The sequence below is a fragment of the Phodopus roborovskii genome, unplaced genomic scaffold (assembly GCF_943737965.1).
Source record: "Phodopus roborovskii unplaced genomic scaffold, PHOROB, whole genome shotgun sequence".
NCBI classification, from domain to species: Eukaryota; Metazoa; Chordata; class Mammalia; order Rodentia; family Cricetidae; genus Phodopus; species Phodopus roborovskii.
The window spans coordinates 3,338,654-3,410,742 of NW_026126443.1; the positions used below are offsets into that span (position 1 = coordinate 3,338,654).

A 72,089-nucleotide genomic window follows, 5' to 3' on the forward strand; every position below is an offset into this window, starting at 1 on the left:
GTAGGTTACCAGAAAATAAGGATTTAAGAGATAAGGATGGGTAAAACATAATCTCAAAACTATAAATATAATAAATTATGGAGCACTTTTAAAAGTTTGTGAGAAAGGAAATTAATGAAATAACCCTTAGATAAATTGATAAAAATAAAAATAAATAAGCCAAAAAAGTAAAAATGAAAATCTTTATGTAAAAGAGGGAAAAGGAAGTAGAAATGGATGCACAATGTTTTTGAATAACCTTGCAAAATTAATGAAATTTAAAACAAAAAAATAATACCCAGAAAATATGATTTTACTAATACCTTGGAAAATTAGAGTATACAACGAAACACAAATATAAAAAGATTTTAAATATTCATGAACATTTATAGGTACTACATATAAAACAAATTAAAATTGAGTATCCTTATCATATGATTATATACTATAGGACTAAGTAAACAGTTAATACCACAATAATCTGAGACACTTTCTTTGCAAACAAACCGTGATCATTTCTGGCATAACTCCATTGATCCATCTGTGGATAAAGCAAAGCCAAGACAGCACTCTGAGCAGTCAGAGGACTGGAGTACTTGCAAGCAGTCTGCTCATGCAGGTCCTTTGGGAATGAGTGATACTACCTGACAGATGTCTGGGGTCTGAGAAAGCCCTCTATATTGAGGCTGAGTCATGTCTGCCGGGGAAAAATTCAGATGAGCTAGCTAGTGTTTTCTGTACTCCCACTCCTTAAACTCACAAGGAATATTTAATTGTTCAGAGGGGATAACATCATTTGCATTTATGTGTCACAATATTTCTTGAGCTATATCTACATTCTGACTATTTGTTAGCTTATGGTTCAGTAATAGAGAGTTTTTTATTCACAATAAAAATATAAAGCCTGTTATTTCACTTAGACGAGTAATGAAATATGTGGGGGCAATGCAGTTTGAAATTAAAATATACCAATTTATTAAAGAAAATATACCAAATTATTAAAGAAGAACCTATGATTTCACATATCACTCAGCATTCATGATTAGAAAACTGATGAAACTTCAGCTACATCATGATGAAATTCTGGGCTTGGCCTGCAATGATGGTTCTGTGATTAAGAACATGTGGTAGTCTTACACAGGACCTGAATTTGGGCCCCAGAACCCACACTGATCAGTTTATAACCACCAATAACTTCCATTCCAGGGGATCCAATGCCTTCTCCTGGTATCCATGAATACCTGAACAAATATGGTAGATACTCCAGGGATATATACATATACATATGAATGAAAACAAGAAAAAGCATTTTTTAAATTTATTTGTTAAATGAATATGAAATCAACCTAGTAAAGATATACTGATCAATACTTTAAGACAATCTTTTGGAAACATAGATGAAAAAATGTATCTGAATAAATATAAATTTCAAAAAAATTAGAGGAACATACTGAATAAAGTCATACATATATCCTGTTCTGGTAGATTACTCATTAATTTGGGGATTCATAACTTCATGTGTTTCTAATTTTGTTGTTATTTATTTTATATAAAATGTATATACATATGTGTGTGTTTGCATATACATATCTCTACTATATATATATATATCTGTAACTTTATGAGTATAATCATATTTTTATATATTTTACATATAAAAAGAGCTTTTTAGATAGCAGAATATCTCCTTTACAAAAAATTGCTTTTTTCCTTAGTTTTAAATACATGATATTGTTTTAGTTTGACTAATTATAGTAGCTATATATATGGGTTTTTCATTTTGGTTAAACAGAGAGTGTGAGACCTTGGAACATCCAAACCCAAAATGAGATGTCTCCATCAAATCCATGTCCTCAGAACTAAAGTTACTCTATGAAAGTGGTGATATCTCCCATATCTAACTACCCCTGCATATTTTAACTCTTCTACCTCTATTACCATTTTCTACTATCATATCTTCCTTCCCTTAAAACATCTCCTTCCCAGGGGCCTTCTTTTATCTATATCTCTCTGACCTCTACAAGAAGTCTAGGTTGTATCTGATAGAAAAAAATTAACGTTTGTTTTCCTGTGCCTTGGATGCCTAACTCAGTATACTTTTTTCTCATTGTCATCCACTAATCTACAAATTTTATGACCTAATTTTTTCTTTGTACCTTAACAAAAATCTGTTGTGTATTTATACCATATTTTCATTACCTGTTGTTAGCCAGAAAGATAGCAGAAGCTCCAAACAATCCAGGCTCTTGACATTACTCCTTAATGCCCACCAGAACCAGGTGATAGACACTAATGCTAAAGACATCACACATGTTATTTATATGATATAGCTGGAAGTTTCATCCCTATGAATTAATTTTCCAGCACAGAAATGTGCTATGAAGGCTGGTAGGAGAGGGGGAAAAACACTAATGGTCTTATCCACCTGTCCTCCCTATGTACTATGATAACAATCATCTGCATAACTTGCGTTCATTCTTGCAATAGTGGCACAATTATTATAGAGGTAATCAAATGCCTACTGTTAGAACTTGAAGCCTACCTGCAGGAAGGAATCCAAACTTTAGATGGTAAAGCAAATCAAAATTCCATGGGGTGAGTCATAAGCCTTAAAACAAAATTAATTCTACTGTTTAACTAAATACATATGCACAGATAAATACATATAAAAACATACATATATATACATATATATATATTTGTGTAAAATATATGTATTACACATAGATAATTGTCACTTTCAACTTTAATCAGGAAAAGACGCTCTCAAGGGAAATGTGAATGCAGAGACTTGTATCTTTAATATTATCTAAGAATGAATTGATGAGTGCTCAGCCTTAAATAAACTTTTTTAACTTTTTTATTTATATTTGAAACAAGGTTGTTTTATACATTAATCCCAGTTCCCTAACTCTCCCATCTTCCCCAATCATCCCCACCAATCCTGAGCCTATCCCCCTTTTAAACCATTCCTTATAAATCTCAAAGACTGAAAAGGAAACACTAAGAATTGTAGAGCCAGAAGACAGTGAGAAACATTGCAAATGCCATCTTCCAGGCAATACAAAATCATTGTTTTTCCAAATTCATATATATATATGTATGCCTACATAATGGTCCCATCAATAGGAAGGTATAGGAAGAAGAGGGGCTATGTTGACTATATCTCTCAATGCTGAAGTGTTGTTTCCTAAAGATACCAGAAAAGGAGTATACTTTCAGTTGTGTGCTCAATGGATTTGAGCTACGTCTGACCTGAAACTCACTTTCCTGCAATTTCCTGCAATTAAATAGTATGCAAACTTCCAAGGAAACAGCAAGTTAACTCAGATATACCACCTAGAAGCCACAATCAGCATGACAAGACATGTATAGATATATAAAAGTGGCACTCACATAGTGGTGGCAACCAACATCTGTCTAATTTGGCTTTAAGTCCATAGTTAAGAGGAGAAAAATCATGCCTGGTGCTGGAAACCTAGTCAGCTTCCTGGAGCTTGTGATATCATGGACCTAGAATAGCATAATTCCTTACTGATTTCAAAATTTTATCTTTATACCTACACATAAGTGGAGTTACCACCCTTTATTAAAGAGGCTTTCTTTACAGCAAATGAAAACCACCACAGGAAAGCACAGGTGAACACTATGCAGAATTCAATAGGCTGAGACTATCTGCAAGGTATACATCTGCACCACAGCTCCTCCATCTCTGCCTTAGGAACCATCACAGATGTGGCAGAATCATTGTCCAAGCAAGACTACCAAGAAGTGAAACATTCTCTCATAGAAATAAACAAGGCCAGAGCAATGGCCATATCATAGTTATGCTAATGTGGAATAGGGAAACTATGGGGTCCCATGTAGACAAAAAAATGTCAGGCAACTAATAACTTCAGGTAGAAAAAAGTTAAATTCTCCCTGAAATGAAGCCCCCATATTTGTTGTCCATTGCAGAACTGTCAGCCTTGAAACATATACATAAAAACAGCAAACTCACCAAGATGTAGTTCTATTTATGCATACATACATACATACATACATACATACATACATACATATAGAGAGAGTACATACTTTAATAATCAAAGAAATGGAGAGTTTATTTACTCCATGTTAAGGGAGAGAGGAAAGTTCTGAGAAGAGTCCTGGAGGAAAAAAAGAGGAAATGGTATAACTCTATTTCAATTAAAATATTTATTTTAAGTTTAACATAAATATAAACTGTATGGGTAACAAAGCAAAGCTAACAGTCATGATTCTGGGGAAAAGACAGACAAAGAGGGAAGACTGGCTTGATAGTAGTGGGAGGGAGATCAAAGAGAATGAGAGGGTGGGATATAAAACATTTGTATACTTATTTTGGCCTATATACCTATATATCTATAATATCATTGAATATATTTTAAATAATTAAATTACTATATTAAAATGACATTAGTTTATTTATTAAAACTTTATTTAAAAAGCAAAAACAAATTGAAGCATAGCCAAGCTGTTTATTCCTCCACTTTATGTTCACCTTACTCACCAGGCAACCTCTACTAACCCCCTTTTATAGACACATCTGTGAGCATACACATTAAGCCTATCTGAAAGCATATTGGTATCAGTAGTCTCCAACACAAACATCCAGACCATGAAACTCTAAGCCCACAACACCAGGGCAGCAATGACATCAGGCCTGGCTTTGATTAGGTTCTTATGGAATCAGCCAGAAAGCACACCCCACCTGGCAGTTCCTCATCTGACATCACTATCCAAGTATGACTGAATCTAGTGAGTAGTTATCTAACTGTTGAACTCAGAGAACATATTTATCCACAACTAACAACTAATCCAGTACAAATGATGTCAGAATACTATAGCAACAAGCCTACTCCCAAACATGTCAGATAGTGCCCCACACCCGAATCTATGAGTAGTCATCTAAGTGGACATCAGATAAGACTAAAAATACTGTTTTCAATGTGTCAGCTGAACATATTCTATTTTTGGTATGAGTTGTATGAGTTGTTCAATTGAAAGAATCAAGAATAATCTTGGAAATGAGCCTTTTAACTTGCTTGTGAAGAATCATATTGTTTATATAAGCAAGAACATATGGCTCACACATTGTGCTTTGTGCCTTTTTCCTGGATGAGATTGTAGACTGCCTGAGTGTTGAAAGAGAGCTGAGCAGGAAGATATATTCATTGCTTTGTAGTTCCTGATTGTGGAGGCATGTGACAAGCTGCTTTATGGTCTTAACTCCTTGACTGCCTCACCATTACAGACTGTAATAAGGTACTAAGGTCCTTTTTCCTTGATTTGCATTAGCCAGAGTATATCTCCAAAGACATAAAAATGGACAACTTACTCATACAAAATACTGCTAGTGTACACTAACCACTATGAAAATCTAAAGCAAAAGTAAAAATGAATAATTACCTACTGATTTACTTATTAAACAAAACAAATCAACTAGTTCAGGAAATATTGGATATAATTTAGAAAATGCTTAACACTTTATGAAAATGTAGGTTGTGCTGTACATATGGAAAAGTGTATGGAATCCTCAAAACTTGAACATGACTTCATTGAGTACTAAATCATCATCAATTACAACTAGTACATAGATTCCTTAGTATTTTTATGTATTCCTTGATTTGGATGGTACTTAATAGGAAACCTAATCTTTTTGGTTGGTTTTTATTTTGTTTTCATATTTATAATTTCTACCTAAGTTTTGACTAGCATGATTCAAGCACTGATGAATAAATTCAAAATTATGATATAATTAGGAATACATCTTCTCTGAAATATGAAGCAGCTATATTAAAAACTTATTAAATAGGCATTTTACCTTTAAAGAAAAATCCAAGATTGTGATATGGAGCAGGAACCATTTCAACTTTACTAAAGAAATCAAGATATCTGCTTTATGTTTACAGACTGCAAGTAGCAATGGGAAAAAACACATTCAGTTTTGGAAGTTAAAAAAAATAAATTAGAAAACAGATGTGAGGGGTGACATTTGTATCCACAGCAGTGTGATTATCAAAACTTGTGGTGTCAAATCTGTGGACATTACCTGTCAGTAGGAAAAGGTTGTAGAAGCAAGTGCAATACAGTTAGGTGAGCACAGAATCTTCTCTGTAATTGAAGCCACACTCACTGATTCCTAAAAATATGTAGGATTCCAGTCACTCTGGAGATTAGCCTATGGCAGAGTATCTAGCTGACATGCCATGGTTATTAATGGCACTGATAAAAGAAAAGCCAAGCAGCTTTTCTTCACAGTGCTTGGGCAGGAAAGGCAACTGAGCATGATCTTTCCTTTGACAAAGAAAATAATTTCTCATATTTTGCTTCTTTCCTTATTTCTGGGGAGAAATTGATTTTATTTGTGGCTGGAAGATGCTTCTCATTGTAACAGAGTATTGGAAGGACAGAAAAAATTGAAGATTTGTTTCCATAATATTTGCTTTTGTTGTTTGTCAAAAGACATTATTCAAAAAGTGTTTACTTTTGAAAAATATTAACCCTAAACCAGACTACCAAAACCTCCCACATATTCTCTCTCTCTCTGATGACATACAATGAAAAACATTCACTTTCAATTAAACAGAGATCTAAAAGAGTAACTTATCCCTCCTCTTTTTCATGCACCATTTATTATCCAAAGAATATTCAGTTAACAAAATTAGTGATTTCTGAAATTAGCTGTAGAAATTTAGATCAATTACTTAACATTTGTGAGCCTTCATTTCTCAACATAATTTGGAGTGTTGCCTATTAAACAGAGTTGTGTTGAGCATTGCTTAAACAAAACTTGTCACGCAGAACATGTCCATTTAAAAGAAAACACTTTACAATTACAGTTACCTAAGTTAAATGTATGCAAAGGGATAGAAAGAGAAGTAGTCTAGGAGAGGAAGGAGAAACCCAAAACAACTACCTTCTTGTAGTAGGTAGGGGTATGATTTCCAACACTTCTTAAACCATAGGTTTATCTCAAAGCTTTCTTGTGGGATATGACTGCTTAAGTGTTAATGTCTCAGGAGGTCTGAAGCTATATTTATATGGCTGTTCAAACACATTTTTCTGTCATGGAAAACTTTTGTAATGTGACCACATGTATTGATGCTATAAAATTGGTTTTATGTAGAGTCCTTGTGTGTTTACTTCTGCTTCTACTCATATCCTGAGACATTAACACTTAAGCAGTCATATCCTGTTTAATTGCCCTATTGACATCAATCTCTAACCATGCAGCTAAAGCCAAAATCAACATTTGCAAGAAAAAAGTTCTCTGTAAATGTGGGCTCTAAACACATCCTTGGGTAATAGGGTCTAAAATCAAGAACCCAAAAGGAAACAAGACAGAGTTAAAATTACACTAAATTTTTAGAAGAAAAAAATTCCTTTCCCTTGAAGTAACAAAATTGCATGTTTTTTGAATAAAAAATTAAGCCACAGGTGGCAAACGCATGAGCCTTGCAGTGAAGGTGCTAAGTCAAACTCTTCTTCTTCAGTTGTTTTAAAGGCAGACCAGGAGAGACAACACCAAACTGGAAAGCTGGACTTCTCTTAGAAACAATGCATTTTCATCCCAAGATTTCATTTGAGGCATATTCTCACACTTACCATCCTTGAGCCTGTTCAGTCTCCTTCCTGCTATAGAAGACTGAAGTACTGACTACCTCCTTTTAGAGTTTGAATTGCCCTCTCATACTTTAGTAAACAAAAGGTTTCTGTGTCTTATTTACAAACATCTTCAGTCATTTTTCCTTATGTGTTTTCTCATCAATTAGACATTTACTATTTTCAAGAAATATCATAGCTAAGTGTAAGAGCATTTAGTATCAATCCAATCTTTCAGTATATACACAAGAAGTTTGACAGCTGTTCTGACAGTGTGAGTCAGTGCAGTTATAAGTGCCTCACCACTGTTTACTAGCATTCCCAAAAGAGCTATATCTATACCCAAATGAGTTTTTCAGTTAAGAAGTGGGGGCCTGGTGAGATGGCTCAGTAAGGAAAAGCACTTGCCTCCAAGCTTGATACCCTGAGTTCAGTCTCTGGAAATCATATAATCAAGGTATACAACTGCCTCCCTGAAATTGTTTTCTGTGGCACTCTTACCTCTTACCCACACACACACACACACACACACACACACACACACACACACAGAGAGAGAGAGAGAGAGAGAGAGAGAGAGAGAGAGAGAGAAAGAGAGAGAGAGAGCAAGTAATCAACAAAGCAAAGAAAACAATCATGATGAGTTAATTTGAATATATTATGAATGTGGAATAAACTGTATATTTAGACAGATGAAAAGAGATCCAAGGGGAGAAGAGAAGGGAGAGAACCTGTGTAAAAAACAAAGAGTAATATTTTGTGGTAGGAAAGAAATTAAGCAAAAAAGGTAGAGGAAGAAGGAAGGGTAGTAAGAAAATGTGGACAAATTAGAACAAAGTATATTCATATACAGACACACATTTGATATTGAAATCCAAATGCCTCAGATGTAGACTTAAATTAAATAAAAACAAAATTCATCTAAAGAAAACTGAAAGAAATAAATGAACAGAACTACAGTTACTCAAGTGATAATTTTCTTAAATATGCATAATTAGAATTACAGAAGGAAAAGTAATAGGGAATGAAACAGAAAATACTTAAAACAATCATGCCAAAACACTTGGAAAATAAAATGAAAACTCTTAGCTTAACTAACTGAAACACTCAGTGTCTTCAAAGCAGAACATATACAAAGAATGTCACAGTCAGCCAGATCACATGTTGGGGGAAAACACTCAACATGAAGTATTAAGAGAAATTCTTAGAAATACTTGGCCATTTTTTTTACCTTGTTTCCTGTGCTTTTGGATGTTGTCTAAAGTCCCTTACTCATTACAAAGCCCTGAAGCATCTCCCAATGCTTAAATATTTTAATTCTGCATTCCACTAGAGCTAGGTTGTATGCAGTGATACAGTTTGATTCATCAGCTGTATGCATTCCATTTACTCTGTACCATTGTTGAAATTATGTAATAGCTGCATGGGATTCAACCACTTTGTTGAGAGTTAGTGTCTTGTGACTGTGAGAGTGTCCTGTCGGTATCTCTGCTCTATTCTTTCAGTCTACACATCTAGCTTTAATCCTAACACTGTGCTGTTTTGGTACTACAGTTTTATGACATGCTTTGAAATCATACTCTAATATGCTTCTTTGTTATTTTTGATCTAGATGACTTCAAATAAAGAAGTCTTGTGATTACAAATAAATTTTAGCATTGTGATTGAATTTTTAAATTGCTTTATATAGTCTGGACATATTCAAAATGGATGGCCACAATCTAATTCATGAATATGGGAATCACATCTATTTAATGTTTTTGTTTATCTACTTTTCTGTCTTCAAATTCTTTCCTAGATGTTTAACAATTATCATTGTAGAGGCTTTTCATTTTCTTACTTAAATATAAGTTTATTTTGTGCAGTTGTTATTTCAAACATCTATTATTAGCATGTACCATTGCTTAAGATTTTGTTATATTGATTTTAGCATCCCATACTTTTCTAACTTTCTTTGTAGTTCTAACATGGTTGTTTATTTTCTTTTTAATTTTTATTGTTCTCTTTAAGGTATGTCATCTGAAACCAGTAATAACCCAACTTGTGTTCTAATGTGGATACACTTGTTTTTCTTGCTTGTTTGTTGCCCTAAATAGGGCATCCAGAACAATACCAGAGCAGAGGCAAAGAGGTGAGCACTTTTGTTTTAGTCTATGTTTGGTAAGATGTTGGCTTTTGGCCTATTGTTTTGTGGTCTACTAGAACTATAATTAGTTTCAGCTTTTGTGTTGTATTACATCATGTAAAACCTAACTTGCTTCTTTTAGAAAATGGAAATGAAAATGATTTAGCCTAGGGTCATTTGGCAAGTCCAATGGTGTTTTTACATGGTAAAACATGTAAAACATGGTAACTGCTTTTTAATTGGCTTAATAGTATGTCAATAGAGAGCAATTATTAATCTTTCAGAACACATAGCAACTTGAACTCAGGAAGTGTTTAAGCCTTTGCTGTTGTGATGCACAGTGCCATGCTGCCTGGGGACAGGCAGTGAGGAAAATATTCTTCACGTGCAGGTATCTCACTTAGTTCTCAAATGCAATGCATTTCTACTTGGGTGGTCTCTTAAATCAATGCCCTCTGTGTAATCAAGTAAGAATGTACTAAGTCATATTAATTCATAATACTTCAAATGAGTTGGATACCTAGCATGTGTATTTGTGTCCATATGTTGATGCAGAAAAAAAAGATTTTATTTTAAAAATATTCTTGTTATGAAGAGGTTTATGGATAAGAAAAAAATACAGGTTAATTTTCTTTTGCTGGTAACTTTAATAAAGCAGCAAATTTGGTGAGCAGCAAAGTAAAAATAATCAATATTTTGTTGTATTTATACTGCTGTCATCCTTTAATTATTATTAAGGAAAAAGAGAAGCTGTCCAGGGTGACAGCTACCCATGACCTCAGTACTAGAGAGACTGACACAAAGGTATCGCCAACCTGTACAAGGCCAACCTGAGTCATATAGTGAAACCCCATTGGGGATGAGGAAAGCACTATTAACCAATTAACCAAAGAAACAAGACAATGAGAAACATAAGAAAGCTACCTAGATATAATAAGCAATACTTTCTTTTAATCATTTGTCACATATTTAGTTTGGAAACATTGACCCCCATTGCTTTTACAGCTCATTAAATCCAACAGTAGGAGATTCATAAGGCTAAAACCAGGGAAACAGCACTTCAAAAAAAAAATCTTTTTCTGAGGTACAAATATATCCTGTGCTTTATTATGAACAGATAAAACACAAATTGCTATGTGCCTAGAAAGTCACATTGGTCTTGCACAAAGAATGGAAGTGTGTATTTCACCTATCTGTGGGGAAGAAGACTCACCAGGAGCAAATTCCTCCACACTGGTGAATCCCTGCAGACATACAGGCTGAAGGGACAACTACCTTTAGATTAGCACAGCAGGGGCAGCTTGTGGTACCCTGAACTCTCCCCAAAGTATTTTTCTATCTATTGTTTGCAATAGAATATACAGCCACTTTCTTCTAGTTTATAGGGACATTCATTTTCCAAAACCACAGGCAAAAGTTATTTCATTGATAATTTTTTATGTTAAAAGCAAACTACAATTTCAGATTTTTCAAACAACATGAGTCATAGAAATTTGTGCCATAGAGAAATTTTGGGAACAATTAACTAAAATATAATTTTGTAATTTTATTTTTGAGATTATAATATAATTATATTTCTCCACTCCATTTCTTCCCTTCATACCTCCTTTATATCTCTTTCCGTTCTCTCTCACATTCCTAAATATGGTCTTCTTAGTCTGTATGGTTTTTTAATTACAGAGAAGTTTTTAAAAATTTTTTAAGATCTTATATACTTGTGTAAATTTACTTCATATACAAAAGTTTTCATACACCTGAACTGAGCTGTTTTCCTGTCTATTTTTTTTTCTTGACAGTTTTAATCTTTTAATGTTTTTTATTTCTTTTTTCTTTCTGTTATGGGTTTCCCTTAATTTTTCAGAAACTCTTAGTTAATGAGTATTTCACTCTGTGAGTTCATATAACTGAATCATTCTGTTCTTGGACACAGTGATTAGAAGGCTGTGGTTAGTCATTTATGTGTCTAAAGAGAGATTGCTGCATTTGGTCCTCAGTGACCAACATGGGAAAAGATTGCCATCATATAGCTCTCAATATTAAATTATTCTTAAATTTCCCTTTTCCATTATTGATATGATATCAATGGAAAAAAAATGTTTCTTTATCCTTTCTTTCTTTCTTTGGTCAACACAACATCTATTTTGGAGAAGAAATTTTCTCTGTCGCTGAATTGTCCTGTAAATTATTTCAATTCTGTAGGCATTAGTTACTAAATTGGTCTATGGAATTAGGCACAGGTTTTGATAAAAGTGTGGCAAGAAAGTAGTTCCTAGAGGACCTTTGGGCTATGAAAACATGATTATTCACACACACAAATACACACACACACACACACACACACACACACACACACATATATATATATATATATATATATATATATATATATATCCTAGAGTATATTTGTAGAAGAAAAATTTGTCTTACTTGTAAATTTAAATGTATAGTTTTCCTCAAGTCTAAGTAATGGCGCTCAGCAATTTCCTTACCATATTACTGTCTTACTTATTTATTGTTTGTATTTAATGAGGAAATTTTGCAGTTATTTTAGTATGAAATCTCTGTTTTCATTTTGTTTTGTATTTTGTTCTAGGATTTTAGTTTGAAAGCAAGGAGTTATACTGTTTTATGTAAAATTTGTAAAGTTATACCATCTTTATATAAATATGCCAAATACCACTTGTTTTCAATTTTCTATAAAGTTATTCATCTAAATTTATTTTGATTTCTAAAACAGAATTATTGCAGGAGATTCATTGAATTCATGAATCTGTATGAGATTAATTTCCAAACAGATTCTCTCTCCTTAAGGCCTGCCTTTTGCTAAAGCTCATGACTTTCACCATAAAATCTATCCCTAGGTAGACCAATCAAATCACATTAAAAATCTTGATATTAACACACACGCCTATGAACACCTGATTTTTGACAAAACAGCTGAATTTATACAATGGAAAGAAGAAAACTGTCATAACTGGATGGTGGTGTGTAGAAGACTACAGATAGACTCATGTCTATTGCCATGCACAAAACTTAAGCACAAATGGATCGAAGACCTCAACATAAATCCAGCCACACTAAACATCTTAGAAGAGAAAGTAGGAGATACCATTTAACGAATTGGCACAGGAGACAGATTCTTGAATATAACACCAGTAGCATAGACACTGAGATCGACAATAAATGGGACCTCCTGAAACTGAGAAGCCTCTGTAAGGCAAAGGACATAGTCAACAATATAAAACAGCAACCCACAGAGTGGGAAAAGATCTTCTCCATTCATTCATCAGACAAAGGGCTGATCCCCAAAATATTCAAAGAACTCAAGAAGCTAGTTACCAAAATACCAAATAATCCAATTAAAAATGGGGTACAGGGCTGAATAGAGAATTCTCAATAGAAGAATCCAAAATGGCTAAAAGACACTTAAGAAAGTGCTCAACAACCTTACCCATTAGGGAAATGAAAACCAAGGCAACTCTGAGATATCATCTTACTCCTGTCAGAATAGCTAAAATCAGAAACACCAATGACAGTTTATGCTGGAGAGGATGTGGAGAAAGGGGAACACTCCTCCACTGCTGGTGGGAGTGCAACTTGTACAGCCATTCTGGAGATCAGTATAGAGATTCCTCAGGAAAATGGAAATTAATCTACCACAGTGGCCAGCAATTCCACTTTTAGGCATTTACCCAAAGGATCCACATCCATGCAAGAAAGACATTGGTTAATGTTTGTTCATGGCAGCATTATTTATAGTAGCTAGAACCTGGAAAAAACCTAGATGCCCCACAACTGAAGAATAGATAAAGAAAATGTGGTACATTTACACAATGGACTAAAACTAAGGGGAAAAGACTATAATACAATCTTGAAATTCACAGGCAATTGGATGGAACTAAAAGAAACCATCCTGAGTGAGGTACCCCTGTCACAAAATGACAAACATGGTATATTCTCACTAATATGGATTTTAGACATTGAGCAAAGGATCACCAGCCTACAATTCATACTGTGAGAGAGGTTAAGATACAAGGATAACCCTAAGAGAGACATAGTAGGTACCTCACAGAAGGGCAAAAGGACAAGATCTCCTGAGCATATTGGGAGCAGAGCAGTGAGTGGAGAGGGAGTTAGGAGAAAGAAAAGGGTAAAAAAGGAGAGGAAAGAAAAACATGAAGGATCAGGAAGATTGAGTCGGGGGAGGAGTGGAGGAGAGCAAGAAAACAGATACCATAATAGAGGAAGCCATTATAGGTTTTAAGAGAAATTTGGCACTAGGGAAATTTCCCGATATCTACAAGGATGACCCCAAATAACAATCTGAGCAATAGTGGAAAGACTACCTTAAATATCCTTCCCCAATAATGAGATTGATGACTACCTTATATGTTATCCTAAAGCCCTCATCAGGTAACTGATGGAAGCAAAAGCAGACAACCACAGATAAACACTGGCTGAACTCCAGGAATCCAGTTTCAGGGAGGGGGGAGTGATGAGCAAAGGGTCAAGACCAGGCTACAGAAACCCACAGAGACAGCTGACCTGAACAAGTGTTGGCTCATGGACTCCAGATTGATATCTGGGAAAGAGCATAGGATTGACCCGACCCCCTGAATGTGGGTCTCAATTAGAATGCCTGGGCAACCTAAGGGACTGCAAAAGAGGGGGGAAGGGATGAAAAGTTCCCAAAAGACAATGGAGATAATTGTTTATTTTTCTTCTCCCTGTGATAAAATACATGACAGGAAGCACCATAAAGGGAGCAACATCTATTTTGGCTCACAATTTGATAGCATAGTCTGTTACTTGGAGGAAGCATGATAGTGAGGTCGGCACTCTTTACATCTGCAGTCATGTAAGAAGTGTCCATGTCCCTTGGAAGGAAGCAGAGAGAGAGGAATGCATCTGCTCAAAGTCTTTTCCTCTTTAGTGTGCCCAGGACCTTAGTCCAATGAATGATCTCATTCATCTTTGGGTGTATCTTTTTTTCCCAGTTAAACTTCCCTGTGAGTCTGTCTTCTAGGTAAATTGAAATAGAGCAAAGTCAACACTGAATATTAACAATCACATGAATGGGCTGGATGTGTCATGTTTATTGAACATTAGCAGAAACCAACTGCTTGTGGAAGTAGCAAGGAAGCCTAAATTCAAAAGCATATTGAGTGAAAGAAGCCATGAAGTGAATGCATTGTTTTCCTGATTTTATACTTTTGATAATCTAGTGATCTTAAAATGAATAATAGTTTTAATCCTTGGAAAATTATTTCCTCAAATACATAAATTTATTAATATAATAAGTTTAGAAAGAAGATATTTAACTATTGAGGGTGTAGGAGTTTAATTTTTTTTCAGCAAAGGAACACGGTTAAGTTTTAATAGTAATGAATAGAGTATTTTTCTTGTCTAGAGTGATGATTTAAGTTTCTGACCTAACATTTAAATAATATAGAGCTTTATAGAATTTATATCATAATAAAAGAAAATCCCATGCCATATTATTTTCTACAAATTAAAAAATGCCTGACTTGTTAGCAAGCCAATAACAACGCTATCATCTTAGATTTATTTTTTATCAGATAATATTGAACATTAAACATTATGATCAAGTTACTTTTAATTTTTCTAGAACTAATATTTCTATGCAGTGTAAATCTAGGATGGATTAAAACAGCAGCAAAGGTTATTTAATAAATCAATGAGCAATTTTATATACATAATATACTGTATTCATAAATATCAAAGAAGATTAAATTATTTCATAATAAATTTATTCTCTTGTATTTGAACTTAAAAGTCACATTTGCTCTAAAACTTCAGGATAAATCTGCTATTACAAACCTATCTTACTGAGACTAGTCTATAAAATACAACTACTACTAGTTGTAAGTGTAATGTAATTTTTAAGATTGGTATTATTTTAAATCAAAACATATTTATACTATTTCCTCCATTCCCTCCATCTATCAGGTCCTATGCTTCCTCCACATTCTGTATCAAAATAATAATCTCTTTCTTCAGATTACCTGTGGTGTTGCCTATATGTGTATATTTTTATGGTTGACCACTTGGGATTGGAAAACAAATTAAGAAAATAATTCCTGGGGAAGACTATTTTTCTCTCTTAGAAGGGTTGATGCTCTGTGATATCCCCACCACCACTTAATGTTGGCAAGTCAACTGGTATTGCCATTGTCAGATCATGTGTAGGCAAACATTGTTAAAATTTCAAGGATGTAGCCTCCTTGTCTTACCTAGAAGATTACTAATTTTTAAAATTTTTCCATCACCTAGACACATTAGTATAGTTATTTTGGTCTTGAATAAATGTTTTGTGGTGCCAAAGAGATATAGTATTTTTACAAATAGTATTTTACAAATAAAATTGTAAACTGAACTCTGTAGCTCAGAATTCTTCACATGAAAGGGCTCTTTATTATCATAATAAAATCCATGTATTCTTTATGCCATGTTGTTTTCTCTTTGTGCTGACTTCTCTGGCTTAGGGAAGCTTGTGGGACTCTTGTGTATACTTGGCACAATGTATTTAGTACTCACCATAAGGTATGAGTCAAATAAATCACACAGAAAACCATTCTATTTTCTTTAGTTTTCCTCAAGCCTTTTATTCACTGGTCCTCAAATTACTGATATGCTGTGATGTTCTATGCAAAGATGACCTTTTACTTCTTTCTCCACATATTTTTCAATCTAAATGACAAACTTGTGTGTATTGGGAAAAGCATAATATATAGAGGTGTTGATTTGTACAGGTGTATAACACTAAGCTATTGAATTTAAATTTATCTAGTGAAAGACTTCACTAAAAGGAGCTCTGAACTCTACAAGAATCCCTTCTATATCTGGTGTTGTATCTCATTCTGAGAACATGGAGAAAAGCACTTCACAAGATCCATTTCTGATAAAAAAAAATCCCATTTAAATACTTCATGTAACATTTTCTTTACTCATGGTTCATTGCAATTTATAGACAGTAGCTTCAAACTATTCTGTAGGAACAGGTCATGCTGGAGTCCCTGATCCTAACTTATTCATGCATACTTGTAAAACTAGAAATTCAGTCAAGGCAAGTTATTGGGTAAAAGTTTTCTACTTGCTTTTGGTAATTGCAACTTCACTCTGGAGGATATGAACTTCCAGCTGTCATGTGTATGTGATTAATTGGATACCTTCCCAGCCATTAAGGAAGCCCCACTATGTTTCTATGTTTCCTGGCAAAAACTGAAGTTAGCTCTACACAACATCTTGGCAAAGATTGCTGGCACACAAAAGAAAAACACACACAAATTGGCAAGAAAAAAATACCTTGTGTACAAAGCTATTTCCAAAACCAGCAGGTGCAAAGCCAAATTCACCTTACCAAGCCCTTCAATATGCACAAACTTATGTACGAAAATTTAAGTACTTATCTAACTTAATATTATTTTGTATCTGTTAAACTTCTTGTTTTCATTTTATGAGAGATAAAAATCTTTTTTCGAATTGGTATGCTTATTATTTTTGACTATATGAATGAATATTTATAAGAATACATTAATACTTCTGCCAATGAATGGATTTATCATCTATTTATACATGTAGAAAGCTATGGATATCCCCTTTAGGCCCATAAACACTATGTTAATTTATGTGTCATGGGTCATGGAACGCTCAGATACTGAGTCAAGCAGAGCAAGTAGTAATTTCTGCTACCTGATTGGTTTAGTAGAAGCATCAGTTTTATTTTTTCATATTTTCAGGCTCAGACTGAGTCACTGAAACTTCATGGGAGATGTACCTGCTAGTTTTCAGACTGCAACTTATATCAACAGCTCTGTTCATTTGCAGATGTTCAAACAGGCACTGAGGATATGCCTTAGATTTAACAAGCTGTGCAGCATACTGACAACATACTTCGATATAGCTCAGCTTCAAAAAATATAAAACAGTTCCTTAGTAGTCAATTTCTATAGAACATGTATGCAGTTGTTGCATTATTTATAAAACCCTAATTCACATTGTTCTACTTTTTTGTGTGTGTGCATAAATTTCTCTCCCTTTTAAAAATATTTAATAAAGAATTAATATTGACAATATGGTTGTTCCTTAGAAAATTAGAATTGCATCTACCTCTGATGGGAGATGTCATTTTGTATATGTTTCTCATACTGGTTAATGAATAAAGCACTGTTGGCCAATAGGAAAGCAAGATAGGCAGGACTAGGAGACAAGGAGGAAATAGGAAGTAGTAAGAAGGAGCCAAGATGGAGAGTCGGGAGAAAGCAGTATGCTGGCCGGCTCCCCGGTAAGAGAAATACATAGATCAGCAGAAATGGGTTAATAATTAAGGCAGAGCTAGCCGATAAGAAACAAAAAACAGGCCAACAGCATTATATCAAATACAGAGTCTCTGTGTGTTATTTGGGGCTGGCACGGTGGCGGGACCAGACCAGGCGGCAGGCAGAAAAACCGTACTCGTTACATACCTCCATAGCCATCAATACCACTCCTGCCATATACCCAAAAGATGTTCTATTCTACCAGAAGGATACTTTATCAGCTATGTTCCTAGCAGCTTTATTTATACTAGCCAGAAGTTGAAAAGAACCTAGATGTTTCTCACCTGAAGAATGGATCAAGAAGATATGGTATATTTACACAATGGAGTATTACTCGTCTGTTAAGAGTATAACCATAGAATTTTCAGGTGAGTGGGTTGAACTAGAAAAAAAATCACCCTGAGTGGGGTAACCCAGTCCCTGAAAGACTAGCATGGAAGTAAAGGATAATCATCCTACAATCCACAGACACAGAGAGGCTAAGTAACAAGGAGGGCTCAAGTGGATCACTCTTAGAAAGGATGAATAGATTTTCTGGGTGGACTGTTGTGAGTGGGAATGTGAACATCAGGGATTAAGCAGTGTGGTGGGGAGGGATGAAGAGCGAGAGTACTGGGAGAAATAAATGTAATTGGGGGTCATTTAGGGGTAATGAAGAAACCTAGTTTAATGGAAACTCCCTGGGTCTATGAGGGTGATCCTAGTGAAGACACCTAATAATGGAGAATGTGGAGGCTGAACTGATGATCTCCTGTAACCAAGCGAGTCTCACAGTGGTTGGATTGGGACACCAACCCAGTCACAAAACCTTTGACATAAAATTTGTCTTGTTTGCAAGATGTGCTAGGGTAATGTTGGTGTAGAACTTGTGGGAGAGGCCAACCAATTACTGGTCCAACTTGAAATGCATGCGATGACAGGGAGCCAATGCATGACACATTGCCTGGATGGCCAGAAGCCAGTGTCTGAATAGCCTAGAGACCTAGGAGAATATTGTACATGCATATTCTCATGAATGTATATTGTTTATTTAATTTTTCACAGTTTCAGGTGAACTCATGCTGTTCCCTTATTCTATCTCATGAGAGTAACTTTTAAAAGTAATTTTCTACCAATCTCTTATGTTTTTATGTTATTTATCAAACGTTTTCCAGAAAAAATAATTACCTAATTCGCTTTAGATGCTCATATGGGTGGTGCTCCCACATGGCCTATATAGGTGGTGCTGATTTATGGTTAATTGTGAAAATAAGTTATCCAGATATTGAAGATTTATTCACGTTTCAGAAATCTTTTATGTTCTAATGTACTGTTGTTCTTTGGCTTTATTAGTTGGTAAATTCTGTGAAATAATGTTGTAATTGAGATTTAACTGATTATCTTAAAATGAATTTTATTTTTTTTTATATTTATTTTTTTATTTTATTTAATTTTATATAACAGTCCAATAAAATGAAAACAAACATTTACACACAATATTTGGGAATTTGGGCGTCATTCTTTCCAAGCTACTTCCTGCTGGTAAGGGGCGCTGTCTTGGGGGTATTCAAAGAAGATTCAGAAATCCTGGCTGTAGTCTGTAGGGCTGTTTTGTCCAGCTGTTTTGAATGTAGGATTAGCTTGTACTCTGTTACAGGCGGTCTGGCATGAACAAACCTCATTAGTCTGGAATGAATCCACATCTTTTCATTTTCTGTGGAAACAAAAATAGAAATCCTTTTCCCCAGTAACTTGTCCTTCAACTTAAATTTTGGAGTCAAAGCATTTTTTTAATTTAATTTATTGTTTTAGATGTCGATCCCAGTTCCCTCTCCCTCCCTCCCTCCCTCCCTCCCCCCCAACCCTCCCTTCCTCCCCTCCCTTTTACCCTCTCTGCCCTCTCACATGCACTCTAAATACCCTCCCCTCGCATCCCCCCACGCCAATTCCATGTGTAGGGGAATGCCATCCAGTTGGGGTCATGTAGATCTGACAGGTCCTATGAAGTAGGGACTAGGGCTTCTCTCCTGTCTCTAGATTAAGGCAGTTATCCCTCCATGGGGGATATGTTCGCAAAGTCCTTTTGAGCACCAGGGATATATCCTGGCTCCACTGTCTGAGGTCTCTTAGACTACTCAGTCCTTCTGGCTGAGACCCATATTCAGGGGGGCCTGAGTCAGTCCCATGCTGGCTTCCCAGCTATCAGTCTGGGGGCCCTTTAGCTCCTCCTTGTTCAGATAAGCTGTCTCTATGTGCTTCTACCGCGTGGTCTTGTCCTCTCCATCTGCTTCTGGGTTCTAGTTTGACTCAGTGTTTATGTATAAGTGTTTGCTCCTATTTTCAACAGGCATTAGTTGAGGGCTCCATGGATAAGTTAGTTGTTGATCTCACTCTCCGGGAAGGGCATTTATGATAGCCTCTCCATGGAAGCTGAGATTGTTAGTTGGGAGCAGTCTTGTAGTTCTCTAGACCTTTCTTTGTGTTCAATTTTATTTTCAAACCAATATTGGCTTCCTCTTTTATGTTCTCTCCCTCTGTCTCTCTCTCTGTCTCTGTCTCTGTCTCTCTCTCTCTCTCTCTCTCTCTCTCTCTCTCTCTCTCTCTCTCTCTTTCCTATCTTCTATTCCTAACCAGGCTCAATCTTCCTGGTCGCACATGTTTTCCCTTCCTCCCGCTCATTTTCTCCTACTTCTCTCTCCATTCACAGTCTTCCCCCACTTTACAAGCTCTGGGGGACTTGTCCCTTCCCAGTTCTGGGAGGGGCTTTATATGAATCTATTAGAATACACCTTGTATCCTAGTTCATCTGGTGATGTGGATTATAGGCTGGTGATCATTTGATCTAGGTCTAAAATCCATATATGAGTGAGTACATACTGTGTTCCTCTTTTTGTGACTGGGTTACCTCATTCAGGATGGTTTCTTCAAGTGCCATCCACTTGCCTGCGAATTTCAAGATACCATTATTTTTTTCTAGAGAGTAGTATTCCATTGTGTAGATGTGCCACATCTTCATTAACCATTCTTCAATTGAAGGGCATCTAGGTTACTTCCAGGTTCTTGCTATTACAAATAGTGCTGCTATGAACATAGTTGAACAGATGTCTTTGTTGCATGGATTTGAATCCTTTGGGTATATGCCTAAGAGGGGGATTGCTAGGTCCTGTGGTAAACTTATTCCCATTTTCCTGATGAACCACCATACTGATCGCCAAAATGGCTGTATGAGTTTGTACTCCCACCAGCTGTGGAGGAGTGTTCCACTTTCTCCACATCCTCTCCAACATAAGTCATCACTGGTGTTTCTAATTTTAGCCATTCTGGCAGGGGTAAGATGGTATCTCAAAGTTGTTTTGATTTGCATTGCCCTGATAGCTAAGGATGTGGAGCATTTTCTTAAGTGTCTTTCAGCCTTTTTAATTTCCTCCATTGAGAATTCTTTCTTCAGTTCTGTACCCCATTTTTAAATAGGGTTATTTGGTGTTTTGTTGACTAGTTTCTTGAGATCTTTGTGTATTTTGGAGATCAGCCCTTTGTCGGATATAGGGTTGGTGAAAAACTTTTCCCAGTCTGTGGGCTGCCATTTGGTCTTGTCCACTGTGTCCTTTGCTTATAGAAGCTTCTAAGTTTGAAAAGGTCCCATTTATTAATTGTTTTTTTCAGTGTCTGTGCCCCTGGAGTTATGTTGAAGAAGCAGTCTCCTATACCAATTTGTTCAAGGGTACCTCCTACTTTCTCTTCTAAGAGGTTCAATGTGGCTGGATTGATGTTAAGGTCTTAGATCCATTTGGACTTGAGTTTTGTGCATGGCGACAGACATGGGTCTATCTGCAGTCTTCTACACACCCTCATCCAATTGTGCCAGCACCATTTGTTGAAGATGCTGTCCTTGCCCCATTGTATAATTTTAGCTGTTTTGTCGAAAATCAGGTGTTCATAGGTGCATGGATTAATATCAGGATTTTCAATTCGATTCCATTGGTCTACCTGTCTATTTCTATGCCAATAACAGGCTGTTTTCAGAACTATAGCTCTGTAGTAGAGCTTAAAGTCAGGAATGGTGATGCCTCCTGAAGTTCTTTTATTATATAGGGTTGTTTTGGCTATCCTGGGTCTTTTGTTTTTCCATATAAAGTTGATTGTAATCCTTTCAAGGTAAGTGAAGAATTGTGGTGGGATTTTAATGGGGATTGCATTGAATCTGTAGATTGCTTTTAGTAAGTTTGCCATTTTTACTATGTTTATCCTACCTATACAAGAGCATGGGAAATCTTTCCATTTTCTGTTATCTTCTTTAATTTCTTTCTTTAGAGTCACAAAGTTCTTATTATATAGGTCTTTTACTTGTTTGGTAAGCGTTACACCAAGATACTTTATGTTGCTTGTGGCTATTGTAATGGGTGATGTTTCTCTGATTTCTTTCTCTGCCTCTTTGTCGTCTGAAAAAAGTAGGGCTACTGATTTTTTTGAGTTTATCTTGTATCCTGCTAGTTTCTTAAGGTGTTTACCAGCTGTAGGAGTTCGCCAGTATAGTTTATTGTGTCACTTATGTAAACTATCATATCATCTGCAAATAGAGACAGTTTGACTTCTTCCTTTCCAATTTGGATCCCCTTGATCTCATTTTGTTGTCTTATAGGATTAGCTAGAATTCTAGTACGATATTGAAGAGATATATATAGAGAGGGCAGCCTTGTCTTGTTCCTGATTTTAGAGGAATTGGCTTAAGTTTCTCTCCATTCAGTTTGATGTTGGCAGTTGGTTTGCTGTATATTGCTCTTATTATGTTTAGGTATGTTCCTGTTATCCCTGACCTCTCCAATACCTTTATCATGAAAGTGTTTTGAATTTTGTCAAAGGCTTTTTCCGCATCTAGGGAGATAATCATATGGTTTTCTTTTTCTGTTTGTTTATATGGTGGATCACGTTGATAGATTTTCGTATGTTAAACCATCCCTGCATTCCAGGTATGAAGCCTACTTGGTCATAGTGGATGATTTCTCTGATGTATTCTTGAATTCGGTTTACCAGTATTTTATTGAGTATTTTTGCATCGATGTTCATCAGGGATATTGGTCTGTAGTTTTCTTTCTTAGTTGTGTCTTTGTGAGGTTTGGGTACCAAAGTTATTGTGGCCTCATAAAAAGAATTTGGCAATAAACCTTCTGTTTCTATCTTGTGGAACAGTTTGAGGAGTAGTGGTATTAGTTCTTCCTTGAATGTCTGGTAGAATTCTGCACTGAAGCCATCTGGCCCTGGACTTTTTTTGGTTGGAAGGCTTTTGATGACTGCTTCTATTTCATTGCAGGTTTTAGGTCTATTTAAGTTGTTTGTCTGTTCTTGATTTAATTTTGGTAAGTGATAGTTATCCAGAAACTTGTCCATTTCCTTTGAATTTTCAATTTTTGTGGAATACAGATTTTCGAAGTATGACCTGAAAATTGACTGGATTTCCTCTGTGTCTGTTGTTATGTTCCCCATTTCGTTTCTGATTTTGTTAATTTGCATGTTCTCTCTCTTCTTTTTCGTTAGTTTGGATAAAGGTTTGTCTATCTTGTTGATTTTTCTCAAAAAACCAACTCTTTGTTGCATTGATTTTCAGCACCTTTGAGCTGGGCTTCCTCACCTTCCTCTATGGCTATTATTCTTAGGTTTGGCCTTTTCATGGTGTCCCACATTTCCTGGATGTTGTGTGTTAAGGATTTGTTGGATTTATGGTTTTCTTTGGTCGATGAATCTATTTCTTCTAGTTTATCTTCTGCGCCTGAGATTCTCTCTTCCATCTCTTGAATTCTATTGGTTATGCTTGTGTCCGTCATTGCCAATTTTTTGCCCAGCTTTTCACTTTCCAGCATTCCTTCCATTTGTGTTGCCTTTATTTTCTCAATTTCAGTTTTCAAGTCTTGAACCGTTTCCTTCACCTGGTTAATTGTTTTTTCTTGGTTTTCTGTACTTTCCTTAAGGAATTTGTTCATTTCTTCCACTTTTTTGTTTGTTTTTTCTTCCATTTCTTTAAGGGATTTTCTCACATCTTCTTTGAGGCCCTCTAACATTTTTATGATGGTAATTTTTAAGTCGTACCCTTCTGCTTCCTCTGCTTTGTTGTTGTGTTCCATTCTAGTTGGTGTAGATTCCCTAGATTCTGGTGGTGTCATGTTTGTCTTTCTATTGTTAGGTGTTCTCTTGTATTGCCTTCTTCCCATAGCTTCTTCCAGTAGGTGTTGGTGGTGTATACCCCCTCTCCCTATGGTACTTCCCCGATGGGCTTATTTGGGTCTGAGATTCAATATCTGTAGCTCTGTGTGGTTCAAGCTCTCTAGGAGGTTTCTCTGCAGACAGAGATCCAGGGATGGGGTTAAGGATGAGGATCCAGAAGATGTAAGCAGGTACTCACAGTGGTCCTCTGGTCAATAGCTCTGGCCAATAGCTCTGGCCAATAGCCGGCGGAAGAGGGCAGGGGCTGAGCTGGGACTTGAGAAGGTTTTGCAGGATAGTGGGATCTCAGTGGAAACTAGTGCTCTCCAGCTGAGACCTGGTTCTTTGGGAAAGGCCAGGATTTGTGGTCAAGGATTTTGCCTGCAGGAACTCTGAGTGGGCCTGCAAAGATAGGCAGATCTCTGGGAGGGGTCTGGGACTCCAGCAGAGGACTGGAGGCGGGGTCAGAGACCAAGCTGCTGGTGAGTGGTCCTGCGAAGATAGTTAGGTCTCCTTTGTTCAGAGTTGCTCCCAGAAGTCTCTGAAGTAGGGTGGACTGTTGTCTCCACCCTCTGTTCCAGTGCTCAACCAGAGCAGCAGGACCGTGGGTGGGGTAGGGCACAGGGTAGTGGGGGGTAGGCTGGCAGTGGGGATGGGTGTGGGTGTATCAGAGCTCCAAGGGTGCTCTCAATGGGGACCAGAGACAGGAGCAGCAGGATCAGGGGACAACCCAGGGAGTTCAGGTGGGGGAGGGCGGAAAAGAAGTTGTAGGGGACAAGCATCCCTGATTGGGCCCAGACTCACCTCTGGCCAATAGCTGGTGGAAGAGGAGGAGGGCTGAGCTGGAACTTGAGAAGGTTTTGCAGGAAAGTGGGATCTCACTGGAAACTGGTGCTCTCCAGCTGAGACCTCCTTCTTTGGCAGAGGCCAGGATTTGGGGGTTAAGGATCTTGCCTGCAGGAACTCTGAGTGGATCCACAGAGATAGGCCTTAAAATGAATTTTCATTTGCACATTCAGGGATGTTAGAATAAGAATTGATTTACTTTCCATTCATCTCTTATTCTACTCTTAAGCAAATGTAATTTATTTTGCCTCACTGATATTTTTTGCATCTTCTTCATAAATGTTCTCTCAACTGGACCCGTAATAATCTCATAGAGAAACTGTGTTTGTCTTTCCAATATTGTCTTTGTCCCTTTTTGCATGCCTACTTAATTAAAATATGTTTATCATGAATGCTACACATTTTTGGCCCAACCCAAATACTGCCTGAAGTGTTTCTTTCAGCTTTCTGTGGTATACACAATTAATACCAACATACTCACTATGATGTGATCATTCCTTGTTTTTCAAGATTATTTTTCTTATTTCATAATTCTTTATGTTTTAGTTCTAATCTCCTGTTTATAATAATTTCATTTTTTATTCTTACTTGTTGAGAAGTTTATATTATGAGTACTGCCTTAATATCATTTCTCACTCTTTCTCTCACACTAGCCCCTCTCTAATCTTTCTCAAATTCACTCATTCTGTCCACTGAAACAAGTAAATAGGGCTCATGTGAACCTAGAGTCACTGAAGCTTCAAGCACAAGTGTTGCAGGGGTCTATACCAGGTCTATTATGTGTATGCTATGGCTGTGAGCTTGGTGTTTTTGTTGGACTCCTAACAGTGGGATTGCTGTGATTATTTCTTTCTTTTGTCTTCTCTTGTGATTCTTCTTCTCCTAATGAATCATCATGCCCATGCTCAATATGAGAGCTTTTGCTTTGAATTATTGTATCATGTTTTGTCACGTTTGGTTGTTGTGTTTTAAAGGTCTGCTCTTTTCTAAAAGGAAACATGAAAGGCTAAGGTAAGGAACACGAGAGGAATAGAGACAGGGGAAACTATGGTCAGGATGTATTATATGAGAGAATAATGTATTTTCAACAAAACAATAACATTACTGTTGTTTTTTTTATATACATGTACATACACATATGCAGGCTGATAAGTCTATTGAGTGTTGCTCATATTGATATGCATATGTTTTTCAGGCTGATTACTCTGGATATGATAAAGAATTGGGTTACATTCCTGGGGAGGCCTTAAATCTCCTTTTGTCAGCATCTGTAAGTTACCTGTAACTATTTATCTGGCCATAAAATCTTGTGATAAATCTCCTATCTAAGATGACTTATCTATTGACATTGTCATTTTCCAGGTTTAGACTACCTTAATTTTGAAACTTCATGGCTACAACTTCCCTGTAATATATAGAAAACATAATCTCATAGCATTTAGATCACTCCACCCTCACTACTGTTGTTCTTTGTTATGAGTTGGTTTTTTCCCCAGCCAGTCTGGTCCCACTGTTGTGCCAGCCCCAAATAACTTGCAGAGATGCTGTATTTGATATTTGATATAGAACTGTTGGCCAGTTCCTGGCATTTCTTATTGGCCAGCTCGGTCTTAGTTATTAACCCATTTCTATTAATCTAAGTACTTCCAGCATTCTGTTCTCTCTGCCTTCTATCTTGAATCTCCTCCCTACTCCTTCTGGAATCCTCCTCATCTCCTAGTCCATCTTCAGCCTAAAGGCCATAGTGTGTCTGGCAGACTCCTCAGCAAATCAGGAAACTTTAAACTGTCCACCTGTATTAGCAGTTTGTCAGTCACTTTTCTCTGTGTTCTGCAGACTGTCTGGCAGAATCTTCCATGAATCAGGAACCCTGTAGCAATGTCAATCTTGTTTCAGCAGTCACTTTTCTGGGGGTCCTGCATATCAGTTTATACAGCACAATGTCAAACAGTCCAGACAAGAGCTGTATCTTGTCAAAATGGCTAGTCTTGCCATATTGAAAGCAAACTCCATAACACATATCTTTGATGTCCATCTTCCTGTCTGATGCAGGTGATATTGTCAGGGGCAGTTATGTTGCACTGTGAAGAAAAACCATAAACCAATTTAAATGCCATATTCTGTAAGTCTTTGAAAGGTTTGAAGAATTCTGTTTATCTCAAAAACATCTCTGTATATCTAGAAAAATCTAACTATCTTAACTATAAGTTTTGACTATTATAGGTAACTATAATCTGTAATAAATTATACATTATTTTTTCTAAAGGTGCTATATAAACACAATACCTAAACAAGAGGAGAAATATACATATCACAAAATTTACCTTGAATTGTATCAATAAATGAAAATCCATTCCAAAACAATGTATTCATATCTATACCATAATTCCCTTTTCACCTTTAAAAAGAATTGGTTGTGATCATTAACCACTTATAACCAATCCCATTTAAATGAAAACAAACATAGACAATATTTGGGAATTTGGGCCTCATTCTTTCCAAACTGCTTCCTGCTAGTAGGGGGTGCTGTCAAGAGGATCCTAAGTAGAGGCAGAAATCCTGGCTGTAATCTGCAAGGCTGCCTTGTCCCAACTGTTTTGAAGGTTGGATCACCTGGGACGCTATTTCAGAGGGGTCTTGCTTGATCAAACCATGTTAGTCTAGAAGGAATCCACAGCTTTTAATTTTCTGTGGAAACAAAAATAGAAATCCTTTTCTCGAGTAACCTGTCCTAAGACTTAAATTTTGAAGTCAAAGCAGTTTTAAAATATATAAATTGGATTAATCCAGCAGCATTTGTTTCAACAGTTGTTGCTATTCCTCAGCAGTCAAATAATTTAAAGATAACAGAACAGCATATAGCATCCACACTCTTTTTGTGCTTCCCATCTTTAAGTGGCTTTTTATTATTATTATTATTATTATTATTATTATTATTATTATTCTTACTCTATTCCTTTTTTTTTTTTTTCATTTTTTGAGACAGGGTTTCTCTGTGTAACTTTTTTCTGTCCTGGAATTAACTCTGTATACCAGGTTTACTTTGAAGTCACAGAGATCTGCTTGCCTCTGTCTCCCAAGTCCTGGAATTAAAGGCGTGTGCCACCACACTCAGCTACTCTCTGTTTTTTTAAAACCATTTTATTCTTTTTCTCTCCCAAGCCTACGTATATTTTAAAACACACTGCAAACCTCTAGAGGTTTTTCTTAATCTGAATCTGTCTTTACTATAAATTTTTCTCTTTTCCTGGCCACAAGTCTTTTATCTGGTAAACAAGAAATTGCTAAAATGAAAGCCACAGCTGTATTAGCCATGGTTTAGTAAAGATGGTCACGCGTATTTTACCACAAGAACTGAGAGCTGTGCTCACTGCCTTGGTTTATGCTGCACACAGCAGCATGCTGCTGGCTTGGAGATGTGATCACTACCATTGCCAGCTCTCGTACACCCATTCAGTTTTTAGCAGTGCTTCTTAAATGCCCTGCAGTTTTTTGCTGCTTATGCTGAGTCAGGAAACCTCACATAAAGGAGCTGTGCAAATCTCTGCTTGTCTCTAGCAAAGCAGAGTCCATCGGAGAAAAATGCTGTTACCAAGAAGCCTTGCTTGTCTCTGTTCTTTTGTTTCTATAGCCCCCTTTTAAGCTTTTCTTAAGTTTTAAGTGGAAGTTCTTATTAGCCACATTGAAGGCGCCATTATGTTATGAGTAAGGTTTTTCCCCATCCAGTCTAGTCCCACGGTGGTGCCAGCCCCAAATAACATGCAGAAATGCTGTATTTGATATAGAGCTGTTGGTCAGTTACTAGCATTTCTTATTGGCTAGCTCCGTCTTAATTATTAACCCATTTCTATTAATCTGAGTACTTCCACTTAGTTTTATCTTACCGGAGTGGCCAGCGTTCTGTTCGCTCCATCCTCCATCTTGAATCTCCTCCCTACTCCTTCCAGAATCCTCCTTGTTTCCTAGTCCTACCTATCTTGCTTTCCTATTGGCCAACAGTACTTTCTTCATTAACTAATACGAGAAACAGAATGACATCTCCCATCAGTTCTTAATGCTGTATTATTATGTTTGTATTAAAGATGCCTTGACAGGTTCTGGGAACCCCATATTTACTTATTCTTAGCATTGTGGTTGTAGTAACCAGTTTATTTAAAAAGTTATCTGTTTATCAAAGATTAGATGCCCATATTTGTGCAGATTTATGTTTTGGACTTCAATTTGATTCCTTTGATCAATTTGTCTGCTTTGATGCCAATACCATGCTACTTTTTTTATTATAGCATTGTGGTACAACTTAAAATTGGGGATAATGACACAACATTTCTTTTAGTAATCAGTGTTCTGTGATTCCACATGAAGCTGAAAATTTCCTTTCAATATTTGTGAATATTGGATTTTTAATGGAGATTGCATTGAATTTTTGAGCAAATTGCTTTGCTACGTTGATCATTTTTACTTGTTAATCCGACTGATCGTTTAGCAGGGGATGATGTTTATGTTGCCTGATATTTTCTTTCATTTCTTTCTTTAATGATTTGAAGTTATTATACAAGTCTTTCAGTTGTTTGGTCAGAGATATGCCAAGATATATTGAGGCTATTGTGAAAGGTGTTTTACTGATCCTTTTCTCAGTCCATTTGTCATTTGTAGTTAGGAGGGCTCCTGACTTTTGAAAGTTAATTTTGTACCCAGATTCATTAAAGAAAGCATTTCCACCGGTAGGAGTTCCCTGGTGGATGTTTTAAGGTCACACGTGTTTACTATAATATTTGAAAATAAAGATATTTTGATACCTTCTTTTCCAATATGTACCCTCTTAATCTCCTTTACTTGTCTTATTGTTCTAGCTGGAACTTCGAGTCCTATATTGAATAACTAAGAAAAGAGTGGACAGCTTGTCTTGTTCCTAATTTTAGTAAATTTTTTTCAGTTTCAGTTTTCAGTTTCAGTTAAGTTGATGTTGCCTATGGGCTTGCACTAAACTGCCTTCATTACGTTGAGATATGTACCTTGTATCCATAATATCCTAGGAAATTTAATCGTGAAAGGGTATTGAATTCTGTCAAAGGCATTTATCATGTATAATGAGATGGCCATAGTATTTATTTTTATTTCTGCATGTTTATAATGGTGGATTATATACATGGATTTATGTTATATTGAACTATCCCTGCATCACTAGGATGAAGCCTAGTTGATCATGGTTGATGATCTTTTTGATATATTCTTGGATTTGGCTTGCAAATATTATATTGAGTATTTTGTATCTATATTCATAAAGGTAATTGGTATGTAATTTTATTTCTTTGCTGAGTCTTGATGTAGTTTGGGTATCAGGGTTGATGTAGCCTCATAAAATAGATTGGGAAATGTCCCTTCTGTTTCTAGTTTGTAGAATAATTTGAGCAATATTGACATTAACTCTTCTATGAAAGTTGATTAGAATTTGGTGATAAAACCATCTGGCCCTGTGATTTATATTTAGTTGGGAGACTTTTAATGACGTCTTTTATTTCCTAGTGGGTTATAGGTCTGTTTAAAGCATATTTTAACATTGAGAAGTGGTGTATATCAAGAAACTTATCTGCTTCCTTTTCATTATTCAATTTGATGAAGTAAAGGATATTTAAAATATATCCTTAAAAAATTCTGGATTCCTGGGAGTCTGTTGCTATGTCTAAATTTGGTCATTCTCTTGCTTTCTTTATTTAATTTGGATAATGGTTCGCCATTTTTTTTCTGTTTAGATATTTTTATTCTTTTAAAACAATCTTTCTTTATATTACATACCAATTCCAGTTCCATTTCCTTCCCCTCATATTGGGGCCCCACCTATTGCCCCTCACCCCAACCCCCACATTCATTCCTCAGAGAGTAAGGACTCCTTGTCACATTGAGGCAGTACCAAGACCGTCCAACTGTGTCTAAGCTGGGAAGACGTAGTGATTTTCTCAAAGAAACAGCTCTTGTGTATTGATTCTTTGTGTTGTTTTGTTTTGTTTTGCCTTGTTTCTTTATAATTAATTTTTATTACTTTTGCCATTTATTTGTTTTGGGTGTAATTTTTTTTAGCTGTTCTGGATCTTTCACATGTGCCTTTAAGTTGGTAGCATGAGATTTCACCCTCCCCTTTTTTATTTAGATACTTAGTGATTTGTTGAACAAAGGGATCCAATGAGAATTCCCCAAAACCCAGAATTACGTAAGTCATAGGTTGTTTTCCACAGATTAGCAGCAAAACCTCATTGCTGAAGATGACATCTAAACAATTTATTGAGCATAGAAATGTCTAGTAGTGCATACTTAGAGCCATTACTTCTGTTTTATCTTAGTTCGTTTAAAAAAAAAAAAGACAAAAAAAAAACAAAAACAAAAACAAAAAACAAATGAATGGAAAGACTCATGAAAGAAAATCTAGCCACTAGGGTAAAGGTTAGCAACTTATACCTTTTGGGAGAGTGAAATGTGTTTTCTCTAATAGAATGAAGTGGGCATATCAACTATTCCAGGAGAGGCCTCATGTTCAGAGGAAATTTACCAACATATAATGGTCTCCACAGCTTTTTGTTTGTTAGATTTTGTGTGTGTGTATGTGTGTGTGTGTGTGTGTATGTGTGTGTCTACTTTCATTTGGTTACTGTATGGTGGGAACTTGTTTGTTTTGTTGTTTACTTTGTTTATTTGCATTGGTTTTTTGTTTGAAAAGGGATTTAAAGTTAGGCAGAGATGAGATCTAAAAGGACTTGTGGAAGAGCAAGAGTATGACCAAAGTATGCTTAAATTTAAATTTTTTATTTATTTTTTTCTTTTTTTTATTTAAGTTTGAAACAAGGTTGTTTTAGTTGCTAATCCCATTCCATTAAACTCCCATCTCCCCTAGAAGATAATCAATAAAATTGTTTTAAATGCTAATATGTATATACATACATATGTACATATATGTAAATATGTATACTATATATGTGTGTAATACTATATATGTGTGTATGTATATGTATGACAAAGAAGTTTTTTAAAAAAATTTGTTAAGACTTTGGTTTCCCTTTTCTCCCAGATACTACTAAGAAAAAATGTCATATGTTCATCACATTGCCAAATTAGTTTTTTTGCTGAGAAAACAAGTTAACTTTACTGTTTTTTTTTTTTTTTTAACTCTCCTTGAATTTCAAGAATCTATCTGGATATTTTCAATTATCTAGAGAAAGTTTTCCATTGTTGAAATATGCATCTGTGTGTTTACAGTTATATCAGGGATATACAAAACACATGTACTTGTAATGTTCCATTTGTATGTAACTGTCAATTTTTGACTTCATCATTTTTGAGAAATCAGTGTCTATATACCTTGAAAACAAACATGCAGAGAAAACAAGATGAACAGTAGAAAATTGTATCATTGAAAGAAGTCACAGGATTAAGGATAAATAGACCAAATGTAACAAAGTTAACAAGTGGGAATGTAAAGCCAAGATCATCAAGAATAAAAGCAGTCATGACCAAGCACTATCTTTTAAATTTTTATTGTTTTCTTGTTACGTCTTTTTTATATAATTGCCATCACAATGTAATTATGTACTGATTTTACAATTAAAGATACTTACAAACTTTTAGAGCTACAATTTGTAAGACAAGGATGAAGCAAGATCAAAGTAATTTCAAAGTCATTGTACCTTAGTTATTCCAACTAATTATCAGAGAACAAATTGAAAGGAAATAGTTATCTGAACATGCATATACAAATACCTATCAAATGGAAACAAACAATTCCAAACATTAAATTATCACAAACTATGAGCAGATATTGCACAATATTAACATACCATAGAAAGTGAAATGCCATTTTATATTAATAAAGTGCTGTGTGAACCTCTGACATACTCATTAAATATTATTTAGTGAAAACGTTAGAAATATATAATTTAGAAAGTTGTCTAAACTAAAGATAATAGATAGAAAAATGCTGTCTTGACACTCCACTAGGATTTTTTGTAAAATACTGAGGAATCAGTCACAATAAGAAGAGCTATGTTTATATAAACTAAGTGGAATATGAAAAAAATCTACAAAAGTTATGATTGCTATTTAATGTCATTTTTAACTTGTCTTCTTTTTTGTTAACTACTTCAATTATATAAGAAGAAAAAAAATTACAGAAAGCAGAAGCAAGAGAATTCCATTAGATCTGATCTCCATAGTGAATTCCATTCAATTAGAGACTATAAACATAGTTCCTGACTCAGTACAACCAAAGAGAATATTAGTAATTAAATACATTATCTAGGTGATTTATTATGCCTTCAGTGTTACCAGGAGAAATCCATTCCTTGCATCTCTAACACCAGTGTTAATTGTTTCCCAACTAAATCAGTCTAAGTCTTTCTACTTCTATATGAGCAAATGTTTTGTCTAAGGATCTGACAATGGTCTTCTCAGAAGAATTTTCTGTGTAAAACAATCCAAATCTCATATTTCCTAACTGTCTTTCTAGGCTTATAACTAGGCTAAAGTTCCAGTAGTTTCAAAAATATATGGCGTTTGCCTGGGTAAGTGATGTTTCCTCAACATGATCTGCGGTTCCTAATATGTATGAACAGAAATTAAAAGAATGGATACGAATTATTTGAGGATACTTGTGGGGGTAAGTCTCAGGTTATTCATATGGCCATTCTAAGGAAGATTATGCATTTACAATGTAACCCAGTGAGTTATAAAAGCCTTCAGTATTCTTTACTACTTGTCTGAAATACAGATCCAAATATATCCTACCACTAGACTATGAGGACAGGTATTTAAAAGTATTTGTGTAAGCTAAATTTAACAAACTCCTATATTAATCCAACCTGAGAATATGCTTTCCTTTTTATTAACCTAACAAAACTTAGAGAAAAGAAAACACATCCAGTGGCATTTCTACAGGATTTTCGTATAGTTGCTGAGTGTCTTAGTTAGGGTTTTTATTGCTGTGAAATGACACCATGACTTATAAAGCAAAACATTTAAGTGAGGTGACAACTTACAATTTCAGAGTTTAGTACATTATCTTCAAGACAGAATATGTCAGCATGGAATATGGTGGCATGTAGGCTGACATTGTAGGCAGAATTTTATAACTTGATCCAAAGGCAACAGGAAGTGAACTGTATGTATCATTAGGTGTGGCTTGAGCTATACAGGATCTTAAAGCCCACTGCTACAATGATGTACTTCTTCCAAGTAGGATACACCTACTCTATCAAAGCCACACCTCCCAATAGTGCCATTCCCTTTGTTGAGGGGCAGGGATTAGCTTCAAACCACAACACTGAGTATGTCCAACATTTTTTATTCCTACTCTTTTAACATTCCATACATATGTGCTCTGAACTTAAGCAAAGCATGCTACAAAATATAAATACTATCTATCCTTCTTAAAGTATGACTTAGATTGGACATGTTCAACAGTGGCAAGTATTTTGTTAAAAAGTGAGAAACAAAACTGATTTAAAGTTCTATCTATATTTCTGCAAATGTCATTATTTCATTTTTAATGTTTTGATTAACATTTATGTGTTATAAAACATAATGTATTTCATTGAGGTATTTTCATACATGTTTATAATATTTCATTTCATATTCATCTCTTATTACCCTCTGTATTTCCACCCCATATCTGCTAATTCATTTCTATCACACCATTATACTTTTTGTTGTTGTTGATATCATAATTTAAATATTTTTAAAATTAGGAGATTATATGCTTAGGAATCTAATAATAACACAAAACCAGAAGCAACCCACAATGTATATTTAAGGAACTGTAAGTTTAAATACAAAACAAACCCCAATACAAACAAAAGCATGCTTTGACAAAAAAAAAAAAAAAAAAAAAAAAAAAAAAAAAAAAAACCCTATGAGACAAAGAGCCTCTAAAGATGCCATTGATTTCCTTTTATGTTTAACATGTACTGTTAGAGTGGGACCTGCTATTAAGTGTGTTTTCTACCCCTATGAGACTTCCTTGGAGGAGAGAACTAATTTTTCCATTTTTCATTTATTTATTTATTTATTTATGTTTGTTTTTTTTCTTGTTTGTTTTGTCCTATCCTGGTTTGCTTGTTTTTGTTTTACTTATTTTACCATTATCATTAGATGCCTGTTTCTTAAGGATGGGAGGGGAAGTGGCTAGGATCTCTGGGAAGATGGGGAAGTAGAAATAATAAAAATTTATTGTATGAAATAAAACATATTTTCAAAGAAATTATGATTGTATAATTTCCCCCTTCCCTTTCCTTTACATTCTATTTCATAGCTTTTATTTTGTTTTGTTTATGACTCACTTGTCTGTGTACAGGATCATGAATGAGGGTTTGTTTACTGGAGCCAGGGATCTTCACCAGTACATCACTGAATTAAATATCTCCCACTCTCTTATTAATCATGAACTACATTTAGATCATGCCTTCTCCATGACTGAGAACCGCTTGCTCTAATTGTAAACTTATCCCATGCAAGTTATTACAGCATTGTGAATTCAAGAGTTCAACAACTTTGTAATACCCACAAGGTAATATTTCCCACTACTCCCCAGTGTCCTCCATTTTTATATTTTCTGAACCGTATTCTTCCATCTTCTCAGATTCTTGAAGAGGTGATGCAGGTATCCCATTTATGATCAGACCTCCCCGTAATCATCTCCTCTCAGTACATGGGACAGTCTCTGGAGTCACTGCTGACCACTGCACAAAGAAGCTTTCTGTCCAAAGTTGAGGGAGTTTATATCTGTTTGCTCTTGTCCCCTATCCTTCATTGGCTCCTAGAATTTTATTTCACTTTTATGGATGACTGAAATTATAGTGTGTGTGTTTCATTTTCCTTATCCTTTACATCTGTTGATAGGCTGACACCATTTCGTAGATTCTGTGAGTTTTATATAGTAAGGATAGATTTGCAGGTACCTATTGAATATTCACTTGTTGGTAATGTTAATTCATGTAGTCTTCTACCTTTACCTCTGTGAGAAAATATCACACTGATTTTCACAGTGGTTATACCAGTATATGTTCCTACATATCGGCAGTGAAGATGGTTCCTCTTCCTCCACATCCTAGCCAAGATTTATTGCCATTCATAAATTCATGTGCTGAAGGCCAATTCCAGAATAACTGTTGTGATACTGACAAAATAGATTTATTTATATGGCTGTTTCTATAGTAAACTGACTTTGACTCTTTGGGGTAACTCCCCAGGAATGGTGTGGCTGCAATTTATTAGCGTTCCACTTTTAAATTTTCAAGAAGTCTCCTTACTGACTTCCATAGTGGCTATATTAACTTACATATCCACTAGCTGTAAATAGGGGTATTTTTTTTCATATACTCTCTTCAGCATTTGAGTTTTCTTATTTTATTAATGATAGCTATTCTGACTAGAGTTAGATAAAGTATCAAAACATTTAATATTCATACCTGATTGCTAAGGATGTTGAATAATTTTTCATGTGTATGTTGACCATTTGTGTTTTTATTGTCCTAATTTAAATAGTGTATGCTCATTCTCTTTATTGATTAGATTGTTTTTCCGTTTTTAAATTTTGTATTTAAGCTACTTACAAACACTCCTTGGTGGTCTAGTGTTTAGGATTTGGCACTCTCACTGCTACAGCCTAGGTTCACTTCCTGATTATGGAAACACTCTCTTCTTCTTGCAGAGCAGTGGTGGCCCACACTTTTAATCCCAGCACTCAGTAGGCAGAGTCAGGCAGAACTCTGCAAGATGGATTCTAGCCTGGTCTAAAAAGCTACATAGAGAAACTATCTCAGGAAAAAAAAAAGTTACTACATGTTGAAGACCAGTTTCTGTTTACACTTGGACCTACAGCAGTTTAGTCACACATAAATATACAGAGGCAGAGGCTGACATCAATTATAAACTGTTTAACTGTTTGGCCAATGGCTCAGGATTCCTATTGACTAGCTTTCTCTTTATTATTAACCCATTTATTTTAAAGTACGTATTGCCATGAGGTTGTGGCTTACTGGTAATGATCCAGTGTGTTACTCCTTTGACAGCTACATGGCATCTCCCTGGAAACACTACATTTCTCTTCCCAGCATTATCCTAGTCTGGTAGCCCTGCCTATACTTCCAGACTGGCTACATCAGGCCTGTATATTGGCTAAAACAGCTTTATTCATCAAGCAATACGACAAACATATATTAAGAGCATACAGAAGGGCCACTTCCTTCATCTCCTCTTTTCTGTCTAAATATAAAGGGTGGTTTTATCTTTAACATAACAAAATTATATATAATAAAACAGTTATAAAACAAGTATTAAGCCTTTGTCCTCTACAGCCGGCTCTTGGCTAGAGGTAAGGCTGAGTCCAATTCAGGCATCCTCTCCCCTACACCCTCCACTGGGAACGCCCTGAGTTGACCCCAGATCCCCCTGCTCCTGTGTCCTGTCCCCATCAATAGTGCTCTTGGAGCTCTAATACACCCCCTCCCAGCCCCACTGTGAGCCTGCCCTCCCCCTGTGCCTTACCCTGCCCACTGTCCCACCACTCTGGTTGAGCACTGGGACAGAGGGTGGAGCCAACAGTCCACACAACTTTGGGGAACTTCTGGGAGTGGCTCTGAACAAAGGAGACCTGCCTATCCACGTGGGACCACCCATAATTTCCACCTGCTGGTCCTCTGCTGGAGTTCCAGGCCCCTCCCAGAGATCTGCCTATCTCTGCAGTACCACTCTGACTTCCTGTCAGCAGGATTCTTAAGCCCCATAGTAGGGCCTCTGCTAAAGAAGCCTCAGCTGGGGAGTACCAGGCCCAGGCTAGATCTGCCTATAGGCAGAAGGAACATCCAGAGTCCCAGCCTTCAGGATCTTTGAACCCCATCATCAGTCTTCTACTGGAGCCTGATCTCTGACCACCATCCACGGGCCCCTGCCTGTGGAGAGACCTCCTAGAGAGCTTGGACCACCCAGAGCTACAGATATCAAACCTCTGACCCACCTAAGCCGACTGGAGAAGTACCACAGAGAAGTACCACAGAGAGAGGGAGAGACCCCAAAAATACCTACTGGAAAAAGCTATGGGAAGACGGCAATACAAGAAAACACCTAACAGCATACAAGCATGACACCACCACAATTTGGGAATCTACACCAACTAGACCGGAATACAACAACAAAGCAGAGGAAGCAGAAGGGTACGACTTAAAAATTACCATCATAAAAATGATAGAGGCCCTCAAAGAAGATGTGAGAAAATCCCTTAAAGAAATGGAGGAAAAGACAAACAAAAAAGTAGAATGAAAAAATTTCTTAAGGAAAGTAAAAAAGTACAGAAAGCCAAGGAAAAACAATTAAGCAGGTGAAGTAAACGGTTCAAGACTTGAAAACTGAAATAGAGAAAATTAAGGCAACACAAACCGAAGGAATGGTGGAAATAGAAAAACTGGGCAAAAGATCAGGAACTACAGAACCAACAGAATTCAAGAGACAGATGAAAGAATCTCAGGCGCGGAAGATAAACTAGAGGAAATAGATTCATCAACCAAAGAAAATCATAAATCCAACAAATCCTTAACACAAAACATCCAGAAAATGTGGGACACCATGAAAAGGCCAAACCTAAGAATAATAGGCATAGAGGAAGGTGAGGAAGCCCAGCTGAAAAGTGCCGAAAACATATTCAACAAATCATCGAGGAAAACTTTCCCAATCTGAAGAAAGACATGCCCATGAAAGTAGAAGAAGCATACTGAACACCAAATAGGCTGGACCAAAGAAAAAAGACCCCTCGACATATAATAATCAAAACACCTAGCATACAGAATAAATAAGAATATTAAGAGCAGCGAAGGAAAAAGAACAGGAAACATATAAAGGCAGACCTATTAAAATTAGACCTGACTTCTCCATGGAAACCCTCAAGGCCAGAAGGTCCTGGATAGATGTTCTAAAAGTATTAAGAGGACACGGATGCCAGCCTAGGCTACTATATCCAGCAAAACTCTCAATCACTATAGATGGAGAGAACAAGATATTTAATGACAAACCAGATGACAAAACCAGATTTTCCCAATACGTATCTACAAATCCAGCCCTACAGAAAGTATTGGAAGGAAAACTCCAACCCAAGGAAGGTAACTACGCCCACAACGACGTAGGCAACAGATAATGCAACTACACCATAAACCAAGGGTAAAGCAGAACTAATACATTCACAATACCACTGCCAACAACAAACCTAAAACAAACACGCATCAACAATCAATGGTCCTTACTCACCCTCAACATTAATGGTCTTAACTCACCTATAAAAAGACACAGGCTAACAGAATGGATACGAAGACAGAATCCATCCTTCTGCTGCATACAAGAAACACATCTAAGCTTCAAAGATAGACATTACCTCAGGGTAAAGGGTTGGGAAAAGATTTTCCAATCAAATGGAAATAAGAATCAAGCAAGTATGGCTATCCTAATATCTAACTAGTTAGACTTCAAACCAAAATTAATCAAAAGAGATGAAGACCGTCATTTCATATTCATTGCAGGAGAAATCCATCAACACAGAGTCTCAGTAGTGAACAACTATGCCCCTAATACAAAGTCACCCACATTCGTAAAAGAAACACTACTAAATCACAAAGCTCATAAAAAACCTCACTCTACTCATTTCTACTTCAGCCTTACCTGGCTGCTCAAACTTTACATGGCTGCCAGAGGACTCAGTTACACATGCGCAAGCCCCCCTTTTAAAGCAAGCATGCCAAGTGTGCCTCTCTTTCTTACTCTCTCTGGTTTCTCTTTTGCTCCTCCTCTTGCTCTCCCTCTCTGCCCTCCCTCTCTCTCTCCTGCTTTCAGTTGGCCACCAGCTACCACCTCTTTCTCTCTCAAAATAAACTCCACGTTGGCGCTGAGTCTTGTGTTTGTGTTTTATAGGCATTAGTTGCATCAAAAGAACAACAAGTATCACTTACCAAAATTAAATCAAGAACAGACAAACAACTTAAATAGACCTATAACTCACAATGAAACAGTGGCAGTCATTAAAAGCATTCAAACCAAAAAAAAGCCCAGGGCCAGATGGCTTCATTGCAGAATTCTACCAGACATTCAAGGAAGAACTAATACCAATACTCCTCAACCTGTTCCACACAATAGAAACAGAGGATTCATTGAAAATCTCTTTTTATGAGGCCACAGTAACATTGGTACCCAGGCCTCCCAAAGACACAACTAAGGAAGAGTACTACAGACCAATATCACTGATGAACATCGATGCAAAAATACTCAATAAAATACTGGCAAACCCAATTCAAGAATACATCAGAGAAATCATCCACCATGACTAAGTAGGCTTCATCACTGGAATACAGAGATGGTTTAACATACGAAAATCTATCATTGTGATCCACCATATAAACAAACTGAAAATGAAAAACCATATGATCATCTCCGTAGGTGCAAAAAAAAGCCTTTGACAAAATTCAACACCCTTTCATGATAAAGGTCTTGGAGAAGTCAGGGATAACAGGAACATACCTAAACATAATAAGAGCAATATACAGCAAAGCAACAGCCAACATCAAACTGAATGGAGAGAAACTTAAGCCAATTTCTCTAAAATCAGGAACAAGACAAGGTTGCCCTCTCTCTCCATATCTCTTCAATATTGTACTGGAAGTTCTAACTAAAGCTATAAGACAACAAAAGAAGATCAAGGGGATCCAAATTGGAAAGGAAGAAGTCAACTGTCTCTATTTGCAGATGATATGATAGCTTACATAAGCAACCCAATAAACTCTACCAGGGAACTCCTACGGCTGATAAACACCTTCAGCAAACTAGCAGGAGAAAAGATAAACTCAAAAAAAATCAGTAGCCCTACTTTAGTCAGAGGAAGACATCAAAGAAACATCACCCTTTATAATAGCCACAAGCAACATAAAGTATCTTGGAGTAACACTTACTAAACAAGTAAAAGTCCAATATAATAAGAACTTTGTGGATCTACAGAAATAAATTAAAAAAGATACCAGAAAATGGAAAGATCTCCCATGCTCTTGGATAGGTAGGATGAACATAGTGAAAATGGCATTCTTGCTAAAAGCAATCAGCAGATTCAATGAAATCCCCATTAAAATCCCACCACAATTCTTCACTGACCTTGAAAGGATAATAATCAACTTTATATGGAAAAACAAAAGACATTTAATTGATTTTTTCTTTCTTTTTGTAGCCAGTTATATTTGGTTCTATATTAGGTCTCTGGGCTATGTATTCTCCAGTTCCTCACTATCCAAGCAGTATAGGTCATGGTGTGGACCTCAAGTAAAACCAAGCATTAGTTGACTACTCTTCCATGTTCCGTTCAACCATTGCCCTAACACGTCTTGCTATAATTACCACCTTACACAAAAGTCAAGTGTAAGTGGATCAAAGATCTCAACATAAAACTAGACACACTGACTCTGATACAAGGGAACATGTGGAATAACCTTGAATGCATTGGCACAGGAGACAACTTTCTAAACAGAACACCAATATCACAGGGACTAAGATCAATAATTTAAACTGGGACCTCACGTGAAGCTTCTGTAAGACTAAGGACACCATCAATAGGACAAGACATGAGCCTGCAGAATGGGAAAAGATTGCATTAACACAACATCTAACATAGGTCTAACATCCAAAATATATAAGGAACTCAAGAAACTAGATATTTTAAAAACAATATTTCAAGGCCAGATTTTCTGGCTCATTTTGTAAAGTGTTTTCCTTCCAAGTTAAAGGGCCTGAACTTAATTTCCAGAGCTCCTAGATGAATGTTGGAATGACAATGTTTTTTATGATGTTGGCTCTGGTGAGAGGAGGAGAGAAGAATCCCTAGGAGCACTAAACAGAAAGTCTAGCTTAATTGGTCAATTCCAAGCCAGTGAAAGACCAGTAACAAAACCCAAAGAGAACAACAAAACAAACAAAAAAGGGGTGGGTAGTACCTTAGGAATGACATCTGCAACTGTCTTCTGACCACCACGTATATACATACATGCATGCTGGCACACTTTCAGATACAAATACATACACACACACACACACACACACACACACACACACACACACACAAGTTTCTTATGTTTTTGTAGTTTAAATAGTAAAGTGCTAAGAGTGAAGTGGGTAAGGTGCTGCTAAGTAATCTTAAGAACAGGAAAAGAACTTAACAAATTAAAAATGCTTACATCAGTTTTAGGACCTTTAGTAACTGGAATTGTAGCTTCCCATGATTTGGACTGATGGTGTAAGAGAATACAAAATATAATTATTAATATAAAGAAAAAAGACATTGAAAGTAAATGCATAAGTCTGAATTGACATCAGCCATCCATTGAGCATGATATATTGTTTTTGACAAAATATTGATAGTTATTTCCACAGGTGACTAATGGAATGCTTGAACATCAGCATAGTACAAAGAGGAAGATAAACCTTGTGCCTCTGGCTGTTTTTACTCATGATACTTTGTTTTAGGTGTAGCAATATCTGGCACATTTCATTAAATAATAGTTTTCTTTTGGAGTCCTATTACACATGGAGTCTCCCTTTTAATCTAAGCTGTACCATTATCCTGGAACTTGCTATGTAGCCCAGGCTGGAGTCCAACTCAGAAAGATGTGTCCTTGCTTTCAGAGTGTTAAGATGAGAGGAAAGCAGGTGGGACTTGGAAGATTGATTCAGGGGAGGAATAGAAGACAGGAGAGAGAGAGAGAGAGAGAGAGAGAGAGAGAGAGAGAGAGAGAGAGAGAGAGAGAGAGAGAGAGAGAGCATAAAAGAGGGAGCCATTATAAGTTTGAAGAGAAAACTGAAACTAAAGAAATGTCTAGAGACCTACAAGACTGACTCCAACTCACAATTTGAGCAACCGTGGAAAGGCTATCATAAATGCCCTTCCCTGATGAGATCAACAACTAGCTCATCCACAATCATGGAGCCCTCATCTAGTACCTGTTGGAAACAGAAGCAAACACCCATAACTAAACACTGAGTCGAACTAGAATCCAGATTTAGAGGGAGAGAACAAGACCAGGTTGCAGAAACACATAGAGACAGCTAACCTGTAAAAAGGAGGAACTAAGGGGCCCCAGACTGATTGCTGGGAATCCATCATGGGAATGACTCAGGCTCCCCTGAATGTGGGTCTCAGCCAGAATGACTGAGAAGTCTAAGGGTCCTCAGACAGTGGAAACAGGATGTATCCCTGGTGCACAAAAGTATCTTGCAGACACATCCCCTATGGAGGGATACTGCCTTAACCTAGAGACAGGAGAGAAGTCCTAGTCCTTACTTCAAATTACCTGACAAATCTACATGACCCCATTTGGATGGCATTACCCTACATGTGGAATTGGGGTGGTGAGATAGAAGGGGAATGTGGTCAGGGTGCATGTGAGGCGGCAGAGAGGGTAAAAGGGAGGGAGGGAGGGAAATAGGGAGGGAGGGAATGGGAGCTGGGATTGCCATGTAAAATAATAAATTAAAAATCATGTATTAATTACACTATTTGGTCAATTAACATTTGGAAAATATTAATAAAAATATTCCATCATCTATCTTATCTTTGCGAGTGTAAAGTTTTATATGTTATTTGTCTTTTATCATAACTATGGAAAACCATAACCATAACTCTCTGTCTTCTACTCCATCAAAGACCTCAGAGGTATAATACATAAACACCAGGATTGATAGAGACATCTTGCTACCTTGACAGTTGCCCAAAGTTTTCCTGTAACATTGGTACTCTGTCAGAGCAAGTTTATGTTTCTCCCAGCTTATATCTTGTTTCTGCCCAGCTCCCTCTCTGTCTATCCAGACTTCATGACTTCTATAGGTAGCTAATGGCAAGCTCTGTTCTCTGACCTTGGCTTTACTTGTAGAAGCTAGAAATCTCCATAATATAAATCTACTGATTTTTTCCATACCGTGTGAGTATTTGTCAAAGCTTTTTATTATTCTTAGTATATCCTTTTGCTCTGACAATTATTTCTTTTGTTGTTGTGAAGTCTTTTCTGATGTTTAACAAAATTTAAAATTATGAAAAATATATACTTTTTAATACTTTTACATCTCTCAAAGCAGAAATTAACACTGTAGTTTATGATATATCATACATTCTTTAAATAAGCTGAAGTAAATCATAGAATAATGGAAGTCTTCTATGTAGGTATATCCAAAGATGATATATGATTTAAGAATAGACAAAGGTGGCCTCAGGACTTCCCTGGGGCCAGCAGGCACCAGACCTGAGGCCCGGGGTCACGGGCTCAGCCAACTACCATGGGCTGCCTAACCAGCAGTTTGCTGCTGTTTGGTAGCTGCCTCCTCCTGGGTGCCTCTTTGCTGGCTCAACACCAAATTCTCCCAGATGGCCCTATCATTGCTTTCCCCCAGCTGATCACCAGAGCAGAGGAGAAGTTGCCCCAGGAGGCGCGGCTGATGACGCAGAGGAGCCTCAGTACTGTATCTGTAAGTGGTTCAACATGGGAATGGGGTTTGGCTTCATGTCCATGACCGCCTGTCCTGGGGTCGTACTAGACCCCCCTGGTGGAGGTCTTTGTGTACCAGAGTAAGCTGCACAGGGAGGGTGAGGCAGAAGAATTCACCTTTAAGAAGTTGGCCAAGTGTCTTGAATCCATCCGTGTAACCGGCCCTGGTGGGGTGTACTGCACTGGGAGCGAGCAGCGGCCAAAGGGGTAGAACACAGAGAAACGAAGATCCAAAGGAGACAGGTGCTATAACTGTGGTGGTCTAGACCATCATGCCAAGGAATGCAAGCTGCCACCACAACCCAAGAAGTGCCACTTCTGCCAAAGCATCAACCATATGGTGGCCTCATGTCCACTGAAGGCCCAGCAGGTCCACTTCTCAGGGAAAGCCTGCCTACTTCCAGGAGGAGGAAGGAGACATCCACAGCACCCCGGCCTTGCTCCCTGAAGCCCAGAATTGAGGCACCAGAGCCGGGGCTATTCTTTTGCTATTGGGAAGGTTTCAAGGAGAAGGCATCAATGGCAGAGTAGAGAAAGTAGGGATAGGGTGGGTTGTGGGTAGTTGGCACTGCCATATACTTAGGCCCAGATTCCCAGTAACACCCTGTCTTCCCTTGGTATGTGTGTGTGTGGGGGGTAAAGGGGTAAAGGAGGAGGCAATGGAAACTCCAACCATGCTTTATCTAAATGCAAGTGAAGGCTTTTGTGGGGAACCACCCTAGAACCTGCATGCATTAGCTGAGGCTTTAACCTAAAAAGACATGATTTTGGAAGTGGCTGGGATAGACAAGTTCTCCTGTAGAAGGCTGTGTGATAGTTCCCTTGCCAGACAGGGTGTGAAAAAAGTACAGAACCACATTAATGAACCTACACACCAGCTACTCTATTCTGTGGGAGGGACTCTTCAGGAGCCACTCAAGGGTTTTTTCACATCTTGCTTATTCATAACTCGTCCTGGGATGTGGTGCTGAGAACAGTATCAGTGTCTTCTGCTGTAACTACCTCACTCCCAGCGCTTTCTGAGCCAATGTGACTTTAATTTATTTGTCCACTTGAGTAACTGCACCTTGGGTCCCACTTTCTCCAGGATGCCAACTGCACTCACTATCTTGTGCATTTTAATTTCTTTTCTTAATAATAATAATAAGTTTGTATTTTTGTATATTTTAAGCTAAGGCCCTCATTCCTGCACTGTGTTCTCAGGTACACGAGCAATCTCAGAGATAATAAGTCCACAAGCAGCTCCAGGCCTGCATACCAGGAAAATTTTTTGTTTTGATCACCATGGAGACCAACCATTTGGAATGTACAGCCTATTGCACTACGTCATTTTTGCCAATTACAGATGGCTTTTCTGCCATATAGTCCTTAAAGCCTTTGTCCACCTTAAAATGTTTCACAGGAGGATAGGTTTTGATTAAGCCACTCATGACTTGATCTTGTTTTTTTTTTTTTTTTTGGCAAAAGATAGGGAATTATTCTAAACCAGAAAAGATGGTACAGAGATGTCAAAAGGCTGGGCCAGGTGAAAGGCAATTTTCCATCACAAATCCATCCTTCACCAGATAGGTCGAAGCCTGCCATACACAGCAAGGTGTGTGTGTGTGTGTGTGTGTGTTTGTGTGTGTGTGTGTGTTGGTTTTTTAAATGCAAACTTATGATGATGAGGTTTTTTGTTTGGTTGTTTGTTTTTAGATACTGGGATTGACTTTGGGTATTAGAAGCTAGTTTTTATTAGTTTCACTGGGAATTTGTAGGGTCCTCACTGTTGTGCTAAACCAATTGATTCATTAATTATTTATCAAAAGTTGACATGGTTTGTATTTCCCTCACTGTTCCAGATACTAGGAGTATCTAAGTAAAGAATTAACAATATTTATTCAACAAAATAATATTTTAAATTAGGAGATATTTCTGATCAAGAAGGCTTTCTTTTTCAGTGAAGTTTGTTAAGACAACTTTTCAAATATTTAGACACATTTTTTTTTTAAATTGAGGAATCCTATTTAGCATCAATAGGAATTTCTCAGTGAACATAAATTTATGGGTGAAATGAGCTAGATATAGTTTCATTTTTGAAATATTGTACTTATATATTTTAGATGTAATTTTGATTCATTAATCTTTTGCCAATATAATAATAATTATAAAAAATGAAAGGTATTTTATCCAAGTCAGAAAATCAGAAGCTTGGTTAAGAATCTACCAGTGGAGTTCTGAATCACAGGTTTGTCTCAGAAATATTGCATAACCTTGACACACTTGATTAAATGTGTGCATCTTTGTTTTGTAATTCACGAAAGAGCTCATTGGAACATTTATTTCATTTTATTGTTAAGTGTATTAAATTGAAGCTGCAATTGGCACTCAAATGAAAAGTCCCACTATTACCATACTCTCAGGGTATCACCTGAGCTGAGCATGTCTTTCAATACAACACAGACAAAAATATAAGTGTTCACATACTAAAATCAAGGTTAATAAAGTTGCTGGAGAGAACACTTGTGATATATAAGATCCGGGTTTGATTCCTAACACCTTCAAGACACCTCCTAACCAGCTGCAACTTCAGTTCTGGAGATTCTAATAACCTCTTCAGCATTCTACATTCCCAAGGCACACACCTTTTGCATGTAATACAATTAAATATTCATGCATATACATGAGAATTGAATTTATTGAATTTAAAAATAAAGGAGCATGCTCTGTAGGAAGTAAAAGATATGTTGTCACTAAACCATGTGAGAACTTTGTCTATGAAAGGTAACATAAAAGATTCTAATCAGTGATGCAGTTTTAAAAGTTGAGGAAGTGAAATGATAATCTCATTATCTCTTTTGATTTGTTTGTAACAAGACCATGTTACATATGCTTGGATAAAGAGAATAATTCTTGAAGAAGTTAGTGGGAAAAAAGGCCAGAACACCAGGATACATACAACAACAACAAGAATATTTTCTGTACTTTCAAACATACTTTGAAATTATTTTTATTGTGAAACAGATATATTTAGCAAAAATGTTGAAGGGAGTAGCCTCTTAGAGAAAAAAGAATACAGTCAATGTCTTAAAAAAAAAAAAAAACTATACTATAAAAGGTAAAGTTTAATTTCAGGAATTCTACTGGCTAAAAAATTTTTCAAATATATACAAACCATGTATTATTTTAAGATACTAATGATGTTCAGTTTCATAGATGTCTTAAAAATGAAACTGTGCTACACAATTTTCCAAGTCCAGACTGCCCACATACTGTCAGTGAGTTTTAAATGGCTTTGAATCGAGCTTGCTCACAGTAAAAGCTGTCTTTTATGTTCTTTTAATTAGAGTGCAGGTTTTTCCTTGGTATTTAATATTATAGATAATACTTGAAGTTGGAAAACCATAATGAATTTTTGATGGCAGTTGAATGTATGAAATCTTGGGAGTAGCTGTTCTAGCAAGAAAGACAAAATGAGTGTCTGTAAATAACAGAATTTTATGTATTCTTCATGGTATTATTACAAACCAGCAGTAAAAACCTTGTTAGAGATTCAAAGGATATGAAAATTTTAGATGATTTTATGATTATATATAACATAGTCACATTTATGGTTTATTTACATTTGTGCAAGTACTTTCTAAGTACCCTACATCTATTCATTTTAATTATGGATGAAATACTGTATCTTCATGGGAGTGACTAGGAATTAGGAGCTTCTAGCACAAGGGTTTGTTTTTGTATTTCTTTTCTTTTTTTAATTTAATTTTATATAACAAAGTCCAATTAAATGAAAACAAATATTTATACACAATATTTGGGAATTTGGGCGTCGTTCTTTCCAAGCTACTTCCTGCTGGTAAGGGGCGCTGTCTTGGGGGGATTCGAAGAAGATTCAGAAATCCTGGCTGTAGTCTGTAGGGCTGTTTTGTCCAGGATTAGCTTGTACTCTGTTTCAGGCGGTCTGGCGTGATCAAACCTCATTAGTCTGGAAGGAATCCACATCTTTTCATTTTCTGTGGAAAAAAAATAGAAATCCTTTTCCCCAATAACTTGTCCTTCAACTTAAATTTTGGAGTCAAAGCATTTTTTTAATTTAATTTATTGCTTTACATGTCGATCCCAGTTCCCTCTCCCTCCCTCCCTCCATCGCTCCCTCCCCCCCAATCCTCCCTCCCTCCTTCCCTCCCTTTTACCATCTCTGCCCTCTCACATGCACTCTAAACAGCCTCCCCTCCCATCCCCCCACCCCAATTCCATGTGTAGGGGAATGCCATCCAGTTGGGGTCATGTAGATCTGACAGGTCCTGTGAAGTAGGGACTAGGGCTTCTCTCTTGTCTCTAGATTAAGGCAGTTATCCCTCCATGGGGGATGTGTTCACAAGGTCTTTTGTGCACCAGGGATACATCCTGGCTCCACTGTCTGAGGTCCCTTAGACTGCTCAGTCCTTCTGGCTGAGACCCATATTCAGAGGGGCCTGAGTCAGTCCCATGCTGGCTTCCCAGCTATCAGTCTGGGGGCCCTTTAGCTCCTCCTTGTTCAGGTAAGCTGTCTCTATGTGCTTCTACCGCATGGTCTTGTCCTCTCCATCTGCTTCTGGGTTCTAGTTCGACTCAGTGTTTATGTATGGGTGTTTGCTCCTATTTTCAACAGGGGTTTTTGTATTTCTTTCACAGATAAAAATAATTCATGACTTAGTTTTATTCAAAACTAGATAGTAGATTATAGATTCTCAAATCTACTTTAGCTGAGGTTAAGTGAATATGGGACTGGTACTACAAGACAAATAACCTCTTTCTTTCAAGGGACAAAATCCCAAAATATATCTGGGCTTGCAAGTGATGTGTGGCTTATTTCCTTAGTCAACACTGCTCCCTCCACCTTCCATCCTTCTTTCTCTCTTTCATCCACTCCCTCTTCTGTCTGTTCTCTTCTCCATTTCTCTTGTCCTCTCTCTCTCCCCCCTCTTCCTCCATCCTCTCTTCTGCTGCTGCTGTCTCCAGAGGCTGGTCTCCCCTTTTCCATTTCCCCCTTTCCCTATTAAAAAACCCCTCTGCATGAATCCTGTTGCATGGTATCATTTTCTTGTGTGCTGCTTTTCTTATACAACACTAAAGGCTTGTACACATATGCCCAGCTGTCATATAGCAGTTTTATTTACAATTCCAATAGCACTTTACTTTTATTTACATGAAATTAAACTCTTGTGATTATTGATAAAATTGTTGTAAATATAGCTATTTTATATAATCCATTTATAGAAACATAGTATGCATTTTATATCAATTTTATACATTTAAAATTTTCTTTCTGATTTGTGACTTGCATTTTAAGCTCATTACTTAAACTTACAATGTTTTCTCATTATCTCTCATATAAATCAATTTGTCTAGTTACAGACAAAAACAGTACTCAAAAAGGGAAAAATGAGGAAAATTAAAAGAGATCATTTTTGTTCCCCTTAATCATAGAAACTGTTCTGTGTCACTCAAACAGGAGATTACAAATCTAAACAATAGTTTACAAAGCAGTCTAACTTCACTCTTAACATTTACACTCCAGCCACAATTTACCATTTTTCTTTTTTTTTTAATAAATCAAATATAATCACACAGGATTAATATCATATCTGCAAACTTTAAGGACAAAAATAAAGTCATGTGAAAAAGATAGATATCCATGAGTGTACTTCATTCAGAAATGTGCTATTAAGCCATTTCAAGGTAACCTACAATTAAACTGTAGTTTCAGCTCTGATTATCTATGGATTATAAAGAGATATTCAAGGTGGCAGTATGAGCTGTAAAACTTTTAAAAGCCAGAATTATTCAAAAAGAGCTTACTGAGGTAAGACAAATATCACAGTATGGAATTCTGGTGCAGTGAACCATACCACATCAATATTTTACTACTTATGTTTGATGATACTTATAGTAGAGTTTTCCATATAAAGCCCACTTTTTGATAATTCAAGTAATACAACAGAACTTTTAAAGTTAAAAAAATGCAATAATATTTTACATCTGCCACCACACTCATTTTGGAAACAGTTTTATCATAAAACAAACCTTGAACTAGTTTATTTATTTATTTAAACAGATCTCTAGACCACAGGATTCTCCATATGTTTGTTTTGCTATAAAATTATCTTTTGAAAAATGATCCATTTTCTTCATCCATTGCTGGGTCAGTACAAGCTTGTGCAGATAATATGAAAATCAGTGTGATAGTTTCTAAGGAGACTGGAATAAACAGAGCTACCTCAAAATCCAGCTATATCACTCTTGCGCATGTACCCAAAGGATGCTTCTTCCTACAATAGAGACACTTGGTCAATCATGTTCGTTGTAGTTCTTTTTATAATAGTCAGAAATTAGAAACAACTTAGATGTTCCTAAACAGATGAAATGATAAAGAAAAAGCCATAGTATATTTATATAATGAAATATTGCTCAGACATTTAAAAATGAAATCACGAAATTTTCAGGTAAACAGATTGAACTACAACAACAAAAACATTGAGTGAGGTAATGCAGACCAAGAAAGACAGATATTTACTCACTTATATAGTTGACATTATCTGTTAAATCCCTGATAAACAAGTTATAATATGTGGAATCAAAAAGGTTATATAAATAGAATGTGGCTAGGGGGAAGGGATGGAACACCTAAGAAGGAAAAATAGCACAGGTAGTTGTGAATGGATGGTAGGAATTCAGGGGAACTAGAACAGGTGGCTCAAATAGGGAGAGAGAGGGTAAAGGTGAGGGAAAAAGTACAGGGAGCGACAGATAAAGATAAATGCTATTCAGTGGGCTATATGGAAGCCTAATACATTAGAAACTCCTAACATAAATCCATTAATGAGGGTGATGTAAATGAAATTTCTCAATACTAAGAGAGAAGGAGCCCAAACTGAACATTTCTTGACACCAAATGAAGCTTTTATTACCATGAATGTGCAACATCTAATCCAGTTGTTGGTCAAAGGGGTCCTATTGAAACTTCCAAATAGTGTAGAGTATGGTAAAGGATATTGGTTGCTCTTCCCAAACTGATACCAAGGCACTTTTGCTGAAGACAAAACCTATACACCTTATAAAAGACAGAGATGTTAAAAAGGTGCCTACACAGAATCTAAGAATCTTCACACCTACAGACTAATGTTCATGGTCCTGGAGGGAAGTCTGCATGCTACCAAAGAAGAAAGGTAAATAACAACCTAACTACAAAACTATAGTGGTGAACTACATGCAAAATATGATGGTGCAATAGTGTCACAAATCTTATGAGTAACCAACTAAGGTCTGGTTTGATTTAAGGTCTACACCATGAAATAGAACCCGTACCTGATTGCTTGGGTGGCCAAAAACCTGAGGCTTGATAGGCCCATGACTTAAGGGAAAACTCAATATTATTATCCTGCTTATAGGAACGTGTTAGTAAAATGATTCCTAACAACATTCTGCTATGTTCATAGATTAGTGTATTGATCATCAGCATAGTCTAGTTCTGCAGTAAACGTGATAATGAGACCTACAACTAGACAATGTGCATAGAGTGAGAGACCCTTGAAAACTCAGTAGTAAATGGATTTCTCCATCAAATCCCTCTTCTCAGTGATAAGGGAACTATTAAGAAGAGGAGGCAGAAAGAGTCTGAACACAGGAAGTAAAGGACACCAAGAAAGTACAGCCTTTGAAACACAATACTGAGTTGCATAAAAGTTCACAGACTGTGGCAGCATGCACAGGACACACAAGATGGTACTGCAATGCCCATAAGAGACTTGGACACACTCGTTCATCCCTATTTCTGAAGATATTTTCAATTGATAACCATTAGCAAATTAAAAACATTTTTTTCTAATGAAGTATTACCAATGAAATATTACCAGGGAAACAACCATTTAAGTAAGCCCTGTGCCCAGCAGTAGATGCCCAACAGAAAATGAACTCAATGGCACCTTTGAGGGTTCTACATCTCATAATGTTGTCATGGTATTTATTTATTGTTACATATTTATATTTTTACCGTACAGTTACTTTACTAAATAGTATGGTTTCTGGTTTTGTATATATATATTTTTTTAGGATTACTGTGTGTTGGATAATGTATGTCTTTGTATCCATGTTTCTCATGGTTTTTCTTTGGCTTTTTTTTTTTCTCCTTTCTGGTTTTACTTTTTTCCACTTGTTTGTTTATCTCTAATTTTATTTTTATCCCTTATATGTCTGTTTGTTTTCTAAGGAAAGACATAAAGAGTGTTGATCAGCATGGCAGTGAATGTGGGCATGAGGTGGGAAGAGTAGGTTCAGGGGAAACAGTAATCAGAATTTATTGTTTACAAGAAATCTGTTATTAAGTATGGGCACTTTACTCCTCCTCACTGGATATGCACACTTCATACCTTACTAAACATTTGGTTTATTATTTATTTTTGCTTTTATAACAAAATGTTCGTCAGACTTTTTAAAAGATAGAGTCACTATAAATTTCTCTAGATATTGGACTCAGCAATGTTCTTGATGTTATAATCCCTCTAGTTTGATACTTTCAAGAAAATAAAATTTTCCAGAATGGTTGGACTTTTCTGTTCCACATCCTGATCAACACTTGTTATAACCCGAGTTGTTCACCATTGTCATCCTCATGGGTATGAATACTGACTGTGTCACTGTGATTTGGCTTCTCTGGTAATTGATGACTAACTTTCAGCATATTTTTTCCTCTATTAAGTTTTAGAAACTGATGTATTTTCTTGCTTAGATAGAAAGGATTATTATTCTAAACACAGTCTTTGGTTACATAACTTGGAAATATTTTCTCATATATTTTTATGTTGTCCTTTCCTATTGTGTTGTGTTTATTCTATGCTTTACTTTTGTTTCATGGGTTTTTATGTCATATATATGAAGATTTTGGTTTATGTCTAAAGTTTATCATGTAGATAAAAGCAATGAAATTGAGGACTGTGAAATAAACCCTCCCATCTGTAAGTCATTGCCTAGAGTGACACTCTCAAAAGGTGGTTTCAATATTAAGTGCAAACAGTGCTCTTGCAGATCACTTAAGTTCAGTTTTCAGAACCCATAAAAGGAGCTTTATATGACTATATAAAGATCTTACCTAATTCTTGATCATAAAGATGCACTCAAATCTTTTCTTCTAAGAGCTTTCTCATTTGCTTACTTTATTTCAGCTCTTTTTACCTTCTATCTTTCTTGGGTGTGCCATAAGTAAAAGAGCCAATGTTATCTGTTCCTGTTGTACTATCGAGTGTCTCATATGTTTTTCCCAGTACATTATTTCAAATTAATTGATGAAATTTAGCGTATTACTTTTGGGTGTGTGTGTTGGTGTGGGGATGTTATGTGCATGTCTAGAAAAAGTTGTCAGATCCTCCAGAACCCTACTTATTTGTGGTTGTTAGATACTTTTTCTGGGAAACTAACAATGGAATTTAAGTTCTCTGCATGGGGTACTGTGTGTACTTAATTTTGAAACTACCTACTAGTGTCACCTTAACTAATGATGTAAAAATGGGAAGATTTATTTCACAATCCTCAAATCAATTTCATTTCTTTGCATGATAAACTTTAGGCATATACCACAGACTTTATCACTGTTATTTTGTTAAAACTTATGAAACTGTGATACATTAGTATTCCAATTTCTATTCTTGTTCAAGATTGCTTTAGCTGTTCTTGACTCTTGGTATTACAAATGCATTTTAGAATTGAGCTTGCCAATTTCAAGAAAAAAAATCTAGATGATATTTCACTATAATCTGTATAGAATCTTTATATCAGTTTAAAGTGTATTGTTTTTTTTTTAAACAATACTGACTCTGAATTATGAACATGGGTTATTCTTATTCAAGTATTCTTAACTTATTTTAAATTATTTTGTTATTTTCAGGGAATAAGTTTTATCTACATTTCACTCCATTAGTTCTTCACTACATTATTAAATTAATGTCACTGAAATAGAATTGCTGTGTTATTTGGAATTTTGAATTCTTCATGGTAATTACATCTATAAGAGTTTTGTGCATTGACCCATGACCTGGAAATTTACTCAAGTCATTTATTGGATCTTGTACTTTAAGTGAATCTTTTAGGATTTTCTACATATGCCATGTGTCATCTGCAGGTGCATAGAGTTTTCCTTCTTCCTTTACTGTTTGAGGGATTCTTTTTTGCTTTGCAATGAATTCCAATAGGGTGTTAAATAGGAATGAAGAGAGTGAGAATGCAGATTTATAAGAAAACAATTTATTCCTTTGCATTTAAAAAAACCAAACTCATTTAATTTATTTATTTACACCTGTGTGTGTGTGTGTGTGTGTGTGTGTGTGTGTGAGAGAGAGAGAGAGAGAGAGAGAGAGAGCATTTAGGGAGAACAAAACACTATTTTTGAGAGTCAGTTTGAGTTCTCCTTCTTCTATGTTGCTCCCTAGGATTCTTCTTAAGTTTTTAGGCTGAGCTGAAAGTACTATTACTTGTTGAGTTACAACAAGTAAAGGTAGTTTTTTATCTTTTTGTCTTTTCACCTTCTATACATCATTCAGATTGCATATTTCTTCTTTAGTAATATTTAGTTGATTATGTTTTTCTATGACTGGCTTTTTCAACTAGATATATTAATTCATCAACACAATTTATATTCTACTTTAGAACTTGTTTTCCCTTAAAATCAGCAATCATATTTTTCTTTTTCATATTGTAAATTCTAATATTATTTTGAATTTGTTAATCCAGCTAAAGTTGTGTCAATTTTACTTAACTCCATCCAATTTGCTATGTATAGCTTTGAGATAATTAAATTAACTGTAAAGACCAAATAAAGCAGAAAAGAGTAGAAATTATACTGAAAGAATGGAAAAAACAAAGGACTAAAAATTAAATAACTAAAATTAGACAGACTCTTATAGATGCTTATGAAGCCTAGAGGCAAGGATGGAGCTCTGTTTAGTACTTCTGAGACCCTCTACTTTTCCTTTACCTAACCTTTCAGAAGTATGTAAGTGGAGGAGGTAAACTTAACCTCTGAGCTTTGGATGTCTCTCCCAAAGCATATTTGTTATGGGAGTGCACACACCTGGAACACATGGATCCCTGTCTGACATTATGTCTTCTTCACAAGCATCCAGTGATGCTAATGGAGTAGGGTTTTCACTAGGTGTTCTTTGCTTTTTGGTGTCAATGCTGTTCCAGTATGGTATAAATAAATTTCCTTTTTGGTTTTGTGTAGTCTTCTTAATCATAGAAGAAACCACTAAGTGTTTTTCTTAAATCATTTTTTGTATGTGCTACAGCAATATTCAGAAGTCTGCAGTGGGGTGATATTCTTCTATAGATTCTTTAGTTGTAATATACTCACCTCAGAGTGAGTATCAAATATGGGAATGGTTGCATGGACCTTATCACACTAACAACCAGAGACTTAAGTCCAGAAACAAAAATAAAATAATTTATTCCAGTTTTTTTTTAAATCCTTCATTATACCTGTTATAAAAAACCTATAATCAGTGTTTATAAATGCATGTGTATTCTCTCCTTCATTTGTGTATGTAAAATATGCTGTTATAATTTTACTCATTTAAAATTTGAAAGTAAAAGCAACACAAGATATATTTGTTTTTGTTTTGTAAGTAGCTTCCTGATTGAGAGCTTTAAACATAAATATATAGAATAATTTCATATACATCTATCCAAATATATAAATTTTACTGGTTAGAGAAGTGATCTCATTTAATGCCAATAAGATTCTGATAGGGTATGAATAATCTCAAACTATCAAACTATATTTAAAATATGATAAACTATCAAAACATGGCTTTTTAACATAAAAAATTTAAACTGATGTTAAAATAAAAATACTATTAAATGTACAATTATTAAGAAATTTTATTTTTCATAGAAAATTTACCCTCAAAATAATACTAATTTTATACTTCACCCAGGAGAAAAATTAGCTAAGATAAATGTCATGTAGATGATGAATTACTAAACACATTATCAAAATATTACAAATATATTTGTGACCCTGTCAGTGAATTTGATGCAAATAACAGTAGTAAAGGGGATAGATTTAATTGTTTGCACCCTAATGTGAGAACACATGAGCTCATACCATTGTTCACTTAATATTCTTGGATGTAATCCAATGTAAGGGCTTGAAAGTATATAATACTTTCATATAATAAAAGGAAAGTATATTCAAGATCATATTAAATTATAGAACAGAGAAGAAACCATATTAACCCATACTGAGAAATTTTACTGTAAAGTTAAATTATTTTAACTGAAGGGTTGTTCAAGATTAAGAGTCATTAAAGAGCTACAACAATCTAATATAATTTCACTAGTTAATTGAGTCACATTTTGAACACAATTATACAACCAGGTAAGTGAATGATGGCACATTGGCATTATGCAGAATGATACTCTTATAGTTTGGAGAGGAATGCATAAGTATCTCCTCAGCCCATGAACATCAATTTATTTATTTACGTGTTTATTTACTCTCTCATATATTTACAGAATTAAATATCCATAGACAACATTGTTCTTAGGCTCAACCCCTCATTGTTTGTCCACTGGTTAACTAGTGATAAACAATTGGGAATGTCATTAGTTCTTTCTCACAGGATATTGACACCGGTTGTCAATAAGCTCCTGAAGATGGCCAAGTAAGGAAGTTAATAATTCCAATTCTCAGAGTTACAAACAAATTAGAGAGAAAACCTGGTTTAAAGGAAAGACTCCAGAACAGAGAGTGAATAAGTGGAGAGACCAGGTATGAGATTAAAATCTGTTCCAGTCTTTCTATCCTCATCATATTTCCCGTCGTAGGAGTCCCTAAGTCAACCATATGTACTCAAGACAGTTGTGCTTTTAAATTTCTGAAAATGAAACCTGAGTTAGTTATAACTTCCATTCAGTATACTTTCATCTTCTGTATGAGTAACTGGCAAATCAGTAATTTTTAGGGGATTATGCCTGAATGCTTTTTAAATGCTCAGTGCAGCATGCAGTGAGAGAAGTTATAAAGTAAAGATGCCCACAAGCAGGAATTCTAATCAAACTTGTTAAAAAGTAAAACGTCCCCTATGTGAAACATTAGTCTTTCTGATAAACCATCTTTATTAGGTTATTATAATTAGGCTGAGCTGGGGGCTGCAGTTTTAGAGGTTTGGTGTATTTTGTTTCTGGCTTCTTTCCATTCCTTGATTCAGCATGATTAATAACAGTGTCACTAAGTTCCACGGACATAGAGGGGCAACATTAACTGGAGGTTATCTGTGAGAGTCTCCAAACTAGCACACAAAATAAATCATGTCTGCACTTAGGCAGGAGTGGAAACTATCTGCTTACAAAGGTGGTTTCTTTGTGGAGAGAAAGCCAAACTCAAAAATAGTCAAAACATCACCCTGAAAAGTGAATTTCATCATGCTACTTAATACTTAAAATACTATGTTCCAGGGAATATAACTAGAAATAATATTTAGATAAAATCTAGACTATCACCTCTTTCCATGATAAAGTTACTTCAGCCATATCACAGAGAAATTACAAATGCATTCAGAATTTAGATATTTTAATACCTTAAATAACCTTGACTTCAGTTAGTAGATGAATCATGTTTTTTTTTTTAATTTTAATTACCATCCTAATAATCCCATGTATATTTTCTGAAGTTACTAGGAAAAATAAACATTGTGATTATTTTCAAGACCAGAGAAGTAGTTATGGGGAAGACTTGAGCCTCAAAGGAAATAAATCTTTATCCAAGGAAGTATCAACACAGCCAACTCTAGTAGGCAGCCTAATAATACAATAGCACACAATGTGGCTGAAAACTTCAGAAGGCAATTTCCTAGAAAGAACACTTATCCAAGTTTTGAGTTATACTTTATGACTTTTATAGTTGAAAAGAAAATGCATAGTCCTGATATTAGAATGTGAGCATCTCTGGTGGTGTTGGAATTCTCTTCAGTACTCAATTTACAAGATCTGTTTCTTCTCATACATATATCTCTGTGCATATGCAGGTTTGAATATTTTTACCTCTCTCTCTCTCTCTCTCTCTCTCTCAAGTTGAAATAAATCAAATCATAAGTATTTTCCTTTTTTATCTGCTTTTACATAAAAGATTGAAGGAGAAATATAGAGGGAAGTGACATTCTAATACTTGCAGTTAGTAAAAGGAAGAGTCTTCTTCACATCTATGGTTTTTTGCTTCCAAACTCATACTTGTCAAAATAATGTATGTGAAAATTATGCACAGGTGCCAACACAAAACCATACTATTCAAGAAACAAAATAAAAGTAATGTAGGTAAATGTTGCTAATGTACTCTTTGATGCAAAGATAGACATCATATTATTATTAAATTTTATTTTCAACTTCCCCTGTCCCGGCTTCTTCCAGCTCCCCACACCTCACCTCTCCCTTAAATAGAAGCTGGACTAGGCAACCTTAGAGGAGGAAAAGAGCCCCAAGAAAAGGCAAAAGAGTCAGAGATATACCATTCTCACTGTTATGTATCTCAGAAAAATATCAAGCTAATACATATACCCAGAGGACTTGGTACAGACCCATGTAGGCTTCATATTTGCTGTTTGAGTGTCTGTGAGTCAGTATTAGCCCTGATAACTTGATTTAGTGGGGCCATATTTTCCTGGTGTCTTTCATCACTGCCTCTGACTCTCACAATCTTTCCTCTTCTTCCATGGGGCTCTCCAAGTTCTCAGGGGAGAAACCCAATTAAGACTTCCAATTTAACTCTCCTCAAAATGCCTTGTTGTGGGTCGCTGAACCTGCTCATATCTGCTGCTAGAGGAAGCCTCTCTGGTAATAACTAGACAAAGCACAAATCTATGAGTATATGAACAGGAATCATTTAATTGATTTTCTCTTTCTTTTTGTGGCCAGTTATATTTGGTTCTATATTAGGTCTCTGGGCTATGTATTCTCCAGTTCCTCACTATCCAAGCAGTATAGGTCATGGTGTGGACCTCAAGTAAAACCAAGCATTAGTTGACTACTCCCCCACGTTTGGTTCAACCATTGCCCTAACACGTCTTGCTATAATTACCACCTTACACAAAAGTCAAGTGTAAGTGGATCAAAGATCTCAACATAAAACTAGACACACTGACTCTGATACAAGGGAACATGTGGAATAACCTTGAATGCATTGGCACAGGAGACAACTTTCTAAACAGAACACCAATATCACAGGGACTAAGATCAATAATTTAAACTGGGACCTCACGTGAAGCTTCTGTAAGACTAAGGACATCAATAGGACAAGACATAAGCCTGCAGAATGGGAAAAGATTGCATTAACACAACATCTAACATAGGTCTAACATCCAAAATATATAAGGAACTCAAGAAACTAGATATTTTAAAAACAATATTTCAAGGCCAGATTTTCTGGCTCATTTTGTAAAGTGTTTTCCTTCCAAGTTCAAGGGCCTGAACTTAATTTCCAGAGCTCCTAGATGAATGTTGGAATGACAATGTTTTTATGATGTTGGCTCTAGTGAGAGGAGGAGAGAAGAATCCCTAGGAGCACTAAACAGAAAGTCTAGCTTAATTGGTCAATTCCAAGCCAGTGAAAGACCAGTAACAAAACCCAAAGAGAACAACAAAACAAACAAAAAAGGGGTGGGTAGTACCTTAGGAATGACATCTGCAACTGTCTTCTGACCACCACGTATATACATACATGCATGCTGGCACACTTTCAGATACAAATACATACACACACACACACACACACACACACACACACACACACACAAGTTTCTTATGTTTTTGTAGTTTAAATAGTAAAGTGCTAAGAGTGAAGTGGGTAAGGTGCTGCTAAGTAATCTTAAGAACAGGAAAATAACTTAACAAATTAAAAATGCTTACATCAGTTTTAGGACCTTTAGTAACTGGAATTGTAGCTTCCCATGATTTGGACTGATGGTGTAAGAGAATACAAAATATAATTATTAATATAAAGAAAAAAGACATTGAAAGTAAATGCATAAGTCTGAATTGACATCAGCCATCCATTGAGCATGATATATTGTTTTTGACAAAATATTGATACTTATTTCCATAGGTGACTAATGGAATGCTTAAACATCAGCATAGTACAAAGAGGAAAATAAACCTTGTGCCTCTGGCTGTTTTTACTCATGATACTTTGTTTTAGGTGTAGCAATATCTGGCACATTTCATTAAATAATAGTTTTCTTTTGGAGTCCTATTACACATGGAGTCTCCCTTTTAATCTAAGCTGTACCATTATCCTGGAACTTGCTATGTAGCCCAGGCTGGAGTCCAACTCAGAAAGATGTGTCCTTGCTTTCAGAGTGTTAAGATGAGAGGAAAGCAGGTGGGACTTGGAAGATTGATTCAGGGGAGGAATAGAAGACAGGAGAGAAAGAGAGAGAGACAGAGAGACAGAGAGACAGAGAGAGAGAGAGCACATAAAAGAGGGAGCCATTATAAGTTTGAAGAGAAAACTGAAACTAAAGAAATGTCTAGAGACCTACAAGACTGACTCCAACTCACAATTTGAGCAACCGTGGAAAGGCTACCAGAAATGCCCTTCCCTGATGAGATCAACAACTAGCTTATCCACAGTCATGGAGCCCTCATCTAGTACCTGTTGGAAACAGAAGCAAACACCCATAACTAAACATTGAGTCGAACTAGAATCCAGATGCAGAGGGAGAGGACAAGACCAGGTTGCAGAAACCCATAGAGACAGCTAACCTGAAAAAGGAGGAACTAAGGGGCCCCAGACTGATAGCTGGGAATCCATCATGGGAGTGACTCAGGCTCCCCTGAATGTGGGTCTCAGCTAGAAAGACTGAGCAGTCTAAGGGACCTCAGACAGTGGAACCAGGATGTATCCCTGGTGCACAAATGTATCTTGCAGACACATCCCCTATGGAGGGATACTGACTTAACCTAGAGACAGGAGAGAAGGCCTAATCCCTACTTCAAATGACTGACAGATTTAGATGACACCACCTGGATGACATCATCCTATATGTGAGTGAGGGTGGGTGGGAGGGGAGGGTGGTCAGGGTGCATATGAGTGGGGGAGAAAGGGAAAGGAGAAGGGAGGGAGGGAAGGAAGGAGGAATGGAGGAAGAGGAAATTGGGATCGGTATTTAAAGTAAAAATAAAATAAAAATAAAAAAATCATTGAACATATCAGGCATATAATGGATTTTTAAATGGAATTTTAATGTTCATGGTGTACAATTTATTTCTGTATAATATGAACTTTTCCTTTTCACTAACCTTTTCCAAACTATGAAACTTCATTGTAGGTTCAAATACCCCCAGTGAAATTTTCCCTCTGATTTTCATTTAATTAGCATTTAAACATAGCTTGCATACCTGTTGCAAACTTTAAGAAATAATTTTAAAAATGAGATTACTCATTACTCTGTTTTATATAACAAAAAAGTGTTGTTGTAATATAATAGCTATTCTTAACTGAACAAATACAGAGGGTATTACCCTCATTTACATCAGAAAACACTGGGTGTTTATAGAGTGTCACCCTATGAACATTATTAACATTTAAATAATTTATTTTATATTAAAGTACTGTTTATTTTATATTAAAGTTTACATACAAATTTGCATTTTATTAAAGTAAACATTGTACATCCACATACACACACACACACAAACACAGAGAATTTCCTTGTTAGGCCCTCTATGTTTTTCTACTTGTCTGCCATTCTGTCTATGTACTTTACTTTTTTTTGCATAGACTATCCACCTGTTATTATTTTAAAAATTTCTTATAATTTATTTCTGTCCTATTGTACTGGTTAGTTATGGCAATATGATACAGTCTATCATCCTCTGAGAGGAGGGAACTTCAATTGAGAAAATATCTGCATAAGATCTGGCTATAGGCAAGCCTGTGGAGAGTTTTTCTCAACTGGGGACTTTAGAGAAAGGGCACAGCCTATTGTGGGTGATGGTATAGATGTTATAGTGGTCATGGATTTTATAAGAAAGCAATGTGTGCTATTCATGATTAGAAAGTCAGTAAGCAGCTCTGCTCCATAGTCTGTAGCAGCTTCTGCTTCCCGGCATTTGCCTTGTTTGAGTTCCTACCTTTACTTCATTTGCAATATGGAAGCATAAGCCAAATAAACCCTTCCTCCCCAAGTTTCTTTCTTTCTTTGCTTCTTTCTTTTTTTTTAATTTAAATTTGGAACAAGCTTATTTTACTTGTCCATTCCAGTTCTTGCACCCTGCTATCCTCTCCTGGTCCCCCCACCAATACCCATACTGTCCCTTTTCTGCTTCCCAGGAAGGGTGATGTTTCATCATAGCAATAATATTCCAAACTAAGAAAACTATTCACACTGATTCCTTGTAAGTTCTCCCATATCTATCCTGACCTCATGACCTTCTCTTCAATTCATATCTATTATTTTTTCTTCCTCCAGTCCTGTTTTTGCTGTTCATATACTCAGGGCAGGGGCATGTGGCTAACACTGAAAAATTATCTCCACACCAGGATCCACTCTCCCACTAAAAGAAGCCATCAGCTGCCTGTCTCTTCAGTTAGAGGTGGTAGTGGGGTTGTTACTTTTTCCCACTTTCATGTTACCTTGTGGTTGGCTGGATCTTGTATATGCTCACACAGGCAGCTATAGCATCTGTGAGTTCATGAGTACAGCTGTACTATCATGTTCAGAACAGAGTCTGTCTCAGGACTTCCAGAATATCTGGCTCATATAATCTTTTTTCATGATCTTCCTTAGGGGTATCTGGTTCTGGAGGATGTGTGATAAGAGATAATTCATTTGGGGCTGAGTACTACATTGCTGCTTATTATCTGTACTTTGGTGAGTTGTGAATTACATACTGCATTAACTAAAGTCCAGTGCACACAGAAACTTCCCTAATGGTGATTCTGAGATATGTTATTTTGTGGGCACAGAGACAGAGATTTAGAAAACAATTCTAAATGAGCTTCAATTTGAAAAAAATCATCAGTAGGAAGGTTCTGAAATGCTGAAATATGGTCTGGGAATTTACGAACCATGGGTTCTTGTCCAGTTTAACAGTACCATACCTGTGTTTTCTCCTGTGAAGTGGGTCTTAAATTCAACCACAAACAAACAAACAAATACCAAAACCAAGAAAACAAAAACCCCAAAAAACAGTTGTTTGCCACCATAACATTCAAGCCACCATCGTGGCCATGGGAATATCTTGCCACACCAGACATTCTTACACTACAAACATACATGATTTGTTAATTCTGTGGGTCCTATGCAGCACCTTCCAGTACACTAAAAACACATGGTGGGTATTCAGCATTTTACACAGTTTTTTTTTATGTATAGGACATTTATTATACTGTTAATCATGTCTCTAGAAAGTAAAAGCAAGGGTCCTATTGTGACTATACCATTTAGATACACCTCGTAAACATCTTAAGGCTGATAGAGAATAAACTAAAGAAAGAATCTGGTAGAATCCATGTTCTGATTAGGAGTCTGTTCAATGAAGTCACAGGTGATAGCAGTGTCATGGGGCTGAGCTACACTACAATTTTCCCTTGTTATATACTTTACAGTCCAAATGAAGTTTTCCAAAATAAATTATGACACATGCACTACATAATATTGATTATTATTTTGTTAGTGTGATAGGGAGTACGTTTTCCTAAAACAGAACATAATATTCTTATTCACAGCAGAATAGAACTCCTTTTGTACATATGGTTCTAGTTTTAATGTTATCTTCAGTCTATTACACAAAGAAACTTCTGTGATGAGGACTAAGAGCTGCACTCATCTATGACTATAAGGGTACAAATTTAGAGGGGTTTTACTACTATCATTTAGTAAAAGTATCAGAGATGGTTCATTTCTGGAAAAGATCCATCTTTAGCGGGTTGAGAAACCTCCATATTGACTTTCATAATGACTGTACTAATTTATAACCTCTCAATGGTATAAAGTTCATTTTCCTCCTATATTTTTGCCAACACCTTTTCTTTGCTTTCCACACTTCAAGTAGGATGAGATAGAATCAACATTCGTTTTGAGAATAATGCAAATCTACAATACTAATCTTCTAGATTTAAAAAGCTAACTTTTGTATAACAGAATATAATAGGAAAGAACTATTTTAAAGATATGTTTGTATTGCCATTTAAATGTTGTTAATTCTTGACTGGATTGACAGTTTCTTTTCTTTTCTTTTCTTTTTTAATGTAGTTCTTAGATCAGACTGACCTTATCATAGTTCCTCAAATATTTTAGTTGCTAAAAATTGCTTTTTTTGTATTTAATACTTTCTGGTCATAAAGTGATATGCCCTTGCTGACACAGAAAAGTTGAAAAGCAATGTTTCTAGTAAAAAATTGTAAAATTTCCAAATTACAGGAAATCAATACTCAAATGTGAAAGAAATTCATGAGAAATGGTGCCTATCTATTAGAATAGAATTAAGGCAATGCCAATGGAAAATTTTAACACTGGATGTGATATCCAACTGGTTCATTGTATTAGGTTGACACAAAAAAATTTTTTTTTGATATAATGCTGTTGGTCAGGTACTAGTTTCTTATCGGTTAGCTCCGTCTTAAGTATTAACTCATTTCTGTTGATCTATGTATTTTCATGTGGTCTCATCTTACCAGGGAATATGGCAGATGTCTCGTCTTCCCAGTCTCCCCAGTCTCTCCATCTTCACTCTCCTTTACTACTTCCTCTTTCCTCCTTGTCTCCTAGGCCCTCCTATCTTCCTTTCCTATTGGCCAACAGTGCTTCATTCATTAACCAGTATGGGAAACATATATACAGAATGACATCTCCCATCATCTCCTCTGTTCTGTCTAAATAAAAAGAAGGGTTTTAACTTTAACATAGCAAAATATATAAAATAACAGTTATCAAGTAAGAATCACAGTTAATAATATTTAGTCCATTAACATTTAGCAAGATTAAAAGAAACTGTTCTATCATCTATCCTATATTTGTGAGTCTAAAATTCTATATGTAATTTATCTTGAAGCCTAACTAAGGAAAACTATAACCTTAACTATCTGTCTTCAACTCCTTCAAAGACCACAGAAGAATAGTATATAAACTCTAGAAATGAAAGAGATATCTTGCCTTGTCAGTCACCCAAAATTTTTCTGTAATCTTCCATCTTCAGCCAATAGGCCATACTGTGTCTGACAGACTCTTCAGTAAAGCAGGAAACTTTAAACTGTCTTCTTGTATTGGCAGTTTGTCAGTCATTTTTCTCTGTGTCCTGCAGACTGTCTGGCAGACTCTTCCATGAAGCAGGAACTCTGTAGCAATGTCCATCTTGCATCAGCAGTCACTTTTCTGTGGGTCCTGTGTGTCCAGTTTAGACAGCATAATGTCAAACAACCCAGACAAGAGCAGTTATCTTGTCCAAATGGCTAGTCTTGTCATTTTGAAAGCAAACTTTATAACGTGTTTCTTCGATGTCCATCTTCCTGTCTAATGCAGGTGGTGTTGCCAGGAGCAGTTGTGCTTCACTGTCAAGAAAAACCCTAAACCATTTTAAATGCCATATTCTGTAGGTCTTTGAAAGGTTTGAAGAATGCCTATTTATCTCAAATGCATGTCTGTATATCTAGAAATCTTATGGATCAATCCAATTTATATATTTTAAAAAATGCTTTGACTTCAAAATTTAAGTCTAAGGACAAGTTACTGGGGAAAAGGATTTCTATTTTTATTTCCACAGAAAATAAAAAGCTATGGATTTCTTCCAGACTAATGTGTTGTGAGCAAGCCAGATCCCCTGAAACAGTGTTCCTGGTGATCCAACATTCAAAACAGCTTGAACAATACAGCCTTGTGGACTACAGCCAGGATTTCTGCATCTTCTTAGGATCCCCATGACAGTGCCCCCTACCAGCAGGAAGTAGTTTAGAAAGAATGATGCCCAAATTCCCAAATATTGTTTATAAATGTTTGTTTTCATTTAAATGGGGTTGGTTATAAATGGTTAATTATTATGGTATAGATATGATTACTTTGTTTTGGAATGGATTTTCATTTATTGATACAATTTAAGGTCAATTTTGTGATAAGTATATTTCTCTCTTGTTTAGATATTGTGTTGGCATAGCTCATTTAGAAATGTAATGTGCAATTCAATACAGATTATAGATAGTACCTATGATAGTCAGATCTTATAGTTAAGTTAGTTAAGACACAAAATGTTTTATCAAGGCACAAGTTTATTTTATTTTATTTTATAAATGTTTTCAATGTATCCCTATGACAATTTACCCTCCTTTCCTTCCTCTCAGCAACCTCTCTCACACACACACACCTTCCTACTCCAGCAATGTACCAGTCTTCCTCTTACCTTCATTTCCCTTTCAGGAATATCCACCTAACATGTCAAAAAAAAAGAAAAAACAAAGATATGACTAGGCACAAACTTTCATGTCAATGCCAGGCTAGACAACCCACTAGGAGAAAAAGTGTTCCAACAGTAGAGGAATAAGTCAGAGATACTCCCACCTACTGCTTTTGGGAGTCCCACGTGAACACCTAGCTATATATTCATAATATAAACTTATTATATAAAAATTACTTGATGGTTTGGGCTAGTAAATAGGCAGAAACTGATTTCTGAATTTACATACCATCAATTCCACTCTTATTTACCTTCTTCCACTTAATGTCTGTCCTTGGAAGTTTGTGCCATTCATTTGTCAAAAGTTACCAACTAGTTTTATTTGTATTTCATGTATGCTGGAGGTGAGGATGGAGAGAGTATAGTTCTGGGTGATTTTTAGCTATTAGAGCTGATATTTTCTCCACTTACTCTTATTTCTCAACTTGGATTACTCAAGTTGTGAAGTTGCTCCCATCATTTCCTCCTAGTTTTTTTCAGTAAAATTGGGGTGTTGTTCCTCACTACATTTTATAAGTAGTCCTACTAATCAGTGTTTGGGAATTTATAAACTCTAGTTGGCTAATCCTATATAGTCATATTTTTCAATATATCATGGCATTAAAAATATATTTTCATAAGTTCATATATTGATCAATGTCATCCTAAGTAGCTTAAATTCATTCAAGACATACACATGGATGCACATATATATAGTTATCAATATTATATAAAATTTTATGTAAATATAAAAAAATTTTATTCCTCAAGGCTTCATCAAACAGCCTTGATATCATGCCACTCTTCCCTCCTTCTTCTTTATTAAGCTACTCCCTTTACCCCCATTATAGCCTCCTCCTTGTTATTCTGTTTGACAGTCCACACAACCTATAGTTTACTATTGCCTTCCTAAGACCCCTTCTACTATTTTATATTTTTCTGGTTTTTATGGTAAATCCAATTTTTTATTCATATCTTATGACTTAAAAGTAGAAACTACAGCTGAGAGATAGCATGAAACTTTTGACATCTGGATCTGGTTTATATACCTCAATATAATCTTGGTTTATTCTATTACCTGAAATTTCAAGAATTTATTTTGCTTTACACTGGTATAGTATTCCACTGTGTATGAGTACTACATTTTCATTATCTAATCATTTGTTAAAGACTATCTAAGTTGCTTTCCTGTTCCTGGCTATTGTGAATAGGACTTTCAAGAACATTGCTGAGCAAGTATCTATGATATATCTATTCCTTTGAACATATACTGAAGAGTGATGTGACGGGGTCATGTTAATTTATTTTTCTATTTTTGATGATACTTATTTACAGAGTGGTCACTGAACCAATTCGCATCCTCACCAACAGTGAACAAGGGCTCCTCTTTTTCTACAGTTTTCCAAGCATATTTTATATTTGTTTTATTCATTTTAGCCATTCTATTTGGATGAGATGAAATCTCAATCTTGTTTTATTTACCTTTATTTAATTGCTGAGCATGATAATTAGGGAAGTGTGATGATACATTATTTATGATTTATGATTTATGAAAGCTTGCCTGAAGATTTAGAAAGCAAAGTCAGCCAAAAGCCATAGAAGCCAGGCACTCACTTTTAATCCCAGCAGTCAGAAGCTAGAAGATGGTGGTTTATACTTTTAATCCTAGGACTCAGGATTAAGAGGTAGATGTATTTCTGAGTCCAAGGCCACCCAAATCTACAGATATTGATCCATCCCTAAAGAGAAATCTCATACAAAATGATCTCAGCACCTGGTATCACACACCTTTAATCCCAGCACTAGAGGTGTATGAAATACCCCTCTTCAGTAGTCAGTATTGAGCATTCATTTTTCAGCCACATTGAGGATATGAAGACATTGAGGTCTCAGGATTCTCCATTAAAGCTGAAGAGAGGCATCAGGATCCGCCCATTAAGACTGAAATAATGGTAAGAGTTAGTGGTTCTGTGCTTTGCTTTTTTAATCTTAAGCTTGAAGTTTGAACAACAATATCAGTCTGTGCATCTTTTATTTTTCATGATTCAGGGTAGTCTAAGGTAATACCAAACAATATACATTATTAATGTAAGACTTGGTTGCCTCTTTGGGGTTAGGGATGGGCTCCTAATGCTGACATACAGGACATACAACTCTGATGAATCTAGCTGAATCTGACCTGAGATTGTATGGTTCCAGAAAATACCATGCAAACTTCCAAAGAAGAGCAGCAATTAAACAGCCCTTCCCAAATTCAATATCTATGAACCATGACAATTATCAATACATGTTGGTGGCAAATATAAGCTTTCTAATTGAACTTAACATGTACTACTCAACAAGTGACAATCATACCCAGTACTGGAAGCTTAGCCAGACTCCAAGGGATAGTTATGTAATGAACCTTAGAAAATATATACCACTATCAACGTGCTAGCCCAGCATAATTTCTTAATGCATTGTAAATCTTATTCATCTACCCATATGCCAATGTAGCTATTACCCCTCATCAAGGAAGCTTCTTTTCAAAGCAAGTGAATACCATCACAGAAAAACTGAACAGGGTACAATGCAGAGATTAATAGATGCAGAGAACTGAGTTTCAATGGATAAATCTACATCACAGCTATGGCATCAACAGTTCAGCTAACATTGTGAAAGGGGGGGAAAAAGCATGTAAGAGTAAGAGTACCAAGAAGTTTACCGTGAAACAATCTCTTCTAGAAATGGCTGTGTATACAAGACTGGAACAATAGCTATATAAATGGAGATGTATATTTGGAAATGGAAAGGTTTTTATAGGATTCCACATTTAGATAAAGAATGAGCAGTAACTAATGACTGTAGAGAAAGGGAGAATTAGCAGCCCCTCCCAAGGAGTTCCTTAATTGGTTTCCAGTGTAGATAGAGCAGTCAGCCTGGAAAGTATACACTCATCTATAACAAAAATAAAATAGACTCAGCAGGTATATGTGTATATATGTGTGAATATGTGTACATATATACATGAGTATATATATATATATATATATATATATATATATATGATTATGTCTATACATACATGTAACAAATATAAAAAATTCAACTATATACTTGAGATTAGGGTACATTGGAAGGATGTTTTGGAAGGTAGCTAAGAGGGGAGAAAGAAAAGCTAGGGGAGAGTGATGTAAGCCTACTTTGATTAAAATATTTACATATATTTAATAAAAACATATAAATATATATAATCTCACAGTTGGAGACATGTCTCAGCAGTAAATAATTGGCACAGTTCCTTCTAAGAACTTTAGTTCAGTCTCCAACACCCACACTAAGCAGCTTATAACTGCCTTTAACTCTAGTTCGTAGGTATATGATATCTTGTTCTGATCTTTGCAGAAATATCACACATACATATAAATACAAATTTAAAAATCTTATATTCATATAGTATTTATAAATGACTTCGAATTGGAAAAGATGTAGGCTTATGCATCTAGTATAATTTTAATTATAAATACAGTAAACAAAATCCAGTGATCATATACCAAAAACATTCTTTATACTACATATTTCTGATTTTTTTTAACTTTATGTGCACTTACTCTAGAAATCTTTGGGAATGTCTTCAGACTGGGTTTGAGGTTTAACATCTTCTCATTCAGAACTTCCTTATAATATTATTATACATACACTAAGTTAATTGCTCTCTTTCTTTTCTTTTTATTTACTTAAAAGAATAAATTGTATAATGAAAGATAACCTAAAACTCAAAGCATGAAGACAGTAATTGTAGGACTGCCTTAACTCTCCAAATGCTTAGAATATAGATGTGTGTCAACATATCCAGCTCTTAATTTGTCTTTTAATCATCCTGAATTGATTCGCTTTGCTTTGGCATAAATGCCTAATACAAACTTATTATATTTAGGATTTGATAGACAGAAAGTGAATTAAAGGAAATTATTATATTAATAAATTGATCATTCAATATTTTGTTCATATAAACCATTTAATTGTATTGTTCATGTCACAAAGCACTTGGATCTTGCTTCAAGAGGAAAATATTTTGATTAACTTACAATACAACACTTATGTGACATCAGCAACTTTAAGATTTGCTTCATCTTGTGCATGACAAAATTCCCGAGAATTCTCCAGACCAGATCTTTGAAAGGTGTAGAGACTGACCACTGAAGATGCCTCTAACTGGCCATCTTTGAGGAGGAGCATCAACTGTGTATATAATATGTTATCAGATCTACGCTGTGGACAAACCCTGACAAATTCTGACCTACTTCCCTTGTTCACAAGTATTTGCATGGATTTATTTGACCCCTTTTTGTTTCCTCAAATTTTGTGTTTCACTGATGATATTCCAATGCTACCAATCCTCACTTCATATCTACTTCCAGAAAAATAATTGATAAAAATAACTGTGTGAAAAAAAAATAGAATCAGCAAACAAACATGAACTTCACTCTTATAGCTGAAATTAGTGCACATGGCTGATAAGTGTTCATCTCTAAAGTGAAAACCACCTGTTACTTCCAGAGAGCCATGGCTAAATGCTAGACTTTTCTTGCCCATGGTTTCCTCAGTTTTGTTGATTTATCAACATTGGTTTCTCTTGTAGATTGAGGAATTATATCTATGTTGCTATTCATTTTCTCTAAGAACAGTAGTTTATTACTTCATCATAGATATCTTAGGTGCCTGTTATAAAGATAAATTGATGTCAGACCTTTCATCTGAAATATATGTACTGCCACATTAACATTTGGATTTCAATTTCTCAGAAGCATTAAAAATTGCTTTATTATTATAGACACAATTCTTATAATCCTGTCACATGGATAATTTTATTACACAAATCAAAATTAGAATCCAACCACAGTCTATATAATTGTATCCATTTTTATACAAATTAAAAACAATTCTTAGAATTCTTGAGCAGAATTTATTAATCCCAGAATACAGGAATTCTGGAGATAAAACCAAAATGAATCCACTTGGCTAAATTTCAAGATATTTTACTTATTCACAGGTAAT

The 72,089-nt window shown here is 35.9% G+C and overlaps 1 pseudogene; it reads left to right on the forward strand.

Moving 5' to 3' along the window:
• The first annotated feature begins 18,391 nt into the window (after window positions 1–18,391).
• LOC127224662 (protein lin-28 homolog A-like) lies at window positions 18,392–45,082 on the forward strand (annotated as a pseudogene).
• Window positions 45,083–72,089: the final 27,007 nt, after the last annotated feature.